Raw genomic sequence first — 72,089 nt, forward strand, 5'->3', positions numbered from 1 at the left:
ACAGATACTGCATGCCGCCCCTATTGTTGTTCACCTTCACCCCAAAGCGCCTTAGTCTCGCAAAACAGGTCTGATCCGTCAGGATACATAAGATCAAACCTGTCTTCGATGAAGCTAAAATCAAATTTGCAACTCTCCCAATAGTAGAGGAAGCTCATCCAGAGAAAGATGCAGTGGACAAATTTCCAAGGGTATGTATGTATTTAAATTTCTATGATTTTAAGATCATATGGTGATGTTAAGATTAATATCCAAATTAATTTTTGCAATTTAATCATATAACTTTAAAAAATTTGGTCGTTGTGATTCCATCTAACTATTAGTATATAACAATTATATTTTAACAAAAATGATGGTAACTGTTTTAATTGATGAGAAATATTGTGCTTACGGTAGTTTCTTGGATGTGTAAATGGTAAGACTCGCTAGAGGAAGGGCTTGAACCTTCGACCTTGTGGTTAACAGCCACACGCTCTAACCAACTGAGCTACTCCAGCCCCATGCACCCCTAGTCGATTAAAATAAAATTTGATCCTTTACCACTTATACTACAACCAACTCATAGAGAAATATTGTGTTATTTGTAATTAACTTTTAGTTTCACTCATATTGTTAAAGCAAAAGTAAAATATAATATAAAAAATTAATATTGGAATAAAATTAATTACTCAAAGTCCCATAGAGATTTTAATTCTTGATAAGAAATTTCAATTAATAAAATTGATAATTTTTTATTTATAAGTTTTTTTAGGGTAAATTACATTAACATCCAGGAGGCTAGGCTCAAATAGAAAAATATTTCATAACTTTTGTAAAACTACAAATACACCTCTTGAATTTATAGTTGAAATTTCAACTACTACACCCCCTATTTAGAGACAAAATTTGCACAAACACCCCTAAAAAATATTCATTAGCACTCCTTAGGGGGTATAGCTCTAGCTTTATTTTCTAACCTAAATAGGTTTAATATAATTTACCTTCTCTTTAAACTACATTTTATTTTTAAAAAAATTGTATAAAATCCCCCAGTATTTTAAAAGTTTAGTTAAAAACTCTCATGTGTTAAAACAATAAGCAAAAAACTATTGTATTTTTTGAAATAATGTACACTCTCCCCTTCCGATCCATTACCTATGCTTAACATAAAATTTTAAGTTCATGATATTAATTATGTTACTGCCACTGAAATATTAGTATTATACGATTATAGTTTCAAATAAATTGAAAAAAATTATTTTAATTGATAAGGAAATTACTTATAAGTTTTATTATTGCAATGTACTTTTTAAATATAATTGGTTCGATTAATAAAAAAATTCCCAAAATCAAAATTTTATATTTCGTATTCACTAATGATAATATTTCATGATAGTTTATCAAGCCAATTAATATGAAAATAGATGTAAAAGTTATGCATTCAGGACTATCTAGTGCTAAAAAAGTCAAGTAGTAAGTGTATAATTGTCCTTTCGCAATGAGTAAGTGTATAATTGTCATGATACTTTTATATATACTGAAATATATATCCCGTGCAAATGTAGAAACATATATTTAGATGTGAATTTATATCATTTATTAGCTACAAAGAATATTTAGTCCACAAATTTATTTATATTTCTATAATTGAAACATTAGTTTATACAATTATATCTTTTTAGAACAATGATAATAATTATTTTACTATTTAATTGTATTATTTGTAATTCACTTCTAGATTAACTTATTTGATACTATTAAATAAAAAGTTTAATTCTTAAAATTGAAATTTTCATTTTGTATATACTAATTATTACACTTGATGATAGTGTATTGAAATAAATTAGTGCAAAAATAAAATATAATATATTTATGTCAATTATTTTACTACACAGTAAGGTTTTAAATTAGTTATTTGTTATATTAATGTTCACACACTCCTCCAATCTCAATATCTTGGGGGCATGACAAGTCACTACTCTTTTCAAAATATTTAATAGCACTTGTAATTTAATCAAATTGATTTTTTTTTCATAATTGAAATTTGATATTGTTCGTTATTATATATAGACAGATCTAAGATTATATTAGTATTTTATATATTATTCATGTATTTTCTATTATAAATTTTAATGTGCCGTAGTAATTAAAAATTTCTTAATGTAATTAAGATATATTTTTCTGAATAGTAATTTTGTTGATATATTAACTATTTGCATATTTGTTTTTTTTTAGTTGGATATGTTAATCGTTCTCTAAGTAGTCTAGAGCAATTAGCAATTACTGAATAATTTTTTTATATATAACTAAACTTTTATTTATTATTAAAAGAAATACTTAAGCAAGGGTATAATTGCCTTTTCACAATGGGCTCCAAGTCAAATGTCAAAATCATGGTGAAAAGAGGGAAATTATTACCAATAGACTTGTTATGGGGCATAAACTGTATATATGAGAGTCTTGAATTTCTCTAATTGCATCTGTGCATTGTCAATCGTTATCACAGGACAAGAGAATAGTAGGTCTTGATGATGAGGCAGACAAAATAATAAAGCATCTGAATGAAGAAGACTCGGAGGAGCTTGAAGTTATCTCCATCATTGCTATGCCTGGCCTTGGAAAGACAACTACAGCATTGAAAATTTATCGTGATTCAAGAATTCGAAATAAATTATCCATTGTAATGGGTTTACGTTTCTGAAGAGTTCAAAACCAAGGATATCTTTCTCACTATTCTCAAACAGTTTGTTAAGATATATGGCCCAAATCTGGAGCCCAAAACCTAAAGACCCACAACCACTTGGAGGCCCTACCCGGCTACTCGATCCAACCGTGTTGCCCGACCCGGTCAACTCTCTTAAATACTACTTACCTAACCCTAATCTAATATTTTCCTCCCACTTCTCACTTCTCTCCGCCGACTATTCTCTCTTCCTCTCTCCCGTCCATTCTCCGATGGTGGTTAAAACGAAAACCATTCGGCTGGTTTCCGAAGCCAATCTAATGGCTTCAAGGAAACTGCCCAACAGCCATAACCTCTCGGCCGTTACTTGAGATTGTTATATAAAGGGGGTTTTCATCCCTCCTTCGGGTACGTTTTACAGAAATCTGTTTTCTCCTACAAACCCCTCCGATAAATCTCTGTAATTCTACTGTGAGTCTCGGGTGTCCGGTGTTCTTTCGGGTCTGTGTGCTCTGAGTCCTTTTCGGGTAGTTTCTGAGAGGTGCAACCGTGGATTGTGAGGGCCTTTCTGGTTGGGAGCGGTACTTTGGTGACCGCGTTCCTTTTTACTTGGATCTGGCTAAATACCTGAGCCATTTTCAACAGATATTCTTCTTTACATTTTTGTTGTATTATTTTCATTTCTGCAATTCTATTCGGGTTGTAATTTCTAAGTAGTTTATACTCCACACTGGTTGTAATAGTTGATAGGGTTCTTTGTGAAAGAAGAGTACCACTGGAGGGTTATACCCTACAGTGGTATCAGAGCCTACAATCTGATCCGTGCAGATCCGTGGTGGTGGTAACTTCCGATAAACCCCTCATCTGGTTCTCTGTTCCGTTTATCTTTCCGTTCATATTATTGATTTCATTATTACTGTTTATTATTCCGGTTTACCGTGGTGTAGCCCCCTAATATCCCTCTTGGCCGGACCCTTGAGGTCGTCGGGTATCTAGACGGGACTTAGGCTGGTGAGCCTCGGTTCTGCTATTACTGCTTTATTAACTGTTGGTATTACTTCTGTTATTTTTGTTTCCTGAGTATTTTTTGATAACTGATCGCGGCCTATTTCTCTGTTCTCTGCATATTAGTGTATTGACTATGTGTATATCTTTTGTCATTGTTATATCTCTGTGATATCTGGAATTGGTGTATGTTTTTCCTGAAATTCACACTGTTTCTGTAACCTTGTTTTCTAAGTATTTGGTAGTAACTGTTTGAATCTGTCGTTCTGGGATTTTTCTGTTTTGATTACAAAAATCGAACATTTTTTTGCTAAAAGTCTTTCAAAATGGCTGGTTACAGTCTTCAACCCTTTGATGGAAAAATCGATTTTTCTATATGGCAACAAAAGATGAAAGACATCCATATTCAACAAAAAGTTTTCAAAGCCATTGATGGCAAATATGTGGAAAATATTTCTGAAGAAAAGAAACAAGAAAATGATGAATTTGTATATTCTTCTATTGTTTTAAATTTGTCCGATACTATTTTACGAAAAGTTGGTAATTAGAATCTTCAAAAGCTTTATGGGATAAACTTGAAGAATTGTATACTGAAATTTCTCTTCCAAATAAACTGTTTTTATTAGAAAATTTTTTTAGGTATAAACTTGACCCGTCCAAAAATATCGGTGAAAATCGTGATGATTTCACTAAGCTAATTCAGGATATCAAACTTACTGGTGACAAATATATTGATTAATACTCTCTCATTGTGCTGTTAAATGCCATTCCTGAATCTTATTCTGATGTTAAGGCTGCTATCAAATACGGTAGGGACAGTGTCAATATAGAAACTGTGGTAAACGGACTAAAAAGTAAAGAACTAGACCTTAAGATTAATAAACGCAGCCAGAACCAATATGAGATTAATTCTGTTAGGGGTAGGACTAAGTTTAGGAATCTTAATTCTCGGTATAACAGCAGAAGCAGAAGTAGAAATAAAAACTATAGGAGTAAGTCGAGACCAAGAGAAACAAATCTTAGGGATGATAAAGTCAAAGATAGACGTTGTTATAATTGTGGAACAAAAGGTCATTATATTAAAGACTGTAGAAAACCTAGACATGAGAATAGAAACTATGATGATAAGGAAAAATTCTGTGAAGTTTTAGTTGTCTATGAAGTAAATTCTGTGAATACATTTGATATGCATGAATGGCTTATAGATTCTGGTTGCACATTTCATATGAGTCCTTTCAAAGAAATTTTCACAAATCTGAAATATGAGCACATTGGTTTTGTTTCAATGGCAAATGAGAAAAAATGTGATATTAAGGGTCTTGGTGACATTTCACTTTGTTTTGAAGGTTATAAAATGATTTTGAAAAATGTCAGATACGTTCCTGACTTGAGTCATAATCTCATATCATGTGCTGCATCAGAAGAAAATGGTTTAGAAGGTAGATGGGGAAAAGGCCTCATGAAAATTATGAAAGGCTCATTAGTTGTTTTCAAAGCTGAACGAAAACAAAACCTTTACATATGTACTGCATCCTATGATAATCTTGCTGCATCAGTTTCTGATTTTGATTTAACCACCTTGTGGCATAAGAGATTAGGCCATATTAGCCAAAAAGGCCTTGATTTTCTAAAAAGAGATGGTGTGTTAAATGATAGAATTGACAAAATAGAATTCTGTGATGAATTTGTCATGGGTAAACAACATAGAGTACATTTCCCTGCATCCCCATCCCCCAATCCGTCTATGTCTCCATGTATTTTAGACTATGTGCATGCTGATGTTTGGGGACCTAGTAATGTACCTACCCATAGTGGAAATCGTTATTTCCTGTCTATTATTGATAACTTTTCTCGTAAAGTGTTTGTTTTTCTGATGAAACATAAATCTGAAATTTTTGAAAAATTCAAGAAATGGAAATTTTTTGTTGAAAATCAAACGGGAAAAAAGTTAAAATCACCTAGGACTGATAATGGACTTGAATTCTGCAACAAAAAATTTTCTGATATGTGTGAAGAATTTGGTATAAAAAGGCACAAGACTAATCCTTATACTCCTCAACAAAATGGAATTGCTGAACGTATGAATCGTACACTACTTGATAAAGTTAGGTGCTTATTGATTAGCTCTGGTTTGCCTAAAACTTTTTGGGGGGAAGCTATCTTAACTGTTGCACATCTTATTAACATGTCACCTTCTGTGCCATTACTTGAAAAAACTCCTGATTTTATGTGGAATGAAAAATTACCAGATTTATCATCCTTACGTGTATTTGGTTGTGCTGCTTTTGTTCTCCAAGATTCTGATAAACTTGATCCAAAATCTATTAAATATGTTTTTATTGGTTATCCTGAGGGCATTAAAGGCTATAGACTTTGGGTTAGGAGTCAACTGGGTTTTAAAGTCTTAATTAGTAGAAATGTTACCTTTAATGAGAATGAAATGCCATGTTTATAAAAAACACAACCCATAGAAGAAGACTCAACTTTTAATAAAGTAGACTTAGAGGATAACCAACAAGGGGAGGAATTAGGGAACAATGAGGCACAATTAGATGATAACGAACAATTAGGGAACAATCAAGGAGTAGAAATCTCAGAAATTCAGAATCCTCTAGACAATTATCAACTCACTAGAGATAGAGATAGAAGACAACCTAGAATACCGACTAAAATTAGGGACTTTCATACGAGTTTCAACACCGAATTTATAGAACCCTCTAGTGTCGAAGAAGCCTTAAAATCTGAAAAGTGGCTTAGTGCTATGAAAGAGGAAATGAAATCCTTAAAAGACAATAAAATATGGATTCTTGTCCCTAAACCGAAAGATGTTTCTATTGTTGATTGCAAATGGTTATTCAAAATAAAACAGGAAAATCCTATCAAATATAAGGCTAGATTAGTTGCTAAGGGATTCACACAGAAAGAAGGTATAGACTATAATGAAATTTTCTCACCGGTTGTTAAGTACACTACAGTCCGCATAATACTTGCTCTCACTGCACACTATGACTGGGAATTAAAACAAATAGACGTTAAAACTGCCTTTTTGCATGGTGATTTGGATGAAAGCATTTATATGAATCAACCACTTGGCTTTACTGATTTATCTAAGCCTGAGTATGTATGTTTGCTGAAAAAATCTCTCTATGGACTGAAGTAATCTCCTCGTTAATGGAACAAAAAATTCGATGAGTTTATGTTATCTTTAAATTTCACTAGAAGTCAGTATGACCATTGTCTTTATTTTAAGCATGTGCATGATTCCCCAATTTTCTTAGTACTATATGTGGATGATATGTTAATTGCTAGTTCTAGCTCACTTCTTATATCTACTTTACAAAAGGATTTATGTAACGCCTTTGAAATGAAAGATCTTGGAAATGCCAAACAAATTCTTGGTATGAGTATTGCTAGGGATAGAAAACAGTTTTCCATTTCTCTAAATCAAAAATCATACCTTTTAAATGTTCTTAGAAAATTCTCAATGTAAAATGCTAAACCCACCACTGTGCCTTGGCAGCTCATTTTCAACTTAGTAAAGAGCAATCCCCCAAAACTATTTCTGAAAAGCAAAGAATGGATAAAATCCCTTACTCTAATCTGATTGGTTCTGTTATGTTTCTAATGGTATGTATTAGACCTGACGTTGCCTATTCTCTTAGCTGTCTTAGTCGTTTCATGTCCAACCCTGGTCCCCCTCATTGGGAAGCTGTGAAATACTTACTTAGATACTTACGTGGGTCTGATAATATTGGTATTTCTTTCTCTAGGTACTCTGATGATACTCGTCTTATTGGTTATGTAGATTCGAATTATGCAAATGATAGAGATAGTCGAAAATCTACATCTTCATCACTTTTTGTGGTTCATGCATTAGTTGGAAATCACAATTACAACATATTGTTGCATTATCAACTACTGAAGCAGAATATATTGCAACTACGAAAGCCTTTAAAGAAGCCTTATGGCTTGACGGGCTCATAAAAGAAATTGGCTTTTCAAAAGAAAAACTTGTAATCTTTTCTGATAGTCAATCCTCTATTCAATTGTGCAAGAACACCGTATTTCATGATAGAACTAAGTATATAGATGTTAGGTATCGTTTCATTAGAGATATCGTAGGGAGAGATGTTATAAAACTTGAAAAAATCAGTTCTGAAGAAAATCCTGCAGATATGGGTACCAAATGCTTACCTTCAGAGAAATTCTGTAAGTGCTTAAAATTGCTCCACTTAAAACTTGACTAAAAGCTTTCTGTCTATAGTTCTATTTTGCAGGTACACCAACGAAGTATTTGTTTTTGGCAATGATGAAAAAGACTAGATCCAACACCCCTGACCTACCTATTAGGTATTTGGTCCAAGGTGGAGTATGTTAAGATATATGGCCCAAATCCGGAGCCCAAAACCTAAAGGCCCACAAACCACTTGGAGGCCCTACCCAGCTACCCGACCCAACCGTGTCGCCCGACCCGGTCAACTCTCTTACATACTACTTACCTAACCCTAATATGATATTTTCCTCCCACTTCTCACTTCTCTCCGCTGACTATTCTCTCTTCCTCTCTCCCGTCCATTCTCCGATGGTGGTTAAAACGGAAACCGTTCGGCTGGTTTTCGAAGTCAATCTAATGGCTTCAAGGAAACCGCCCAACAGTCATAACCTCTCGGCCGTTACTTGAGATTGTTATATAAAGGGGGTTTTCATCCCTCCTTCGGGTACGTTTTACAAAAATCTGTTTTCTCCTACACACCCCTCCGATAAATCTCTGTGATTCTACTGTGAGTTCTCGGGTGTCCGGTGTTCTTTCGGGTCTGTGTGATCTGAGTCCTTTTCGGGTAGTTTCTGAGAGGTGCAACTGTGGTTTGTGAGGGCCTTTCTGGTTGGGAACGGTACTTTGGTGACCGCGTCCCTTTTTACTTGGATCTGGCTAAATACCTGAGTCATTTTCAACAGATATTCTTCTTTACATTTTTGTTGTATTATTTTCATTTCTGCAATTCTATTCGGGTTGTAATTTCTAAGGAGTTTATACTCCACACTGGTTGTAATAGTTGATAGGGTTCTTTGTGAAAGAAGAGTACCACTGGAGGGTTATACCCTACACAGTTCACTCAAGAAGACATGTCTGGAAAGAGTGAAGAGGAATTATGTCAACAAGTTAAGCAGCATTTGTCGTCTGCAGGGAAGTTCTTGATAATCATGGATGATGTGTGGAATGTTGATGCTTGGAATCAATTCGAAGCAGCCCTGCCCAAGAGTAATAAGTTGGGTAAAAGTCCTGATGACCAGTCGTTTTGAGAATATGACACGGCGTGCAAATCGTAAAAGAGAGCCCCAGAGGTTTTGGTTTCTAAGTCGGGAGGAAAGTTGGGAGCTCCTCCAGGTACAAGTATTTGGTGAGATAGATAGATGCCCTTCGGAACTGAAACCGACTGGAAGACTTATAGCCGAGCAATGCTGCCGGTTGCCACTTCAGATTGTTGTCATAGGAGGAATTTTGTTAAACAAATTGTCATCCATTAGCAATACCAAAAATGAGTGGGAAAATGTATCTGATAGGCTGGGAACATATGTTAATGATGAGGAGCAGAAGCGCGTTGAGAGGATTATATTATTAAGCTACGATGAACTGCCATATGACTTGAGAGATTGCTTTCTGTATCGAAGACTTTGAGATATCGGCTTGGAGATTGATCCGCATGTGGATAGCTGAGAGAAGTTCTCTAAAGACACGTTGACACCACAGTCCCTTAATTCCCTTTGCTAGAAGAGAATAAGAGAGAAAACACACTAAGTGTGTAGAGGGAGGGGGGCAGTCGAATGGGGAGTTCTAGGGTAGGAATATTTTTTCGTGTTGTGTAATAATTAGTTATTCCAAATAACTAATTAGAATATATATAAATACCTGGTATGCATGTACTAGAATATGTCTAGGTTCATTCCATTATCCATAAGGCAATACATTCTTTATTCCAAATAAAGAATGACCAATATACACTTTCCAAAAGTGAGAATTGCTAGTCAATTAATTCCTTTTTGAGAATTATCCAATGTGTTTAATTAAGGGGTGCTTGGCCGATATTTTTGGAATAAAAATACAAAAGTCCAACTAATTTTAATTAAATTTAATTTAATTAAAGTTCACATAATTAAGACCATCATATATTTAATCCAATTAAATACATGGGCCCAATAAGCCTTTATTAATTAATAAGTCCAACTTATTAAATAATAAAGGCAAGCGCAATATAAATCAATCCTATTAATTTATCATTGGACTCTTCCATCCAATCGATCTCTCTCATTTGTAAGTAATTCAATTACTCATGGAATTAATGCCCAATCAATTCCTCATCCCTTCTCGGTGATTTGTGTGTAACTCTTTAGGTTCACTTTTCTGTTATACTTGGGCTAGTGTCAAACATAATTATTAATTAAATCTAATTTAATTAATAATTCTCTATCAACCGTTGATCAAGAAAGCATGTCACCATGGGTGGCCATTTAGAAACGGTCCATAGCACTAGAGATTAAGCGAATACCCATGTGAATTTTTAGGCTCTCGAGTCCATACGGGTATGGTCCTTTCATCTATTGTCTCTCTTCCTTAGTCTAGGGCATGGAATTGGGTTTTGGCTTCCATCCTGGATTGGGCGTCTATGCTTAATACTTGAGTTGTGTAACGCTAAATTGCTAGACATAGGAACCTCTTTTCCAATTCAACCAATGACTGTGCCCACAGGTTCATAGAGCATGAATGCATCTCCAAGTGCATAGGAGATACCTCTGTCACGTATTGACAGGGGACATATCCTCTTCTTAAAACTCGTCGTCCTTACTACATGCTTTGACTGAACTGGACAACGTTTATGATGACTATATCTGAGATACAATCAGCACTCCCACAAATCCAAGATACTATCACAGTACGCACGTGATGCCGTGATTCTGCAAGTTTGAGGACTACTCCCATACTACCAGAGCCGGAGATTCGAGTCATACCAACTAAGTCTCCAAGGCTTCCATATAACGATCCCCATGAGTCAGTTCAGTCGATTCGACAACTAGTTAATCGACCTACTAAGATCACATAGACGTCCCACATCTATAGTCAATGAAACGCGGTACCCATCAAATGAATGTGACTCTTAATGCATGTCTCGATAGAACACTCGATGCCTATTATCAAAACTTTCGACTTGGAACATTTCAAACCCAACCCTTGGCAATTGATTTCATGACCGCCATCTAATGTGCAGTCCAACTATTGGACGGTTGTCAAAGTGGTTTGTGGGGGCATCTAAAGAAAATGCGATCATATATAATGAGCACAATAAAGAAAATGCCAATGGGGAATACTTTTTTATTCACTAAATAATATTACATAGGATCAAGTTATTATTAGAATAGATACACGAGTGCTCAATCTAATTTGCTTCCAGGTCATCTATTCTAACATAGAGGGTTGCTACATTGGAGTCTCAAGTGAAGGACATTGTTAACTTGCATTTAATAAAAATTCATTGGACATGTATTTTGAAGGGTAAGAATTAGCCAAGCCCATTATTTTGAGCCCATAGAAAATTTCATGGAAGAAAATAAATGGCTAGCAAATTGTATTTTAGGAAACTGCAATTCTAGCCATTTTGGGGATCTCTTCATTTGGAATAAAGAGAAATATGCCTTGTAGATAATAGAATGTAATTATTAACATTCTTAATTATCAAACAAGGTATATATATAAATATAATTTTTATCAACTCATGAATGGTCTTCTTAAGCTCTTTTAGAGTTCATGATAAATAGATTTGAAGGAAGGGATGAAGAGATTGAAGGTTTACGTCAATGTATATCTCCTTTCAAGATCAACATTGAGGTTATCGAGCTCTTCCACAAAGGATAGAATCTCAACCCTATGTTTGTGCACAGACGACCCTCAGTCATCTTGGCTTCAAGAAATGGTTTCGCCGCGATAAATCCAATATACCAGTTGGGCACCACATAAATTTGATTTATGTGGAGCATTTTTTGAACCAACAACGTCCAGCCTGTCATACTGCTCACGGATGCCAAAAGCAGGTATGACACTGCGTACCTTGCAATTGTCCTTATGCCTTAAACCCAAACTTCAAATATTTTTTAAGTAAGGATTCCTTTCGCAAGTCCGATGGAAGTGGTTTTTCCATGACATAGACCTAGGTTGAAAATCGAGGACAATCCTCCAATTTTTGCAGTCAATTTTATCGATTGTATTCCATTAAATAAATCTCAAAAATAAAGAAAAATGAAAAAACGGATCTAAGACATGCATTCTAAACGCAGAGCAGAAAGAATATATAGATTACTGCAATATTGTTTGTAGTTAAGACTTGGTCTTTTAGTCATTAAATTCTCCCACTATTTCTAAAAAATTCCACCAGTCTCAAGTGGAATTTCGAGAAATCCTTTCCTAGTGGACTTGGTATCGACAAGAACAATTTATCATATCCTAATTTTACGATTCACATGAAAAAGGCCTTGTGGGAGGCAACTGATGCCATTCTCATTTGATGAGATTCCCAAGATATTTTGTATCACCTCTTCATATGATCCCGAGGAGAGAAATTTTTTTTGTTGTTGTGTGATAATAATTATAATTATTTCCCAGATAATTATATTTTATATCTATATACCTTGTTTGATAATCAAGAATATTTCTAAATACATTATATTATCTATAAGGCATATTTCTCTTTATTCCAAATAAAGAGATCCCCAAAATTGCTAGAATTGCACTTTTCAAAAATACAATTTGCTAACCATTTATTTCCTCCCATGGAATTTTCTATTGGCTCAAAATAATGGGCTTGGCCAATTTTTACCCTTAAAAATACAAGTCTAATAATATTTTATTTAAAATTCAATTTAAGAAAAATTTAATTTTTATTGAGCCCAACTTGTATTTAATCTAATTAAATACATAAGCCCAAATTATCCTTATTATATAATAAGATCTAACTTATTAAATTATACGAACCTGTCCAATATAAATAAATGCCATTAATTTATTTTTGGGCCTCTTCTCTCTTTGAAAATAATCTAATTACTTGTGGAATTAATTTCAAATTAATTCTTTTTTCCTTTCCGGTGATATGTGTGTGACTCTTTGAGTTCACCTTTCAACTAGATTTGGGCTAATGTCTAATAATATTATTAATTTAATTTAATTTAATTAATAATTTTTATTAACCCTTAATTAAGAAAGCCTGTCACCATGGATGACCGTCTAGCAATGGTCCATACCACTAGAGACTAGGTGAATTGTCGTGTGAACATTTAGGATCTCAAGTCTACCATCTATCATCTCTCAGCCTTAGTCTAGGATATGGAATTAGGTGTCGGTTCCCATCCTATACTAGGTGTCTATGCTTAATACTTGAGACAGCGTTACACCAAGTTTCTCAACATAGGAACCTCCTTTTCCTATTCGATCAACAACTGTGGTCAAAAATTTATATAGCGTGAACGCATCTCCAAGTGCATAGGAGATACCTCTATCATATATTGATAGGGGATGGATCCTTTTCTTGAAACTGACCATCCTTACTACATACTCGCACTGTATTGGATAAGGCTTATAATGATCATGTCAGCGACACAACCACCTCTCGCATAGACCCAAGATACAGTCATCGTATGCACGTGACTGTCGTGATGCCTCAAGTCTGAGGACTACTCCCGTACTATCCAAGCCGAGAATTCGAGGCATACCGACTAAGCCTCTAAAGTTTCCATATGATCAGCCCACCAAGATTGCATAGACGCTTCGCACCTGTCACCAGTGAATCACGGTACTCACCAATTTGAATGCGACTCTTAGTGCAAGTCTCCATAGGACTCTCGATACCTATTCTCGAGGTCTTCGACTTGGAATGTTTCAAACCTAACCTTTTGGCAGTTGGTTTCATGACCGCCATTCAATGTGCGGCCCAACTATATGGTTGCCATTCGGCCTATAGATTTTATTGTGATGTTTAAGTAAAATATAAACATACAAATGAGCACAACACAACAAAGTGGATGCCAAAATAAGCGAATTTTTATTGTATTCACTTGAAATAATATTATATGATATCGATTAAATTGTCAGAATAAATTAATCTTAGGCCAATCTGATTGGTTTATGTTATTCTAACAATCTCCCACTTGACCTAAAGCCAATCACCTATTGTCCTTAACTCATCTTATCAAGATATTGCGTATGAGCATTTGCCACACCAATTTAGACAGAGGATCTGCTGTGTTTTCTGTTAAGTTGTCTCGGTCCATCCGTACGTCACCTCTGCTTACATCTCTTTAAGCAGATGGTACGGTCTAAAAATGTGTTTGGAATGATGATGAGATCTCGGTTCCTTTGCTTGCGCTATTTTCTCGTTGTTATCACAAAAGATAACTATTGGTTTGGCAATGCCAACCACTATACCCAACTCTTGGATATAGTTTTTCATCCAAACTGCTTCTTCAGCTGTTTCTGAAGCTGCTATATATTCAGCTTCCGTGGTGGAATCCACTGTGGTAGCTTGCTTGAAACTTTTTCATGTCACCACAGCACCATTCAGCTTGAATACAAAACCTGATTGAGATTAGGTAAACGTAATTTTCATTACATAAAAAGTACAATCGTACAGTAAAACAGTGCTCAATGAGTATCGTCTCCCTCGACAGGCCAAGGGATACGCCAAAGTTTATATAATGCACACGAACTAACAGAGAGAGCTAAAGAAGCACTAAGAATCCTCTATCTAACATCTTCCACAATAAGTCTAGCAAGTGCGGTCGGTTCTCGCTCAGACTGCTCAAAACGTCTCAGGTTCCATTCCTTCCAAATATGATACACACATGAAGCCAGTTGCGCACGATAAGCCAGATTAATAATGTGTTGTCCTCTCCATTTTCTTGTAGCTCACTCTATGTCCATTGCCCAATCACGGTTCGGCAAATTGAAGTGAACGGATCGTCGAATAGATATAAGGTACCGTCAGGCGTAGTGGAATTGGAAGAATAAGTGTATATGCGTCTCAGTCGCGCCTTCATCACAAAGAACACAGGTGCCTAGGTAAGAGAATCATGGTTTATCAGCCGTCGAAAGCTTCCCCAGTATAGCAAGCCATAAAATAAAATTATGCCTGAGGATCTTGGGAGAACCCAAGAGTAGTGAAGACCAACCGACCTTGGGTCTTGGAGGGTCCAGTGATTGGTATAGAGAAGTGGATGTAGGACTACGATTCCCATACCACCAAATGATGCGATCAACACCGCCATGAATCCAAGGCAGTGACTTTAGAATCTCCAGACACTCAATGTCTATAATGAGGGGCCAATTCCATTGCCCCTCCATTATAACGCTGCTGAGCTTGGCAACAATCCCAAGCTCAAGGAGTTGCGGTTCATGGGAAAATCTGGCAATGAGGGGTCCAAGATGGTGTCAAGGATCTTGCCAAAGAAAGAACATAGCCCCATTACCAACCCGATAGTCCACCATCGACCGAACAAGGGATCGCAGGCGAAGTAGTTTCCGCCAACCCCACGAACCCCAACAGTCTGAAACTGCCTAAATAGATGTATTCTACAATCGCCCATGATAGAGCTACTCCACCCAAATAGACGTCCTATCACACCTTATAACCTCACAGAGCTTCTTACACATTAAAGCCTCATTTAAGGTCGTAATATCTCATAAGCGCTGACCACCTTCTGATAACGGCTTACATACATCTTGCCATGCTACATTGGAGTAGCCCCTAGTCGTCCCCCCTTTCCACAAGAATGCTCAAAGTATCTTCTCAATCTCCCTTATAACACCTTTAAGCAATAGGAACGCTGAGGTCCAATAAATGCTCAATGCCATAAGGACAGATTTGATGATCTAAATCCTCCCAGCATAGGACAACGCCAGACCTTCCCATCCTTTAATGCGTTGGTCAATTTTCGATAACAAAAGCTGACAATCTATTATCAATAATCGAGACGAGAGGAGCGAAAGTCCCAAGTATCTCATCAGTAATTGCCCTTCCAGGAATCCCAACATTGCCAACAACTCTTCTCGAATCCGGTGTGCCAAGCGAGAGATAATAAGGTGGCTCTTATGTGCATTAAGCCGTTGAGCCGACCATGATGCGAACACATATCAGCTTTACAAAATAGCAACAGATCATCTGTAAAATCAAGTTGAAAGAATCGAGCAGGAGCACATTTCCAATGGAATGAAAAACGCCCATCCTGTTCAATCAACTGTAGGAATAAAAGATTTAACACCTCTATCACAAGAACAAACAGGTAAGAAAAATGCCCATCCTGTTCAATCAACTGTAGGAATAAGATTTAACAGCTCCATCACAAGAACAAACAGGTAAGGTGACATAGGATCACCTTGCCTCAACTCTCGTGAGCTTGCAAAATAACCATGGGGTTTCCCATTCAGACCCACCGAGAATGAGGGTGTTGTTACACACTCTTCTATTTACCGAATAAATTGTGCTGAAAATCCAAACATGTGCAAAACTGCTAGTAGAATGTCCCAAAACCTGATTGAGATTTGCATCATCATCGTCCGATTGGAAGCTAGCATCGTCGTAGCCTTCCAGTATCAATTCTCCACCACCATAGATCAAGAACTTATCCTTAGTCCTTTTCAGGTACTTAAGTATGGTCTTGACCACACTCCAATGTGCTTCACCAGCACACGCCCGATATCTACCCATTACGCTCAAAGTGTATTTGACATTGGGCCTAGTACATTGGACAGTATACTGAATACTGCCCACGGCTGAAGCATAGGGCATGTCTGACATCCGTTTAAGTTCCTCATCAGTCTTGAAAGACTATTTATTTGATATCTTAATCCCATACCTCATTGCAAATAATGCTCATTTTGAGTTACCCATCTTCAATCTCTTTAAGACTTTCTCAATGTACAAAGATTGGGTTAATCTTTAATATCCTTTTCGGTCTATCCCTATAGATCTTAATTCCAAGGATGTACATATTCTTCATGAAAAATTGAGTTGACAACCACGCCTTTATATTTCCCAATATCTTGACATTATTCTCAATGAGCAAGATATCGTCAACATAAAGTACGAGGAACGTAAACTGAGCTTCCACTGATCTTCTTGTATACACAAGATTAGATTCATTTTTTGTGAAATTATATCCCCATATGACTTCATCAAAATTTATGCTCCAATTTTGGAAAGCTTGTTTGAGGCCATAGATAGCCCTTTGGAGACAACAGACTTTTTGTTCTTCTCCAGTGCAGGTGAAACCTTCCGGCTGATCCATATAGATCTCTTTCTCAACGAAATCGTTTAGGAAGGCCGTTTTCACGCCCATCTGCTATATCTCGTAGTCATACCATGCTGCTTTGGCGAGCAATATCCGAATGAATTTGGCCATTGCCACGAGCAAATAGGTTTCCTCAAAGTCGACCCCGAGTTGTTGAGTGTATCCTTTCGCCATGAGTCTAGCCTTGAAGGCGGTAACCTCCCCGTTAGCTCCAAGATTACGTTTGTAGTCCCATTTGCAAGCAGCTGGCTTAACGCCTTTAGGTGTGTCTATGAGGGTCCAAACTTGATTTGAACCCATTGAGTCCATTTCAAATTTCATGGCCTCAAGCCACTCATCCAAGTCGATGTCAGACATCGCTTCTCCATACGTTCTTAGATCACCGTCCAATTGGCAAGTAAAGCCTAAGAATCCGTACCTATAGGGAGGTTTGGATATTCTGGTTAACCTACCGAGAATTGGAGTACTAACGCTAGGAACCATAGGCATAGATGGTATTGCATTATCTTGACGAGGTATCTCACTTGACTCTTCAAATAGTTCCTCATCACGTCAGCTATCCGTAGAAAAGTCCTTTTTCAAGAATACTGCGTTCCTCGAAACAAAAATCTTTTGTTCCAATGAGTCATAAAAATAGTAGCCCACAGTTTATTTAGGATAACCTCTTAACTTCTTGATTCTACAAACTAAAAAACCAGATTTCATTACAACTCAATTCTATTGGATTGAATTTGACAAGAGTATTGAAAGTTTTGTTTGTAACACATATTTCTAGTTAATAAATATTAGAAACTTTTATGAAACGCTACACAAAAATTATGAAATTAAAGCAACATATATAATAGTGATAAAAATAAAATTTAAAAACATTAGCTTTCTCTTTTTAATTCAAGCATATGTAATTAATTCCCTATCATCTATCCTAATCAAAAATAATTATTCATGTAGTATAAGGATAAATTACAATATCCTGGCATGAGGTTTGGTATAATTATAAATACTATCTTGATATTTGAAAAATTATCAATGTTCCCTTGATTTTAATAGTCGTCTAATAATTAGCCCAATCCATTAAGTTTTCATTCATTTCTTGTAGTGAACTAACCAAAATGCCCTTGTGGATTAAGAATTATATTTTTTTTATTTGTAAAACTTTTCCATCCATTCCGTTCGAATTCTTTTACAATTTTTTTATTTAAAAAAAATAAATGAATACAATAAAGGCAAAATTGATAATTTTATACCACCTCCAAAGATTATATAATTTCTTCAAACATTAAGGGGGTACTTGTAATTTTTCAAGCAACGAGGGGGTATTCGTAATCATATTAAACCTCAAGGGAGGTCATTGTAATTTAACTAAACAATTATAAAGTATGTATATTCTTAATGTATCTAAAATCGGCTCAAACCATTGGTTGGGCCCTTACACTGGACGGCCAAAATCACAAGGCCAAGAGGCCACTTAATCCACCAACTCGGCCCACTAAAAGGTTTGACCCACTTGTTGTGTATTTAAACCTCCCTCGCTCTCATTTCTTCTAACCCTAATCCTAAACCCCTTAATCCGTCGTCTGTTTCTATCCTTCTTCCCCAAACGACCCTTTGGGTCCCCCCTTCTCCTCGATCTCCTCCGTGTCTCTTCCTTCTCCTAAAATGGTTGTTAAGAGATACTTAATGTCCAGTCTCTTTATATGGTTGGTACGAAATGGCTCTTGGGGTATTAGTTGAAAATACTATCATCTTCCTCCCCTTTCTCTGATAACTATCAGTTTCTTCATGCCCTAAATTTCGAAGTCACTGGGTTAAGTTAATAGCCTAAGTGGCATAACCTTTGTGGTTCTGTAAAACCCTTTGTGACCTATCCTTGGTGGATTTTGTGATTAGCCTTTGTGGCGTAAGCCTTGGTGGCTTCGTGAGATTTGAGCAACCGTGTTTGGGTTGTGGCCTTTGGCCTTAGTGGCTTAAGGATCTTGACTTTCTGAACTTAGATCTGTTACTGTCTTATGTTCTTCATATCTCTTATTCTGCAGTTCTTTAGGTTGTTCATTGTATTATTATTTCTGCTTATTGGATTTTTTGTAATTTGTTATAGGGGTTTAATTAATCCAGAAAGCCTGTAATTAATTTTTGAAATTTCTGTATATTGTTCGAGCTAGTGACCGATCCATCTTTTACACTTAACTATATTTTATGAATTGTCTTGAGCGTAATATTAATTAGTTCTCATTAAATGAAATATTTATGTGCGATAAGAGAATTTATACATATTATGGCTAAAGAAGTAAATAAATGCTTCATTAAATAATTAGGAGGAATAAATTGTTTCAAGAGAGACTCCAAGACATCGTAAGAAATTTAGGAAAAAGGAAGTGTTTCAAGAAAACTAGATAATATCGAATCTACTCTCTCTCTCTCTCTCTCTCTCTCTCTCTCTCTCTCTCTCTCTCTCTCTCTCTCTCTCTCTCTCTCTCTCTCTCCTGAATTATAAAATGTAACAAACAATTCCAACAAAAACATCCTTAATTATTTAGACCCCTAAAATATTTTTATTACAATCATTTTTCTAAATACAATCTGAATTATTACAATTTTTTTATTTAAATTAAACACTATTCAAAATTTATAATTTTTATCCTGAGTATAGAATCTATATAAACTTCATAAATTTACAATTCTTATATTCTTTATACAACTGATAAAAGATTTACATAATTTTTGCCTATATTGTTATATATATATTGAATTTTTTTTAAAAATAAATTATCAATACAAAATATTACATCGAACATATATATATATGTATGTACTGTAAGATTTGGAAATCTATAATATAATTATTATATAATATTCTATATCTTTTTAAGTGATACATTTTTATTATGTAGACATGTAATTGAATAAAAATTTATAAGTTATGCAACATATTTTTTTATAATATTATATGGATTATGTATGTTGGCACATATATATTTTTATATGTACTTTTTAACATAATTTAATTTACTTTGTAATATATATTTGCATATATTGAGCTTATAAATATTTTTTGTGTTCCATAATTTATAAAAAATTTATAAATGATAAATATTATTTTTAAAATAAAATGTGAATAAAATTTTGTTTCACTAAAATTAGTTTGGGGGAGATATTTTAATAAAGCATATTTTAAGAAGTAGAGTAAAAAAGTATAGGGCTAGGTGAGAAGGACATTTTAGCCTTATCAATGCCAAATTATTTTATCAAGGGTATTTTTGTTATCTTTTATATTTTAGGGGATGTAAATAAAATAAAATGCATAGTTTAGGAGTACAAAGTGTATTTAACCCTAATTTCTAGCATTCTTTTTTTTTTTTTTTTAATAAAATCAAAATGGGAAACTTTTACATAGTCTCAATAGGTATGGAAATTGTAAACCATGCTAACGTCTCATGCTACAACTCTATCTCAAATAGCTTAGAATATTTCTTGGATGAGAAAGCTAATGTTTTTCAACTCATTGATTTACAATACACTTGCTTGAATTTGAAAAATTGCAATTTTTATTTTCGTACAAACCTATTTCGGCAATTATGTTTTGTAATCTTAAAAATTTAATATTGAGCACATAAACAGTCAAGAGTTACTAAAATGGCCGAAAAAGTGCATATGATCAGTTTCATTGGGCATATTTTTCTTCCGGTTTTAGCAAAGTGCGGCCATTTTTGAGCGAAATGTTTAAAATTACAAGACAAAATTGTTAAAATAGATTCATACGAAATTAAAAGTAGCACGTCCCCGTACTTATAGGATTAAAATTACAATTTTCCTTAAAGACTCAGAATTAATGCTTCTGAAGCAGAACTTGTTTCCTGGAAGTGTGAACGCTGATCAGAGCTTTGAAGAGATGCTTACTTCTTTTGGTGTAAGATTCCATCTCCCTTTCCCTATTTGTAACCTCTGCTCTTCTACATGCTGAAACTGCACGCCGAGGCTCTACCCTGCACTGTAATTGTGATCTTTTCTGTCAAAAAATCATCAAATATCGATTGTTTTGTAAGTTTAATTAAAATTCTATGTTCCATTGTCGCTTACAAGCTGTTTATTGATAGGGGGGCTGGGGGAAACGGATCTGTTCTCGATGGATCCTGAGCGCCTCAATGGGAAACGAAATGGAGAAACTGAACGCCTCCCTGTTTTAATCATATGGATCATTAGCATCAAAGAATCAGACAAGCCATGCAAGATTGATGGTGAAAAGTTGAGGTTAATCGCATCTGTTAAAATACTAATAGACATATTCTTGTCCTCATATTCAAGCATAATACACTAACCTGGTTCTTTGTCAGGGAAAACCACCTTCATGAAAGAAAAACTAGGTCGATTCGGAGAAGGTTGTGTTGAAGGCATCCTCGACTCTTCTTTCCTGCATTTGAAACCACATGTTCAGCTAAATGTTTGACCGAACCGTAATGATAACTGCCCCTGCTGAATTCTTCTCATGTGGGCATGCATATACCTCAATAAGGGTCGATGTGGCTTCATTCGTGCTGCTTGAGAAAATGAGTTATCTGCATGCATGAAAAGATAATGATGGAGTTCATTGTCACTACATAATCTTAGGAATTCAAAATTCTCAGCTACTTCCTGTTAGGAAATGGGAGATTGAATTATAATGTGTGCAGAAACGAAGAAGGAAAAATCAAACCCAAGAATGCACAATTTTACAGAATGTCTTAGTGAAGATCTAATGACATAGTGAAATGGTGGGAAATAGGAAAAATGGGATTTACCCATATGATATGAGAAATAAGAACAAATTTATGTAAACAAAAAATAGCAAATTACCCCCTATCTAAACCCTTGATAGAGAGGTAATTTGCTTTATTTCCAAAATTTAGGGGAATAATTTGTTAATTTTTTTAAAAGGAAATTTTTTGCTCATTTGACATATCACATAAAATAAATTACATTTGACTCGGTAAAAAACATATATTTTGGTCTCGTAAGTTTGTCACTAAAGGGTTTCGGTATCTCACGTTCTATGAGTTATGCATTTGGTCAATTCTTTACACGTCCGACATTCCCTCTGTTAAGTATGTAGCTGGAGTTGAAACGTTTACTGAAAATTAGAAATTTCCTCTTGAAGTGAATTTTTTACTGAAAATTAGGGATTTCCTCTTGAAGTGAAATTTTTACTTAAAATTAGGGATGTCCTCTTTCAATTTATCTTCTTCAACATGAGTAGAAGCTTCTCAGTCACTTCCTCAAACTCCTTTACATGGCTCCATATTTTTCAACAAAAACTTCACTTCCAAAGGGGAAACAAGACCACGATTTTGCTATGTTTTCTTGTTGAAAAATTTGGTCGATTTTCCATTTAAATTTGTTAAAAAATGATATATGTGACCTCTCCACGCATACTTAAAAAAAATTGAGATAGCTGAAAAATTGCAATACGGAGGAGCAAATCAGTTTTATTGACAAACTTGAGTAACAGAAAAATGTATATTTTCCCTAAATAGGCCGATTCGAGGCCAGGTCTAATTTTGGACTTTCACCGCACTTTGTAGTGATATAGCAAATTCTTTCTTTCATACCCATAGACATTGCCCCTTTTGGGTTAAGGATGTAAACTCGCTATATAAGTTGATTTTGATGTCATGTTCTTAAGATTAACTTGCTATCAAAGTCATTGAGTATATTTTAAAATTCAATTATGAACAACTCATTGATGATATGATATTTACACTTTATTGATACTTAATTGGAGTGGGACAAAATATCATATTTCAGTTGAAAAAATGAAAGACTGTGCCGTGAAAAACCACTGCCTTGAAAGCGAAATTTCGGTACTACCGTGGTGCAAATAGTATAAACCGATTGCTCCCCAAGGTTAACATAGCTATAACACTCTTACACGCTCACTCGTGGAAGAGAGTTTGGAACAACGAACAAAAACACTCAGAAAAGGAAGGAAAGAAAGCAGAAAGAACAGCTCTCGAATTCTTGGTGTTTGAAACGAAATGAGTTTGAGCCTATTTATGGAAGCATACCTTGGTTGTTGGAAAAAATAGAACTCTATACCATCCACACATTTGCCAATGAAATTGTTAATATTAGGAGCAAAAAAATCGGATTTTAGGAGTCCAAAAATATGAGAAATAAAGGATTTGAATGTAATTTTTTCAAAAATATATATAACCGCGCATGCCCACCCCTGGATGGGGCAGGCAGGCGCGCATGGTGATTCTTTAAATATCCATCTACCCACACTTTTCATTTAAAATGTAGCAAAATGATTTAATATATAAAGAAGAAAAAATTATTATTTTTCCTATGTGGAACATTAGTCATTCCCAACAATTTATTCCCGAATGATTTGGAAAGGAGCAAGCAACTGGAAATATACCTTGCTTGGGTTGCTGCAAATCGTATGGGGGACATGAGGTGCAATTTCTGTACAACTCCTTTGATTTGCTGCCTAACCCACGATTCTCTGCACCTGAAAGGTAAAAGAAAGTAACTTATTTTGTTCTGTAACTTGTAAAGTTTATAATTAATTTCCAGGAGAATTAATAATTTTGAGAAGAAATTAATTTAATTGCCTGTAAGAAAGTAACGCTTATGGTGCCCGTAATTAGCTTCTACCATTAACATGCTTCGCGACAGCCCTCCCAAGTTCATAAATCCCTGAGATGTGCTAAATCTCTGCAATGCCATTCCCAGATAGAGGACAACAATTTCTCTGTAATTTCTAATAATTTCTTGTTTATTGCAGTTCGAAAGCCACTAAAAGACACATGACTTTTGTTATGACTAATTATCAACGTTAAAAATAAGAAATTATAAAAAATATTAATTAATCATAATTACACAGTAATTATTAGACATTGTTTTCACCGGAGGTTAAAAAACAAAATCCATAATAAAAAATTATAGAAAATATTAATTAACCATAGACAAAATTTAATTCCTTATTTGGTTTAGTTTTCAGCTTTTTAAAACATCTATGAAAGTGAAAATATTTTTGTTTATACTATTCTCGAAATGTTTTACTATTATTCTCATTTCAATCATTATTTTTTTTATATATTTACATATATATAGAATGTTCCAATCATTAAATATAAACTTATACATATATTTTTATCATAATACTTTGATATAAAATCACTAACAATTCTAAATCAATTATAAAATATAACTATCTATTTCATTTAAATAAAAGATGTATTTGATTTAACAACATACTAGCAATAAAACATAAAACTATCTTTTCTAAAATAATATATATATATATATATATATATTGCCTTTGATACCACTGACAACAAAAACTACAATTTCATCAATGTCCAATCATATTCTTATTTTCACACGAAAACAGATAAACAAATTGAAAGCACACATTTTCCACTGAGAAATTGAAAATTAAAAATGAAAAACAAAAATCAAACATGGTTAAGTTTTCACATTAATTTTGTTTAACGGTGATAAATATAGTATTAATTTAACATAATTTTTAAAATTTAGCAAAACTGAAAAACAAAATCTATTTCTTTTATAGTGAAATAAGGAACATCAATGACAACTCTAAAACAGGGATTCCTTAGGCCTCAAAATTGTTCATGATTGTGAATAGAATGAGCAAATCTTTTACCTGTTCAATGCAAGAAAATCTGGACGTCATTGAAGAGAATTGATTAGCCTTTTGGTCCAACAATCCGTTGAGCTTATCAGCCACTGAGCCCAAGTGGTCCACAGTGTTCACAAGAGCTTTAGCCACATAATTTTTCGATGATTCTACAACACTACGATCACAAGTACACAAAAACGACAACTTTTAGAGACAGAAGAGCAAAATAAACTCCTACAAAATTGGACTATCATACAGAGACTAGAAAGTCGTACAATTGTTTGTGATCGACTTTGTTGTAGGACGACTCAAAGTACTGAGCAGCAGAGTACAATTGTTGCCGTATATTTTTCAAATCCTAAAAGATGAAAGATGGATCTCGTAAGTAAAAATGAAAACATGGTTATTTTTCAATATGTCGCATTTTACTGTAAAAATGAAAACGTTAACAGAGAAAAACACTCTCAGAAGAAAAAGTAAATGGGATCCTGAAGTTAAAACAGAAGCTCAACTAGAAGATCATACTCGCATTGCCTTTTTCTTTTTTTCTGGTCATAGGGATTTTTGGGAAAATATTAGTTTTAATGCCATAGGTGTAGGGACCTGACAATTTTAGTATAACATGGATCGGTTTTATCTTGTAATTTTAAAATTTTTGCATATTGGGGATAAAAATGAACAAAATGTGCTAAAATAACCAGACATGTCCACCCAATTAAAGTGATTAGACGTCCACTTTTTCAGCCATTTAACCTAGCTACAATAATGATAAGGTATATTAAGAAAATTAGACGTAGAACGGCACCTTCAAACTATCAGCGAATTGCAAGCTCTGCTGCATGAATATTTCGTCGTAGACTGGAGGCTTCGGGAAACAATTTTCTGAAATCTCCATTGTGTGAGAATTTTGCCGTCTTCCTGTTCTCTGTTTGCGTTGAAAATAAAACAATTTTCAGACAAATATGATGGGCAAAACATTACGAATCAAAATGACAAAATGCTGAATCTCAGTGGAGAGATGAAACAGTTGACGTGAGAGAGAGCACAAACCAAAACATTTTTGCAACTTATGTCTAAGAAAAAAGGGAGATCGGATTGCTATATAAAATGGAAGTTGGTACTGACTTTCTGGGTTGTGGAAAACTGGAGAGAGAAACAGAAAGATGGATCAATAAAAGATATAGTGACAGGAGCATGGGAGCAGACAGGCTGTGGGGTTGCAAGAATCTCATCAAAGCATTACTTATAGGAGTGAAAAGAGGCAGAAAAGCACAAAAAGCACGAAAAACAGATCGTAATCATGGATTACATATGATTAGTTTAATAAGGTGTACATGTATAGATAACTTAGGGATGCATGACAAACTTGTAAGAAGATTTCATCATAGAATTTGAACAAATATCCAAGATTTTACTAAATTATTGCTTGTATATAATGTTCATGGTTAACAACTTGGAGGTGGTGTGGAGGAGGAAAGGCGGGAGACATGCTTTTAATTAAAAGCAAAGACACTTTGCTGGAAAATCAATCAACCACTTATAAGGTGTAGGTGGGGAAATTAAGTGTAACTTTAATTTCAATTCTTCTTAAATTACTCTCTCCTCTCTCTCTCTCTCTCTCTCTCTCTCACACACACACACACACACATGCTGAGTTCCTTGCAAAAGTTTGCATCAATTTGATTGAGAAGAGGTTTTATTAAGTGACCGGACAATTTTATGATGAAGACAACTACATTTAAGGTGCAGACATAGCATATATGTAGTGTGGTTTTGTTGGCATTATTTTTAAGTTGCGAAAATATAATTTTACTCTCAATTAATTCTCTTTGAATTACTACCCCACACGCACTGAATACTATGTCCAATTTTATTGTATATATGTTCTAAATAGAAGTTTAATATTGTGATCATTAAAAAGTAATGTCTAAGGGTTAACTATGTCAAATCATTATTTTAAATTAGTTATTTTTTTTAAAAAAAAAACTCACTTTAACAATAACACCTTATCTTGAAACACTTGGAAAAAGAGGGGGAAAAGAAGTACCTATAAGCTATTTGTACTATATATTATAATTGGTGAGGGAATTTGGTGTCATGATTATCTTTATATGATTTCTTTTCTTTATGAAATTTACAATACACTAGTCTCTGTGTTTTGTGTGTTTAGTTTTGGAATTAAACCAAAAACGAAAAGGATGTACATGTGAAGTGTGGTAATAGATAAGGCAGCTAATAATTGAGTATGTGCAGTTGGAGATATTGATAGCTCATAGGAGGATGGATGGCTCAAATGGGAGCTACATACTTTTCTCCCTATCAATGCAAAACCTTTAACTTTACTCCTCACAAGAAAGGTGTATATATATATGGTATTAAAGGATTATAATGCTTTATGACCTAACTTCAACAATGCTAATCAAACCACTCTCATATATTTCATGATTCATGAGTGTGCAACTTACTATAAATCATCCCCAATCAATTATGGGACTAATTTATTACTAAAAATTTCTATATTTTTTTATTTCAATTATTTTTCCCATCTCAAACGACTAGAGTTAATATTATGTCTGGTTCAAAAGATTAGGAATGGGATAAAATATAAAAACACGATAAAACCCAATTTACATCTAAAGATTGAGTCGAATTCTTCACAATCGAAAGATTATTTCATAAAAGGTCAGTTAATGATTGAATTCAAAAATCGATCACTATTAAACTAAAGTCATTATATTTCAAGGATTGTAATATAAACCCATTTTATATTCAAAAACTCTTGGTCCAAGCCACTATGTTTCCTTTGGGCATTTTTGTTCTCATACAACCGATATCAAAAATTAAATAACCCTCATTTTAGCTAAAATTTCATGACACTTTTTCTGCCACAATTAATTATTGATAGGGATGGCAATTTATATAACCCGAACTCACGAGAACCCGTTCTTGGGCCTTCATTTTAAAGACCTGCACGAGGCCCAACCCAGTACATATATATATATATTTTAATTTTATAGATAAGTTGTAATTTACTTTTTTTTTTTAAATTGCATTAGTATGTAATTTATTTAAATTTTTCCTAATCCCTACCCTTCCCAACCGCCTCCAAACACTCTCTCTTTCACTCCCACCATCTCATTCTCTCTCTCAAATCTCTATTTCTTTTCTCAATCGTTTTCTTTCTTGCCTAGATCTACTTTTCGCCCTCCATCATTCTTCATTTTTTCTCAATTTCTCGTCATCTCTCTTCTCTCTCACTGTTTAGGCGTAGCTCTCTTGCCTTGTCCCGCCCGCCTTGCTACAACGCACGCTTTGCCTTGCCTTCTTACCTCGTCATTGCCTCTTTCTCGCCTTGCCCCATCGCCTGCTCAGCACTCGTCGTGCCTCACGTCTCCATCGCCTGATCCTTCATTGTGGCTTCTCTCCTCTTTTTTTTATGCATTTAAAAAAATTCGAATTTGTCGGTGTGAACCTGCACCGTTAGGTTTTCAAGTGTTGCAAGGTATAAGAAAATCCGGGGTTGGGGGGTGCAGGTCTGTCTCATAGTTGGATGGAAGGGTCCTGGGTCCACCAAAAGTCGCTCCATACCCGCGACGTTGCTATCTCTATTGATTGACCTGGATTATTATAGTCTCTCTGCAATTGTGAACACAACCTAGCTGGTAAAATATTTTGCATACGATTGAACTGAGCTAACGCTGTCGAGAAACTTGTTTCTTTCTTCTTTGGTTTCAATGCTTTCACACCTTTTTTTATCCAGTTTTTTCTTATTCATTTTTGTATATATCTTCGAACAAGAAGATTACCCTACATTCCAGTGAGGAAAAGCAAAAATTGTTATTAATACGGAGAGGTTGGGATTTATGTATGGGTGGCAATGGGGCGGGTTTGGGTCGATCCAGGATACGCCCTCCAACTTCGAGAGGACCCGGTACCTACCCCATCCCAGTTATTTAAAGGGCTGGTTTAACTCGGTAGACCAATTATTTTTAGTTTTTATTAATTTCATACATATATATTTATAAAAAAAAAATTAACATATCAATTACAAATAAAATTGTTCATGACCCAACCCAAATATTGAAGTTCAACAAAAAAATTTTCATGTACAAATAAAATTATTCATAGCAAAATAATCCAAAATAATTTATAACTATTATACATTAGTAACAATTTCTTCATATGCTTCTTCTGTAAGTATTGTGGGATAATTTTTCAGTTTTAATTTCATCAATTGTTGAACAAATACCTAATAATAAATAAATAAAATGATATAATATTTTGTTAGTATCTATTCTATTAAAATAAAATAAAATAATATAAATACATATTAAATAAATATACGGGGGCGGGCGTCCTTAAGAACTCGGGATCCGCACCGGACCCGACCAGGTCCAAGTTCTTAGGACCCATTACCCGCTTTGCTTTTAATTTTTTTGATGCAGCCGGTCCGGAAAAGGTACGGATCTAATTGCCACCCTTAGATTTATGCAACAAACAAGCAGCGACATTTGGATACGAATCTGGGAAGATGCGGACCTAGTATTGCCACCCTCTAGAACAAAATTGTTCCTATGATAGTAAGTGTAGCACTAATTTTTAGGTATTATTACGCTTAGAAAATTGACCATACAAACGCATGGGTTTAGACCTATGTTTGGGTCAAGTTTCGTGAAATTCTGAAAATGTGCAAAATTTAGCTGTTTTACACGGTTTTATTAAAGAAAGTTTGTTTTCCTTTCATACTAACTTGTAGTTATTATTACGCTTAGAAAACTTACCATACAAATTCATGGATTTAGACCTACGTTTGGGTCAAGTTTCGTGAAAGGGAAACAAACTTTCTTTAATAAAACCATGTAAAACATCTAAATTTTGAACGTTCTAAGAATTCCACGAAATTTGACCCAAACGTAGGTCTAAACCTATGCATTTGTATGGTAAATTTTCTAAGCGTAATAAACACTAGAAATTAATATGAAATGAAAACATTCTTTCTTTAATAAAACCACGTAAAACAACTAAATTTTGAATGTTTTCAAAATTCTACGAAACTTGACCCAAACGTAGGTCTAAACCCATACAATTATATGGTAAATTTTTTAAGAATAACATTTGAGGGAATCAATGTTAGACTTATTGGATCCTTAGCAATTCATGCGAGGATGGTGGGGATCTCTAGAAAGCCCGTTTTATGAAATTTTCGGAGAGATCAACAGGGTTACGTCTCCTTTATTTATCACTAGGTAGAGATGAATAATACCTACAAGTTAATATGAAAGGGAAACAAACTTTCTTCAATAAAACCGCGTAAAACAACTAAATTTTGAACGTTTTCAAAATTCTACGAAACGTGACTCAAACGTAGGTCTAAATCCATGCATTTGTATGATCAATTTTCTGAGCGTAATAATACCTAGATGTTAGTATGAAAGGGAAACAAACTTTATAACAAAATCGTGTAAAACAACTACATTTTAAACTTTTTCAGAATTCTACAAAACTTGACCGAAAAGTAGGTCTAAACCCATAAATTTCTAAGAGCAATAATAACTACAAATTAGTATGAAAGGAAAACAAACTTTCTCAAATAAAATCGCGTAAAATTGCTAAATTTTGAACATTCTCAAAATTCTACTAAACATGACATAAACGTAGGTCTAAACTCATGCATTTGTATGGTAAATTTTCTAAACGTAATAATAACTAGAAATTAGTATGAAAGGAAAACAAACATTGTTTAATAAAACCGCGTAAAACAGCTAAATTTTGAACGTTATCAGAATTCCACGAAACTTGATCCAAACGTAGGTATAAACCCAAGCATTTGTATGGTAATGTTTCTAAGCGTAATAATAACTACAAGTTAGTATGAAAGAAAAACAAACTCTCTTTAATAAAACCGCATAAAATAGCTAAATTTTAAACGTTATCACAATTTCATGAAACTTGACCGAAATGTAGGTCTAAACCCATGCATTTGTATGGTAAAATGCATGGGTTTAGACCTAATTTTGGGTCAAGTTTCGTGAAATTCTGAGAAAACGTTCAAAATTTAGCTGTTTTACGCGGTTTATTAAAGAGAGTTTATTTTCCTTTCATACTAACTTGTAGTTATTGTTGCGCTTAGAAAATTTACCATACAAATGCATGAGTTTAGACCTACTTTTGGGTCAAGTTTTTTGAAATTTTGAGAACGTTCAAAATTGAGTTGTTTTACACGGTTTTATTAAAAGACGTTTGTTTCTCTTTCATACTAACTTTTAGGTATTATTATGCTTAGAAAATTGACCATACAAACGCATGGGTTTAGACCTACGTTTGGGTCAAGTTTCATGGAATTCTAAGAATGTTCAAAATTTAGCTGTTTTACGTTGTTTTATTAAAGAAAGATTGTTTTCCTTTCATACTAACTTGTAGTTATTATTACGCTTAGAAAATTTACCATACAAATGCATGGGTTTAGACTTACATTTGGGTCAAGTTTCGTGGAATTCTGAGAAAACATTCAAAATTTACCTGTTTTACAAAGAAAGTTTGTTTTCCTTTCATACTAACTTGTAGTTATTATTGTGCTTAGAAATTTGACCATACAAATGCATGGGTTTAGACCTACGTTTGGGTTAAGTTTCGTGGAATTCTGATAACGTTCAAAATTTAGTTATTTTACGCGGTTTTATTAAAAAAAGTTTGTTTCCCTTTCATACTAATTTGTAGTTATTATTACGCTTAGAAACTTTACCATACAAATGCATGGGTTTAGACCTACTATGAGTCAAGTTTCATGGAATTCTGAAATCGTTCAAAATTTAGTTGTTTTACGCGGTTTTATTAAAGAAAGTTTGTTTTTCTTTCATACTAACTTGTAGTTATTATTACGCTTAGAAATTTACCGTATAAATGCATGGGTTTAGACCTACTTTTGGGTCATGTTTCGTAGAATTCTGATAACGTTCAAAATTTAGATGTTTTACGCAATTTTATTAAAGAAAGTTTGTTTTACCTTTCATACTAATTTGTAGTTATTATTACGCTTAGAAAATTTACCATACAAATGCATGGGTTTAGACTTAGTTTTGGGTCAAGTTTCGTAGAATTCTGATAACGTTCAAAATTTAGTTGTTTTACACGATTTTATTAAAGAAAGTTTGTTCCCTTTGATACTAACTTGTAGTTGTTATTAGGCTTAGAAAATTTACCATACAAATGCACATGATGCACTTACCCGTGATGCACATGACGATTCACGTATGTAATAGCCTTGTGAAAACCTTGTCATTGTTATTTTCTTAGAGCACTCCCATTCCAGTTCTTGCATATGGATCTAACATTACATTTTGCTCCCAAGTGATCAGTAGATTTATAGTCTTTTGAAGTTTGTTGTTTGGTAAGGGAGATTAAATGGTTGAGAAGTAAAATTGGATGTTTATGAATCCACTCCAAGCTTCAGTTTTGCTTTCATCCAAAACTTAAAAAGTGAACTATCCCCTTGTACTTTTTCAGTTCATCTCACCCAAGTAACAATTATCTTACTAATATGTTCAAAATTGCAATTATTCTTTTCTTTTAGATCATATATTCTTGAGCAAGTGCACTAGAATTTTTCTTAAGAAAAACTTGGATTTACTACCACTATTTCAAGTGGTTGATTTAATTTTGTTTTAAACACAATTTTAAGTTTACAACAAGAAAATCATTTCATATTGGGGTTCTTAGTATGAATTTTTTATAACTATATCTTATTTAACTTCTTATTGATTTTCTTTAACCATTAAAAGAACTAAAACTATATTTAGAAATAAAAACACTAATTAACTCAAAGAAAAAAAAATTAAGCCAAACTTTTAAAAATAATATAATTTTTTAAATGCTAATCTTTTCTCCACATGACCTCATTCTTCATTCTTTCTTAAAACTTTTGATTATCTCTTTTGGAATCTCAACAACTTCTATTATTGTCAATTATTTTCTTCATCTTTAGTTAATCCAATATTTTTCCTATTCTCCATTTTCGTTTTCTTTTTTCTTGTGACATTTCATTACAACCTATCATGGATAATATATGGTTTATTCAAGTTGGACATAAGCTTGACAATATTGATTATTTTGAAAAATGAGTGCTCGATTAATAGATCTCATTTTATCATTGTTCTTTGTTATCAATAATTATATCCTAACAAAAGCCTATTAATACAAGTACAAAAATTTTCATATTTTTGCATAATTTAATCTTTGTATTTTGGCCTTGTATAAAGATCTTTTTTCATGATTTTATTGATAAGTCATAAATTGATAACATCATAAATTCAATTTATTGAGTTTCTCCTCTAACTATTAATGGGAAATTTATAGTAAGTATGAAATTATATTTGAAAAATAAAAGAGGTGAAAAACTACAATTTATACCATTCATATATATAATTATTTGACCCCTCCAACTATGAAAATTTAATATATTTTACTCCTAAAATAAATAAATTTGGCTTATGTTTAGCCATCATACTATTACACTATCAATATATTCAAATAATATAATTATGATTTATACAAGAGTAAATAGTTTTCTCCATTATTTAAGAGAAAAGAAAGATAATTCATCTCATGTACTTAATCCTAATAATTACTATATTCAAAATTAAAAGAATTTAGTGGATTATCATTAGCTACAACTATAAAATACTTGCTATTAGTTGTGGTTTCGTATAAATCCACAACATCAACTATAGCTAAAAACTATGGAAAGTTTAAATTTTTTTGTCATGGTTAAGACTATGGTAAACATTGGTCAACCTAAGACCATTGCAAGTTTTTATTTAAGAAATAATATAAAATCAAACTACCTCCTAACTTACATAAATCTATAATATATCTTTCACTTGTGTATTGATTGCTAAAATGTGTATAGAGTCACTAATAAGTGCACTAGCTATCAAGCAGTATAATAAATATCGGTCCCACGAGAATTTAAATGAAACAAGTACCAAAACTATAACTAATCTACGATTATTTTGACGATTGAGAATCAAGTGACAGATTATGACTACGGAATGCAATAACTAAGGGAAATAAGGCAAACAAATTGTTGGAGAAGATTTAGGAATGAGAAAGATGTAAAGGCTATAGGTCTACTTAATTGATTTAATGAATGTGAAACTTAACAGATTAATCTAACGAGCAAGTGCTTTTATATACTAATGTTCTTCTTAAGTTTATTCGATATACTCTCTCGAGCTATGCCTAATTTATTATTATCAAGGAAATAGTGGATTCCTGTAATCTAAACCTTCTAACAATAATTCATTATGAACTATGAAAAAATTATGCAACCAGATGAATCATGTCAATGTGTGATATCATTTAATTCACACTACAAATTGCCCTATCCACTATGCTGAATTTCCTTCCAGTTTATCAACATAATTAATTCAATCTAAGAGATGGCCAAACTCTCAAATCGAAAGAGCAAGCACAATAAGTTGCAGACACATGAAAACAAAGCACTAGATTGATTTGATAAAAATTACTTAAAACATTGTCTCAATTAGGCTTCCCAAAAGTTTTAGCAAAAATCAAATTAATTCACCCTATCTAGATCGAACACAAAAGAGAAAAATAAAGAGGAACTCATGGAGTCGAAAGTTGGGCATGAGCGTTTTGTCGCTCCGGCGCCGGATCTCACTACCCCACTTGTCTTCTCCTTCCGTTTCAATCTTTTCCAGCCAAAAAGTTTCTTTCTCTTGTCTCCTTTCTTCTTTTTCAGCTAGTTCCTCAATATGGTAGGAGGGACAAGGAATCTGCCTTTAATTAACTCTTCGTTTCTTTCCTTTTTAGTTTTATTTCTACCAAGCTTCTAAAATATATTTTACAAGGAAATAAACTAGCTCCACAACAAGTTTCATATTAGCACTCAACTTAGAAATTTTCAAATTTCGTATACTGCATGTCTTATAGCCCATGGGCACAGGTAAAACTAACACCAGTTTCTGTCTTGCGAACTTCTGATAACTTGTAGGTCACGGGTCATTTTGGTAGCGCTGCTATTGGAATATATAGGTTATTTTGGCAGCACCGCTATTAGAATATTTCATGTTTCCACATTTTAGCTCTTTTTGCAACTCTCGTTCCTTCTACAAAAGCACCTAAAATATCACAAATACATCAAAGAACAAGCATCATATCACAAGAGTATAGGGGTATCAATAGAAAAATACATCATATAATTGACCTTAATCACGTATACTTATGCTAATGTATTATATAAAATAATTCTTTAAAGGATTAATATTAACTTTAAAATTATAATATTAGTTGGTAATCTATTGAAATTGGGTTATTGCTTTTAAAAGGTTATTGAAATTTTTTATTTTGAATTTTAATTTAATCTATGTCTATGGTACACTATTAACAGTGATTTAAAGTTATTTTTTCATATGTGATTTATTTAAAGATATATAACAAATTAAAAACTGCTAAGCTTATTTTATTTATTTCATTTATTTGTAATTGCATAAGATTTCAAATTTATAATTTCTGTTGCAGTTTAATATATTTTTAAGTAGTTAATTAGTTAGCTACTTTGTTTTTACAAAAAACCAATTTGTTTGACTCTCAAAAGATCTTGATCAAATTTATGATGACTACATAAATAAAACAAAGGGAATGAATAAGAATCACTAAAAAATTGTTGTTTATTGAAACTTTAACATGTGTCGAATAGATTATTCTTATATGTCTATTAATAACTTATTGAATGACGTAGTTAATAACTATTTTTGTAATACTTCAAAAAAAAAAAAAAACTATTTTTGTAATACTTGTTACAATCTTATTATAACTGTATCAATAGAACTAAAATGTGTCTACAAAATTTTAAAAGACCTATTCAATGATTTATAGTTTATAAATGGTACAGACATTATTTATTTATGGTTGCGTGCCCATTTTTTCTTCATTTTCTTTTAATATTTTTGGAAAACAGGTATATGTGGCGATGAATTACGAGTAAAAATTTAAGTGTATGTTATTGAAAAAAATTGAATTTAGTACAATGACAATTTGTTCATATTATAATATCATAAATGAATAAAATATCACATGACAAGTAGTACGTAGTCACACTCCAAATGTTCAAATTACCTTTTAGCGTCTTACAAGAAATAGTCTTTTATTTTGAGGTTAAGTGATTCAATTTATTTATTTTTATTTATCTTTTAACATGTTTTACTTTCAAATGTTTGATTAATATGACAATTTTGTCTCTAACTAATTATCATTTATATATGTGCTTGGAAACTATGCTAAAAAATTTCTAATTGTATTCAATATTCTTTAAATTTTTATGATCTCTTCTAGTCATTTTTATCTTTTTTTTTTTCCGATAAATGTAATTTTCATAAATAAAGAAAGATACAGTACAACAATCATGAATCAAGTAGTGTTTCCTTCGATAGGCCAATAGATACGCCACAATCTATAAAGTGCTTACTAATAGAGCTAGCTAAGGTAATGCCAAGTATACGTTGTTTAACATCCTCCACAATTAAGCTAGCTACAATATTCGAGTTTCGCTCAATATGCTCAAATTGCCTAAGATTTCTTTCTCTCCATATATGGTATATACACACACCCAGTAATGCGTGATAGGCCACATTGACGATATGTTTACCCTCCACTTCCTTCCAGCCCACTCAACATCTGCCATCCAATCTCTATTAGGCCACGCAAAGCGTACAACTCGTCTAATAGTGTGAAGGCATTGGCGACTGTATCGACATCGAAATAATAGGTGTGTGTGTGTGTCTCCACCTCATCCTCATCACATAATACACATCTACCTAAGTGAGATAACCATGATTTGTCCGTCGTAGGTAGTTTTTCCAATATAGCAAGCCATAAGATACACATGTGGCGAGGTATCTTTAAAGCGCCCGAAAGTAGTAAAGCCCAACCTACTTTCGAGCTTGGTGGATCAAATAATCGGTATAGAGCCTGGATCGTATGGATTCCACCGAAAAATCTCCAAATAATTCGATCATTATCCCCATGAATCAGTGAAAGTGTGTGAGTAATCTCCAAGTACTGTATGTCAGTAATGAGAGGCCACTGCCACTGACCTCTTTGGATGACAGAGCTAAGTCTGATGGATTCATGAAGACCAAGGGTGACCGGTCCCCTCGGGAATCTCGCCATAAGAGGACCGAGATGATGCCATGGGTCCTACCAGAGATAAAATTCACCACCATCTCCAATATGGTATTCCACCATTGGTCTCAGCCACATTCGCAGACGGATCATTTTCTTCCAACCCCACGAACCTCTATGATCAGGGATAGTCCATATTGAAGCATCACGTAGTCGCCCCTGGTACAGCCAATCAACCCGAATGAAAGTTCTATCACACCGGATGACATCACATAATTTTTTGCATATCCCTCAGCCCTTGTCCTCCTCAACCAGTGGTTTACAAACCTCATTCCACGCCACTTTGGCATAACCACTGCTCCCTTCTCCTTTCCATAAGAAAGTCCGCAGGCGCTTCTCAATGTTCTTAATAACCCCTTTTGGTAGTATGAATGTCGAAGCCCAGTAAACACTCAGAGCTGTCAGTACAGATTTAATAATTTGCACCCTCCCCGCATATGAGAGTGTCAAGCCCTCCCAACCAGTAATACGTTCATCAATTTTTTTCAGTAAAGTTGACAGTCAGAGATAGACAGTCTAGAAGAGATCAAGAGAAGGCCTAAGTACCTCTTGGTAGAAGCCCCTCTTGAAATCCAAGCACTGCTAACATCTGCTCTTTCAGTCCTTGTGCAGATCGGGAGATAATAAGATGACTCTTATCCACATTAAGTCGTAGTCCTGACCACGTCCCAAACTGATCCAATCCTTCTTTGAATACTGTAATGGAGTCAATGTCAGCACGACAGAACAATAAGAGATGATCAACGAACCCCAGCTGAAAAAGACGAGAAGGCTCACATTTCCAATGGAAGGTAAAGCCCCCGTCCTAGTCGATCATCTGTAAGAATACCAGGTGCATCACCTCCATCACAAGTACAAATAGGTATGGCGAGAGTGGATCACCCTGTCGAAGGCCTCGGGCACCTGTGAAAAAACCATGCGGTTTTTCTTTCATCCCCACCGAGAATGAGGTAGTGGTGACACACTCCTCAATCCATTTCATGAATACCACTGGAAACCCAAAGAGTTGCAACACAGCTAACAAAAAATCCCATTCTACTGTATCGTAGGCCTTGCAAATATCCACTTTTAACGCACACCTCCATGGTACCCGCATTTGATTGTAGCCGGTAAAGAGTTCCTGTGCCAACATAATATTGTCCCCAATACTTCTACCAGGTATGAATGCAGCATGACAGGGACTAATTAACTTGTCCAACACCACACTCAATCTTTGGACAAGTAGTTTTGCAATAATCTTATACAAAACATTACAACACGAAATAGAGTGGAAATCAGCAACAGCCATAGGGGAGTATACCTTAGAAATAAGTGCCAAAAGCATACTATTAATTTGCTTCAGTAGTCTCTCCGTTGTAAAGAAATTCAGAACAGCGTTAGTGATCTCACTCCCCACCACCGGCAAGCAGCTTTAAAGAATCCTGAAGAAAAAAACCATCAGGCCTCGGAGCTTTGATGTCAGCAATATCAAATACCGCAAGTTTCACGTCCTCCGGCATAAATGGCAAGATAAGTTGTGAGGCCTCCTCATCAGATAATACATGCTGCACCCATGGTCTCATGTATCAAAAATCCATAACCTCACGGTGTCGAACTCCTCCCAACAAGGACTGATAATAAGCTACAAATTCATGGCTCACAGCATTCAGCTCCGTGTGAGTGGTCCCATGAGCATCATCAATTTGAAGAATCCTTCTCGCAGTCCGCCTCTGTATAATTTTGCGAAAAAACACGCGAGAATATTGGTCCCCTCCCTTCATCCACTCCATCGTAGCTCGCTGCTGTAGCATAATTTGTTCAAATTTGACCGCCTTGGAATAAATAAGGCGATAACAGTGTTCCAAGAATATGAACAACTCATCTTCTCTATTTAAGCTGGCTAAAGTTTGTGCCGTCTCCAAGAATCCTTTTGCAAGTTGTACATTATGCGTCAGGTTCCCCTTCTTCCACCGCTGCTCTCGAAATAAATATTTGAGAGCCTTTAACTTCTGGGTGACTGCATACATGGGAGCTCTTATAACTTCGTGCTGCCAAATATTCTGCACACTGGGAATAAAGTTCGGTGAGAGAGTAAGGTAGTTATCGAATCGAAACATACCCCCGAACTGTCTTTGACTATCCCCCGATATTACCATCGACGAGCGATCAAATGTGCGTGGGGTAAGGCAGGAATAGAATGTCGTCAGAAAGCTCGCCGCCCAGGTATCGTTAGTGAGCATCCGGTCCAACCTCTTCCATAGATTCCTCGGGCTGGCACTAAAATTATGCCATGAAAACCATTCACCTTGCATGGGTAATGGCAGTAATCCAGCATTTTTGATACATGTATTGAACTCCTCCATTGCCATTCGTATGTCTCCCGACAAGCCACAGACCTCGCTTAAATCCCTTACCGCATTAAAGTCACCTCCAACAATCCACGGTAAGTCCACATATTGTGTAGCAAGCTGTTCAAGTGAACCCCATAAATCCCGCCTATCGGCTACTTCATTCGCACCATAAATAACAGTAAAGATAGTGGGCTCATGCACTGCTAGAATGTTAACCCGAACATGTATGTATTGTGAACTCAATTCTAACACATCAACATCAACAAAGTTTTCGTCCCATGCAAGCCATATACGGTTACCAACAGACGCATTATCCACAAACCATTTCTACTGGGGCAATAAAAATGACTAAATGCGAGAGATATTATTAATACAAACACGAGTTTCAAGTAAACCAATAAAGTGTAACCTGAACTCAGAAACTAGATCTTTGACAACTAGTTGGTGATCTCTCTTGTTCAGGCCAACAACATTCCATACAGTCGCATTCAGCATGGATCAACGCTTTCGGGGCTGCACGTTTTAGGACCCCTTGGAGAACCAACTGCATCATCAAGTAATTGTAGTGCGTCAAAGGAATTATAGACAATAAGAGCTTTACCCCTATCATCACAACTCGGACCAGTAACATAATAGGTTTCTCGCGCGTCTCTATCTCCTCCTCCACCATACGAACAGTAGGTCGGTCCCTATCCCGTTCAGGCATCACAGGGGCTCTCGATGCCCCCCCTTCTGGTGCAGTGACAGTGTTAAAGGATTTCTCCACCCCTGTCGGCGCTCGGTATGGACTCGCTTTTGGTACATAAACTATCACAGGTGGCTTTACCATTTTGGGAGCTTTGTTCAGTGTACAATCCTTAGCGGCATGGCCCAAAGTCATACAACAAGTGCATTTTGGAGGAACCCATTCGTATTCAACATCAACTTTATAGGGCGACTCCCCACCATCCTCATCAGGCGTCATATTAATGATATGTTTTGAAAATTTGGAGCTAATATCAAGCATCACGCATACACGAGCGAAATCCAGTCTCGTGCATGCTCTAGTAATTGCATCCGGATACAATGGTCGTCCCACGCAACTCGCAACCATACTAAGACCCTCCTCTATCCACAATTCCACTGGGAGATACCGTAGTTTAATCCATACAGGTACCTGCGTATGTTTCAACTTCCTCATCACCATCCCCGGCTCCCATTTTTGGAGGACAATAGGTTGTCCTTGGAACAACCACGGTCCACCCTCAATAATTTCCTCCATATCAATAACAGTTTTGAACTGGAAGAAAAAGAACCCATTCGTCGTGGATGTGACATCTCGTAGCGCCGGCCATACAGATTTGGCATACTCCTTGAGGTGGTGAAAATAGGATTTTTTTCCCCAGAAAATACCCAACAACTGTTGTTTTCCAATGTCTCGATCCAGCACGGATAGTATCAATCGAAGGACGTACGATGACCTCACCATTTTGCACAGTCGGAGCAAAATATGAGAGAACTTTTCGTGATGAGTTGTTGAATGCTTGTGCGATTTTATCATCAACAAGAGGTTCTGGACAAGCATGCAACGAGATATTACCAACAAATAACCCGGTAGAAATGGATTTGACACTCGATAACATGCGCGCCACATCACCCGCCACTTCCACCTCCTTTTCAACCGCCTCATGTCGCCTATGGGATGCCACATCGTCGCCCACATCATCGCACACGTCATCATCTACCTTGTCGTCCACATGAACTGCCACATCATCACCTTCCTTGCTGCTATGACAACCCACCGTCGACAACCCGTTCCAAGTCATTGGGCGTTCAACAGCTGGCGAACCAGCAGGCTGAGTTCCATCAGATCCATGCACCGGGGCCTGCTGCGTCGTCTGAGCCATAACCGCCGGCGAGATAAGACGTCGACAGGCCAGTCAGATACCTTTGTTTGGCTTCTCCCATCCAAATCTCGCCATCCATTTCGTTTTAAGTTCGTCAATGGCTGCCTTACCCTTCGCATCTCCGTCATCAATGATCTGGTTTGCCAAATGAAGGAACTCCTCCAGTTGAAACGGCGGCTGCAGTGAACCTCCATTAGACAACTTTTCGTCTTCCTCAGCCAAACTGCGTGCAACAACTCCATCAAAACCCGCGCCTTCTTCTTCCTCTAATACCTGCAATTTTTTCCAAATTTCCAGTTCATCACCAGCCTCCACACGACTGCCACCGTCCTCCTCAACATCCCGCTGCATCTCGTAGAGTTGCTGAGGCCTGATGAAGAGGCAATTTGCAGGATTCAAATTTTTTTGTCCAAGAATTTCCCGAGTTTCTATGTTGCTGTTGAACAGTTTGGATGCACACAATTCCAATTTCCCCAAATTCGAAACCCTAATCCTTCAAACTCTGCGTTTGTTTCTACATCACAGAGAAATCTTCCATGTGAGGGATTGATTTCTTAGCACGGAATTCGAGTGGGAATTCTACAAAGTTGAGTGACATTGCAGGCAAAAAGTTAATCAGAGATCTAGGTATATGCGATTTGCCCGCACTGGTTTTTCTGAAGAGAGGCTTTTGATTCTAGCTATTCTTAATGGCCTGAAATTTAATAGAAAAGAGAGAAGCTGCTTTCCAAGGGGTTCTCATCTAGTCATTTTTATCTTTACTAAAATAATATTATATGATTAAATTAGTTGAGTTAAAAAGTTAAAAAAAGTTTTAAAGACATTCATCTTTTTTATAGATATAGAGGGAAAAATATTATTTTAATCCGCTAAGTATGCCTAATTTTAATTTTATTTCAATAATTATGTCCATTTTTGTTTAGGTCCAATAACTTATAAAATTGCTTACTTTTAGTCCTCTGGCAGATTTTCGGACAATTTTACCACTATGAGTGCATATGGACTAAAACTGCCTTTCAAAAGTTGCATAGGGGTAAAATTATCCGAAAATCTGCCAGAGAGCTAAAAGGAAGCAATTTCGTAAGTTACTGGATTTAAACAAAAATGGCATAATTATCGAATTAGGCATAGTTAGCGGTTTAAAATAATACTTTTCCTAGATATAGATATAGATAGATAGATAGATACAGAGTATAGGTAGATATAAAATACAAATATATAAAATAGAAATAGATTTAGTTAATTATTTATAATAATAAAAAAAAGAACGGGTTGATTCTGAAAATGCAAAAATACAAATTTGACAATTACATCTACTCTCTCCATTTCCTCTCTCAATCACCGTGCATGTCTTCCTCTCTCATCCTTAAAAGTAAACAAGAAAACAAGACTTGCTTCTTCTGAATATATTTTTCTTTCTTAGGTTTTGATCTTTTCGATTCACTTCTTGATGGGTTTATGACTGTTGGTGTGCTTATTCACATAATTCCACTGTCGATTTTCCGGATCAATATAGACTGAGATTTCTTGGAGTAGTTTATGGGGGTTCTATCCACGAGGGAGCGGTCGCACGTGCCTCGTGGAAGTTCTTCAGATAACCGCCTTGTAGCCGGCAAATCGACCATGGAGGAGTATAACCACCTTGTTTGGCTTCAAAAACTTCATCATTCCAATACTCTGTGTGTGGTTGGTCGCTACCTGTTTGCAATTTATTTTATTCATAATTGTAAATTGACACACAATACACTAATTCCTCTTATGAACATGCAGTAGTTTTGGTTGAGAATTGCAAACTAATCTGTTTGTCTTCACGCATGGTAGCTACCAAGGGAATGTGTATGAGGTGCCAACGAGGAGGAGCACGACAGCTGTGTTGGAGGCTGGGGCTTTGAAAAGGGTGACACAGATGATGATTAAGGAAAGTAAAAAGTCTATGCAAAGTGATAATGGTGGTAAAAAGTTTTCTTGGCTTCCACTTTTTATTTCATTCACTAGACATGTTTCCTTTTATGTGTGTGTATTGTTATCTTGAAATCTTGATATTTCATCATTTGCACCATAGTGCAAAGGTACTTTTCTTTAAATCTAGCAAGTTTGTTCTTTTGAAAAACATTCTTGGATGGTTTTCCAATTGATTTATACTTTTGTTGTTTCTTATCCTTTTTTATTTAGATGTACATTGAGTGTAATCTCATTCAAGTAAACAATATGTCTTGAGCTCTTTATGGTATATCAACCTTTGTGAGACATATTTGATTGTAAGAATGTCAATATGATTGTTTAGCATTTTGGGGTTACATTCTCGGTTCAATCGAAATTACATGGAAGTTCTCATCCAATTTTGATGTGAAGGACCCAATAAACTATTTAAATGTAAAGAATTCCACCTTTTTAAGTTTTCATTTGTGTTCTGTTAACTATCAAGCTACTACTACTTTTTTTTTCCGAGTTAATCGAGAATGACAGTTGGTAATTTGACGAATAAATGTGATTTAGGAAGCACAGGATTGAGACATGAATGTGCAGTTGCATTATGTGATTGTTGATCTGAGTAAATGTAGAGTAGTTGAGGCCTAATTTCATACATTTTGAATTGCTTGAAAAAAGAGTAGGAATGTTTGTGCTTCCACTTAATCATTGGAGTTCTTGTGAAATCATATTTGTTTGTCAAACGCCGCCCAGTTGATCTTTATAAGCCTAACATGGGACATGCATCATTTTGAAAAAGTCAAAGGCCCTTCCCCTTAGAAGTTTCTTTACCGTGATTGGGAGAAAAGAAAATGAAAGAATAGCAAGAAAAGGGAAGATTACATCTAATCCGCTGGTTCAGGTCACTTAGTAATTGGGTAACTTCATCACAAATATTGTTATTCACGTAAAACGGTGACTAGAGCCATGAGTATGTAAAGCACTTTGGGTAAAATATTTTTTGGTTGAGTAACCGGGTGCCTTCACCACAAGTGTTGTTATTCGCATCAAAAGACTGAAATACGGCCTAAAGACGTAATCCACGGCAAAAACAAAGAAAAAAATGAAAGAAAAGAAAAGCCGTGACAAGACAAAAGGGGAAGAAAAAGGAAAAGAATCATTAATGGCCAAAGAAAAGAAAGAACAACAAAAGTCGTTCCAAATTAGGCAAATATAAGGGGATAAAGGGTATTGTGTTGAAGCGATGAGTATGGTGACATTTAGAAACCTATGATTTTGTGGAAGCTTGATTGTTCTACTCTCCACTGGCGAAACAAGGTGTTGTGATGTGATTGGCCTCTTACCCTCATTATGATAAGTTAACGCTTACATAACGTATTGCGGCTGTTTTGAGATTATGTGCACATAGGTTATAGGTTACGTTTGTTATTACGAATCGTTGGCACAATGTTGAGAACATGTCTTTTGCATTGTCAGACTTTTATTTGAGGACAAGCATTGTTTAAGTTTGGGGAGTTTGGTAAGTTTAGCTTTTACATATTTATAATAACGAATAATACTATTTCGTTTTGTGTTGGAGGCAATAACTTCAAAAAAATTGCACGGTCCTTTCCTTCTATTTTTGGTTTATTTTTTAAAATTGTCACATTTCTTGATGGCTATCTGAAAATCTTGTGTAAAAGCCTTTATTTAGACATGCTTTACTTTATATGACTACTATTTTTGGTTGGAAGGTGATTGATTCTAATCTTGATATTATTTTACCATATTATTATAATTATTCTAAAGCATTTAAATGCCATATTATTATAATTGTCTTTAATTTTATGGATTATTCCTCTTAGATGGCTATATTTGCAGGGTGCAAGTTCAGTGTATAGTAGTAGTGGTTTTTCTTACATCGATCCTTCTCCTGCCCAAGGGTAAAACTTAAAAGTAAACAAATAGAAAATGTACGATTTGTGCTCGAGTAAAAAGAGTTACAGAAGTCATTCATACTGCATATAGACAAGTATATAAATTTTTCACCACTAATCTTTCCTATGAATATGGTTTATCTAGGTATGTGAGGCTGAAAATGACTACCAAATCTTTTTATGCCTTCCATCTCTCTTTTAAACTCTTCCAATGAGGTTTATCCGGGTATGTAAGGTCAGGAATCATGGTTAACTAAAAAATTATTTTTGTCTCCCATCTTTCTTTAAACTCTTCTAATGATAACTTTATAAGTTAATTTTCTTTCAGTTACATTTGCTGCACTTGGTGAGAAGACCATGCGTTACACAAAGTAATAAAAATATGCACAGTGTGATTTTCTGTGCGAAGTTTTATGTTCATAATCCATCTTACATTCTGTTGGAGAACTTTAGTATTTGTAACATTCATTCAGGAATAATTCTTAACGTAGCATAATATTATGTATAGAGCTGGATGGTTTTAAAGGTCATGACCTATTGCATTTTCGTGGGGAAAGAAACCTCTGTACATTCCCCAGTTCTAATTTTGTTTTCATTTTGCTTACTTTGGTGCTTAGTGGTACAAACAAATCTTGAGGTGGGTGAGGTACTCCTGGTTTGTCTCAAGTATTGTTGCAGTGTTAATGTTAGCATCAGTAAACATACAAATAAAGTATAATGCTCCTATGAGAATGGTGGTCTTAGGGTGAGCATCTCTCCGTTCTTTACCCTTTATGCATACTCATTTCATGTGAACTCTTGTTGGCAGGATACTTGATTTCTTGATGCAACCAATAAGCTTTTTCTGTAGTTTCTGATGAAGTTGGTGACCTAAGTTTGCACAAGCTCGTTTTAGTAGCAATTTTATCTTTGAAGGATGTTTTGGGTGTGTTCGAAGGGAAAGACTAGTTTGTGGAGCTTCACTGTGATTAACAGAAAATATTCGCAGGTTTGCTGAACGCAACAACATTCATAGATGATTTCGGTAAATTTTAATGGGTTGTGGCTCTATTGATTCAAGGAAATTAAAACGAAAGGGGGATTGGGATATGACAAATTCCTACTACATTCAAGTTATTTGATTGCAACCTCAATCTGACTGACTTTGTAGGGGCTCTTTTCCCCAATGGATTCCGTTTGATCACAAATTTGTTAGTTTTTTTTTTTTTTTTTTTGTGTTATCCATGAAGCAATGCCAATTGAAGCATACCCACTATTCATAAGTTTTAGATATTATTAGCTTTTTGATCACTTCAGGGTGACAACATTGTTTGAAAAGATCTTATCATCTGGGTATTAATTACGAATTTGTGTTGCTGACAAAGAATGCAATGGTTTCCTATGTTGATTATGAAGACTTTGGGAGTAGGATGACATTTCTGAAGTTAATAGTCGAGACGATGCAAATGATTCTAAGTTGTTTTGGTTTGCAGTCAATCCGAAGTTCATGTTAGTAGATCTAACATGAAACTAAATCGAGGAATCTAGGAGAAGTGTGGTTATTAGGACTAATGGAGAGTGAATATTCAGATTTAAGCATTGAACATAAGTTAAATGCTTTAGTTGCGTTGATTGATCTATCCAGTGCTGGTTCTGGTTATGGTTCCAGTATAAGAATGGAGGTAATCCTTTTATTTTTCTTATGGTCAACGCATTTCTTCTTATCTGTACACAGATCTCTTTCTAATTTGTTGCTTTTGCATTTAGAGTGTTAGCAGATACATATGTACTAGTATGTGAATATACGAAATATGGCATTGTGTCTTTGATGATTCCACTTCCTGGAGTTGGTAGAAAATATATTTTTCACATATACAAATGATAACAAAATAGAAAGGTTATTGATATTAAGCTATCCAAATCTCCTTGAAAATTGGAGCGTGAGGTGGGGGATTATTTTTGATATATTACAGGAGTTGAGCTCTTTGTGTCATTGTGTTAGGTGGATTTTTTAGATGTCCACTTGGCATTTGTGTGTCTTATAATTAGTATGTGATATAAATTTTCTCGTATATTTTAGGTTCACATGAGAACATCATCTATTATAAAATACAGGGTTAAAGTCGAATTTTGTCTAATTTGAATAGTTTGGTTAAACTATATAATTGATCATTTTAACGAGTTTGTACTCTAACACTATACAAGATTGACTCATCTACATGTTTCACGTTGGTTTTATTATGTTTTTAGTGTAATTTATTAAACCCTACAATAATTAGCTTTTGGTTGTTAAAATATTGAGTGGCTAAAATAACTTCTAATGTTTCTGTGTAAATGTATAACTATAACAAATTAAATTATCCACATTATTCGAGTCCACATTTGTTATTGGTGTTATTTATTAAAGATTTGCTCCGTACAGTAATTAACTTTTCGTAGTTACAATATTGAGTGGCTAAATATTCTCCAATATATTTTTTATTTAATTAGTTCATAATCTCTTTGGTTGTTGTGTTCCATCAGTTTTTGGGTTTTTTTTTTTGAATTCATGTATTTAAAGTTGATACATTTTATTAGTTTCCCCATTGAATTGTTTGTGTTTTATTGAGTAGTTATCTATTAAGCATGTGAGCATTATAAATACGACCTTTTGTTGACCCAAAAAAAGTATCCTTTATTTTTAATTTATCAATTGAAATCTATTCTTTTAATGCACATATAAGACTAATGAAAATTTATATAAAGACTATCATTTTTGATAATTTATTTATTTTATTTATCTTCTCTTTCATCTAATTAAATAGAAACAATAAAAATTTACACTATATAAAAAAGATTTAAGTATTTTGGTTAAACTATATGATTGATAGATTGAATATAAATTGGAAGTTTGTACTCTAACACTATACTAAATTGAACTATGTGCATGCTTCACGTTAGTACTATTACTTATTGATGATCTAGTATTATTTAGTTATGTTGTAGGAGGTTATTTATTGATGATCTAGTATTATTTATTATGTTGTAGGAGTTCATTTATTGATGATCAAGTATTATTTACTTATGTTATACTCCTACAGTAATTCGCTTTTTGTCATAAAAATATTCAGTGATTAAAATAGTTTTGAATTTATTTATTATGTATTAATAGTTTTGAGTAAATGTATAATTGTACAAAATTAAATTATCCGCACGAACTGAGTATACTTCTGTTGCTGGTGTTATTTATTAAATATCTACCCCGTAAAATTAACTTGTAACAATATTGAGTGGCTAAAATATCCTCAATATATTTAGTTTTTAATTAGTTCATACTCTCTTTGATGATTCCACTTCCTAGAGTTGGTAGATAATATATTTTTCACATGTACAAATGATAACAAAATAGAAAGGTTATTGATATTAAGTTATCCAAATCTCCTTGAAGATGGGAGTGTGAGTTAGGTGATTGTTTTTTATACATTATAGGAGTCGAGCTCTTTGTGTCATTGTGCTAGGTGGATTTTAGATGTCCACTTGGCACTTCTGTGTTTTATAATTAGTGTGTGATTTAAAATTTTTCGCATATTTTAGGTTCACATGGGAGCATCATCTATTATAAAATGTTGGGTTAAAGTAGAATTTGCACCCTAATTTGAATAGTTTGGTTAAATTATATAATTGATAATTTTAACAAGTTTTGGTACTCTAACACTATATAAGATTGACTTACTACATGTTTCACGTTGGTAGTATTTTTTATTATGGTTTTAGTGTAATTTTTTAAACCCTACAGTAATTAGCTTTTAGTTGTTAAAATATTGAGTGGCTAAAATAACTAATATTTTTGTGTAAATTTATAAATATACCAAATTAAATTATCCATATTATTCGAGTCTGCATTTGATGTTGGTGTTATTTATTAAATATTCTTCATACAGTAATTAACTTTTCGTAGTTACAATATTGAGTGGCTAAAATATCTTCTAATATATTTATGATTTAATTAATTTATAATCTCTTTGGTTGATATGTTACATCAGTTTTTTGTTTTTTTTGTTTTTTTTTTAATTCATGTATTTAAAGTTAATACATTTTATTAGTTTCCCCACTGAATTGTGTGTGTTGGTGGTTAGAGTATTGAGTGGCTAAATATAATTTCTTAAAGTGTTTATTATTTATTAATATATTTGTGTAAATATATAATTTTACGAAATTAAATTATCCACACGAATCGAGTATGCTTCTGTCGTTGGTGTTATTTATTTATGATTGACCCTGTACAATAATTAATTTTTTTTTGTCACAATATTGAGTAGCTAAAATACTCTAATATCTTTTGGTTAATGTGTTCGTCGGTTTTTACATAAAGCATTTTTATCTTTTATATAAACTTCCCTATTATTTAAATTTTTTTAAGCACATTAGAATTAGTAAAGTAAATAATTTATTTATTAAAAAATATTTTAAATTATTAAATTACTTTTTAAAAAAATATTCTTTTTTTCAATCCTACCACCATGCCCACCCTCAAATATATATGTATAAATGTCTAATTATAATTTTAATAAAATTTAGTTATAAATAAAAATAATAAATCTTTTAGTTCTAAGAATTTAAAATAATTTATACAAATAATTAAATTTAAATTTGTAACCTAACAATTAATAATATACTAATTAAAATAATTTTTACATTCATCTATCTTTTGGTAATTAAATATGTCTGAGGACATTTCTATCATTTTTTAAAGTTTAATAGGGAATACTTTTAATTTTAAAGGTTATCAGGGATAGTTTTTGAAATTTTTTGTTTGAAGTAGGGATGGTTTGTTCAAAAAATGAGGGGCGTAAATATAATTATCTCTATATTATCCATTAACTTAGAGAGCATTATAATAACCACCTTTTGTTGACAAAATAATGTCCTTTGTATTCAATTTATCTATTTTTTTTATGCACTAAGATCAATAAAAATTTGTATAAAGAACATTAGTTTTTGATAAGAAAAGCCATTTTTCAGGGGAATTGTAGTTGAATTTTAATTTTTTGGAGAGTAAAATAGTCAATAAGTTTGATTTTATCACTTTAGTCACTTAAGTTTGTAAAACTGTCAAACTAATTCTTTTTTTCAGAAAAAAATAACTTTTTATATTCTTTTATGATGATATTCTGTAATTATAGTTTTGTGGATGATGAAAATTTTGAACTTTTATGAACATAATAATAATATATTGTTTAACTTAAAATAAATAGTCTCGTTTTTTTTAGTAGCTAAAAAAGTATGAATGGGTTTTATAAAACTTATCTAATATGAAAATATAATAAAAAAAATCAAGTTGATAATTTTTAATTTCAAGAGTTAAAGATAAGTCTAAAAAGGTTAAACCTGAACAATGTTATTTATTTTATTTATCATCTAACATTATTGTACCCTAACATTATATTTGCGCTGTTCTAGTTCTTTTAAGCATATGTAAGATTAATGAAAATTTGTATAAAGAATATCGATTTTGATTAGTTATTTATTTTATTTATTATTCTCTTTCATCTAATTAAAAATAATAATAAGAATTTACATTATGTAACTAACATTGGGAAAGGATTTTGTTTAGCATAATTTTTTGGTATGTTTTAGGTCCACATGATTTCATATATCTTAAATTCTGGGCTAAAGTACAGTTTGCACTATAATTTAAATAGTTTGGTCAAATTATATAATTGATAGATTTAACATGAATTGGGAGTTTTTACTAATACTACCAAATTGAATCTACATGCTTCGCAATTGCTAGTATTATTTACCCCTACAGTAATTAGCTTTTAGTAGTTAGAATATTGAGTGGCTAAAATAACTTTTAGAGTATTTATTATTTGTTTATGTTTTTGAGTAAATGTATAATTGTACTAAATTAAATTATTCGCATGAATCAAGTATGATTCTATTACTGGTGTTATTTATTAATGATTTGCCCCATACAATAATTAACTTTTTCAATGTCACAATATGAGGTGGCAAAAACATCCTCTAATATATTTTTATTCGATTGACTCATACTCTGTTTTGGTTAATGTGTTCCATCAATTTTTTTTTTTATTCACGTAGGTTTAAAATTAATACATTTTATTAATTTTTTCAATTGAATTGGGTGTGTTTTATACAGCAGTGATGCTGGACATCAACTTAAATTGGGTAGGTTTAAGTTTTTCTATTTTTTTTTAATAGGGGAATTGTTGGGTTCCCCGTTCCTTCTAGATATCACCGAGAATGTACATAATGTTTTTTACATATATTATCAAAATAACAAAATACCCTAAAAACGGTTTTGGGCTATGCAAAAAAGAGCCCAAAAATCTTGACAGCCACATAAAAATAATCCAAGCCTAAATGCCCAAAAGAGGCCCAAGGGATCAGGTCAGCAGACGCCAGTCCAGATGGAGTCTAATTGGTGGTACCATACTTTGCTGGTGGCAGCCCAATTGAAGATTGGGCCAGAGTCCAGGACGCCCAGTGCAGCAGGCAGCGGCCCAGTGTAGAGAGGGGTCCAGTTGAAGTGGTGTGGTCCAGCTGCACAGTCTAGTGCAAAATTGCAACCCAATATCTTTGAAAGTCCATTGCGAACGAGCCCAGGAAGGTTAGGCCTTCTTCCTTGGCCCAAAGATGAGCGAGCACAAACCATTGCTGCCTCTAGCCAAGTTATGCTCAGTCCAGAAAAAAGATCCCAACAGTCCATCAAGCCAGGCGTGATCCAGTCCAATTGGAAAATAAAATGCGGCCCAGCACACTTGTTTCCAAGCAAAAGAAGTGTTTACAACCCAATTCAGAAAAACAAAATTAACTCAGGTCTATAAAATTGGAGGAGCCCATACTACAAGTTGACACACAAAATAAATTAGCAAGTGCCACCCAAAATCTGAAAAAAACCAACAAATGTAAGGATTAAGCCGAACAAAACAGGAGAAAGATTGCAGAACACTCTCTCGGCCTTTTCCTTCTTTTTTCTTCCTTTTTTTTTTTTTTTTTTCTTTTGATGTTTTTTCCTCTTTTTTCCGCTTTTTCTTTCTTCTTTTTCTGCATTCTCTTTTCTGTTTTCTTTTACTGTTTCCTCTAAACCAAAATCAGCCATATCAATCAAACCAGCATTCAGCAACATCCAATGCTCCAAACCGATAATAAATAGACCTTAAACCCACAAAAAATGCAAAAGAAGTTCCAAAACTCAAATTCCTCTAATAAAATGCCAAGACCAAAGGTAAATTTTGAAATTCTGGATAAAGGTTGCGACACTTCAATGACTTGAAACCAACACAAGAAAAATTAAGGGCCAACATTACCACAGTACTCCGAGATTTGTATGTAGCATGTGGAGCCAAGATGTCCCAGTAGGGCATGTAGAAGGAAGGAGTGATATCAGTAGTTCTTACTGTATATTGACAAAAAGTTAGTGGATTAGTGTCTGTGCAAAAACAGCGAGATATGTGTGAGGTGAAACTGATTGTGCAAGTGCAATGAAAGTGAGCATTATGAAAGAAGAGAGTGAGGCACAATGTGTGTAAGCTGAAAGACGAGGAGATGAATGAGGCAAAAAATGAAAGCCAAGTGCATTTGTTCCTGTTCCCCGATTTGTGAGATGAAAGGGCACAAGATTGCAAACCTTTCATCTTTTTAAGAAAAGAAAGAGGCCATTGGAGCTCTCTAATGCACAGGAGTGAGTGTACATCAGGGGCAGTCGATGGCCGGGGATGTGCATCAAGTTTCTGAAATAAAATTCCAGCCTGGTGAGACAAAGGAGATGTTGCAGTGGAAGCAGAAACAGGTGATACCATTATGTCAATGAATCTCCAGCAGAAACCAAAGTGAATTGAGAGCCTAACAGAGTGAAAGAAGAGGTTTAGAAAACTCCCTGAACTGAGGTAACTGCTTGCTGCTGCCACAACAACAGCTGCAGCAAACGGCAACAGGAGCAGAGATTTGCACAACGATGACGGATAGCCTAATAATCTGCACAGCGATAACACTGTTAGGGGTAAGAGAAACTCCCTGTTTGAATCTCCCAAGATCGTGCTCGTTGACGAACTGTTATGCAGCTGAGATTGCTCCTGCAGCAGAAGCAGAAAAACAGCAGCAGTAGCAGAAAAACAGCAGCTGCAGAAGACAGCAGTAAGAAACAGCAGCTGCATGAAACAGCTGCAGAAAAACAGAGTTTGCTGCAGTAGTGCAGAATCTGCCGCAGCAAGCAGAGTTAGCTGCATCAGGACGGAACTTGCAGCAGGAGGAGGTGGTTGTCTGGAGCGAAAAACAGCAGCAACGGAAGTGCTGCAGCAGAGGAGAACAGCAGCAGCAGCAGTAGAGATCTGCAGCAACATTCGTGCATCGTCTGCTGCTGCAAAAGGAACTAAGACAGACAAATGTTAAAAGGTATCTGAAATCACAATAAACAGTGATACTCCCTGAAAATTCTCTCCTTTGGTTCATGCTACACCAAAGAGACTGTATCAACAACAGTAATAACAACAGCAGCTGCAGACATTGATACGGAAAACTCTTTCTCATTTTGATCGAATATATGGGATTCCCAAGCTGTTGCATTTAATAATACCCCTGATGTGTCCATGTAGTTCATCCCCCCGACGAACTTCGACTGATTTGGTTGTACAAGCAAGGTTGGCCAAGTGATCTGCCGCCATATTTCCTTCCCGATAGATATGAGTAATCCGAAATTCCACTCGCTTAAGGAATAGGTTGATATGTGATAGCATGTGCTGAAGTGTCCAGTGACCTTTAGAGGGTTCCTTAATCAGACAAATAATATTGACGGCATCCCACTCAATCCAAATAATTAAAAATTTTCCGTTTGACAAATTTGGAGAGCTTTGTAAGGCAATTGCCGTGTATAATACATTTGATGCTTTACAATTGCTAGATGATGCAGAAGAGACACCTCGGGGTCCTATACCGCTTCTTGAGACTAGAATACAGACTTTACATCATGTTTTAACCTCATTTGAAAGGAGAGCAATCTCAGACGATTCGAGCACACGGAAAGAAGACCCACCACCATGGCGTTAGTAATAGTTGAGGATATTAAAAAGCGAACTCATAGCATCACCTTGCCTAGATCGATCAGTACACGAGCTTTATTTAGACTATGGCGTATCCCTTGGCCTGTCGAGGGAGAAACCGCCTGATGATCGAATTGCTACAATTTTTTTTTTCTTCTTTTACTTAATGCAGATTACTTTTACCCAAAAAAAATTTGGAGAGCTTTGAAAAGACCGTACACCTCTGCATACACATTAGTTGCTTCTCCAATGAATTCATAGAAGGCGAAGATTGCTGCTCCTCTCTCGTAGCAATTCCTCCCACACCAGCTGGCCCCGGGTTACCTTTGCTTGCTCCATCAGTATTAATTTTGATCCATCCTCTATCCGGCTTATTCCACTTGACTTTCATCAATGTTGTCCTCCTTTTAACGTACGTGGGGAATCCCATGGTGGATGCAATGTTGGCGTCTCCTTTCCAGTTAAGCAAGGTGGCCAGTTTTGTTTGGCTAGTCGTGCTAATGGATTGATGAACTTTCCAGATGATACGATCGACATTGAATTTCTGTCCCTGATACTTAGCATCATTTCTTTCAAGCCAACAGAACCATAAAATAAGCATCGGAAGGATAGTTCTGATGTGGTTCTTACCAATTGAAGAAAACCTCTAGTATTTGAGGAACAAGGTGATGTTGTTTGTCGACGGGAGCATGGTATTGAATTTCCTAGCAAAGAAATCCCACACTTTCGAGATTTCTGGCCCTCTAGGAACACATGACTGAGACTTTCAATATTACTGCAGCAAGTGCATATGGAGGCGAGTTGGATGCCTTTGGACTGAATCCTCTGATCCAGCGGGATTTTATCCCCCAAGATTCTCCAGAGAAATATGGACATGGTTGGTGCGATGAAGGGGCACTAGATTTCCACTAAGTTTCCAATGAGCGATGTCAGCTCGGTCATCATTAAAAGGCACTTGGCTGATTTCGTGGGCCAGTTGGTGTGGGAGGAACTCCAGGAGTTTATCAATGTCCTAAATTTTGTCTTTCCAAAAGTGGTTGACCGAAGGTGAGGGGTGGTTCTGTTCACCTAGAAGGAGCCAAAGTGCTTTCTCCCCCATCCAATTGTCAAACCAGAATGAGATTTCCCCTTTCCAATGCTCCAGAAGACATGAGGTTCTGCTTTTCCCCGAGAATGACAGAGACGTTTCCAATTGGCAGAGGCAATATAGGAAGGTTTAGCCACAGCCGGGTGGGTCCCTTTGCAATATTTGTCGAGGAGGAAATGTGACCACAGTGATTGTTGGGTTCTAAATCTCCACCAGAGTTTATGTTGGAAGGCCTCAACCACATCGTCAAGTTCTCGAACACCAAAGCCACCCTCCTCCGTAGGGTAGCAGACTGAGTCCCAAGAGGACCAAATCATTTTCTTTTGATTACCAGAGTTGCCCCAAAAGAATTTATTGAAGATTCTTTCGATACGCTCTGTGATGTATTCTGGAGGCTTGAGAGTTTGCAACAGGTATGTCAGCATGGCGTTCAACACGCTTTTAATTAACTGGAGTCTCCCCCCATGGACAATAATGCTTTTTCCCATCTCGAAATTCTGTATTTGATTTTTTGGATGAGATCATCGAAGAGCACACCTTTCTTATTCCCTTTAAATAGGGGGCCGCCCAAGTAGATGATTGGGAGGTGTTTGAGACGAAACCCCATGACTTGTTGGATGCATTGGATTCGGAGATTAGAAGTCCTCTTGTCCACTGTGAATGAGCTCTTTTCTCTATTGATACGCTATCCCGAGATTGCCTCGTAACATTGCAGGAATTCTATGAGAAGTGTGAGCTCTTTACGGTTCCTTTTGGAGAAGATAATTACATCGTCAGCGAAGGTAAGGTGGGAGACGTGGAGGCTTCATCTGGTGAAGTACTGCAGTCTTGATTGTTGTTAAAATAGATTATTCAGTCCTCGTGAAAGGCATTCTGTTGCAAGCACAAAGAGGGTTGGAGAGAGGGGATCCCCTTGACGAATTACTCACGTTGATTTAAAGAAACCTGCACCTTCGCCATTAAGGAGGATGTTGAACCAACAATTTTCAATTAACATTCTGACATTAGCAATCCACTACATAGGGAAGCCAATTCGGTGACACATTCTATAGAGAAAATTCCAGTTAAGCCTATCATATGCTTTCGCCATGTCAAGTTTGAAGATGGTGTTGTTCTTGCTTCCATACACTCCGGGGCAATGGACCAATTCTTGTGCGAGTAGGATATTATCAACAATCATACGCCCTTGCACAAATCCACTTTGGGAGGGCGAGATGCATTTAGAACGTTGTTAGAATTCCACGAAACTTTACCCAAACATAGGTCTAGACACAAGACATTGTGTGGTAATTTGCTAAGCGTAATAATAACTACAAGTTAGTATAATACAGAAACAAATTTGCTTTAATAAAATCGTGCAAAACAGCTAAATTTTGAATGTTCTCAAAATTCTAGGAAACTAGACCCAAACGTAAGCTTAGACCCAAGACTTTATGTGGTAAAATTGCTAAGTATAATAATAACTACAAGTTAGTATAAAAGGGAAACAAACTTACTTTAATAAAATCGAGCAAAACAGCTAAATTTTGAACGTTTTCAGAATTTCACAAAACTTGACCCAAACATAGGTCTAGACCCAAGAGTTTGTGTGGTAAATTTGCTAAGCGTAATAATAACTACAAGTTAGTATAATAGAGAAACAAATTTGCTTTAATAAAACCATGCAAAACAGCTAAATTTTGAACGTTATCAGAATTCCACAAAATTTGACCCAAACGTAGGTTTGCACCCAAGACTTTGTGTGGTAAATTTGCTAAGCTTAGTAATAACTACAAGTTAGTCTAAAAGAGAAACAATCTTGCTTTAATAAAACCGTGCAAAACAGCTAAATTTTGAACGTTCTCAGAATTCCATGAAACTTGACCTAAACGTATGTCTAGACCCAAGACCTTGTGTGGTAAATTTACTAAGCGTAATATTAACTACATGTTAGTATAAAGGAGAAACAAACTTGCTTTAATAAAACCATGCAAAACAGCTAAATTTTGAATGTTCTCTGAGTTCCACGAAACTTGACCAAAACGTAGGTCTAGACCCAAGAATTTATGTTGTAAAATTGCTAAGCGTAATAATAACTACAAGTTAGTATAAAAGGGAAACAAATTTGCTTTAATAAAACAGTGCAAAACAACTAAATTTGGAATGTTCTCAGAATTCCATGAAATTTGACCCAAACGTAGGTTTAGACCCAAGACTCTGTGTGGTAAATTTACTAAACGTAATAATAACTACAAGTTAGTATAAAAGAGAAACAAATTTGCTTTAATAAAACCGTGCAAAACAGCTAAATTTTGAACGCTCTCAGAATTCCACGAAACTTGATTAAAACATAGATCTACACCCAATACTTTGTATGGTAAATTTGCTAAGCGTAATAATAACTACAAGTTAGTATAAAAGAGAAATAATTTTTTTTAATAAAACCGTGCAAAACAGCTAAATTATGAACGTTTTTCAGAATTCCACGAAACTTGACCCAAACATACGTCTAGACTCAAGAATTTATGTGGTAAAATTGTTAAATGTAATAATAACTACAACTTCCCTATCTTAAAATTGGATTGATTGATTTGTATAAAAGAGAAACAAACTTGCTTTAATAAAACCGTGCAAAACAACTAATTTTGAACGTCCTCAGAATTCTACGAAACATGACCTAAACATAGATTTGGACCCAAGACTTTGTGCGGTAAATTTGCTAAACGTAGTAACAACTACAAATTAGTATAATAGAGAAACAACATTGCTCTAATAAAACTGTGCAAAACAGCTAAATTTTGAGCGTTCTCAGAATTCAATGAAACTTGACCCAAACGTAGGTCTTGAGCCAAGAATTTGTGTGGTAAATTTGCTAAGTGTAATAATAACAAAAAGTTAATATAAAAAGAAAACAAACTTGTTTTAATAAAACCGTGCAATACAACTAAATTTTGAACGTTCTCAGAATTCCACGAAACTTGACCCAAAAGTTTAAGTGGAAAAAGTGCTAAGCGTAATAATAACTGCAAGTTAGTATAAAAGAGAAACAAACTTGCTTTAATAAAACCGTGCAAAACAGCTAAATTTTGAACGTTTTCAAAATTCCACGAAACTTGACCGAAACGTAGGTTTAGACCCAAGACATTGTGTGGAAAATTTGCAAAACATAATAATAACTGCAAGTTAGTGTAAAATAGAGACAAACTTGCTTTAATAAAACCGTGTAAAACAGTTCAATTTTGAACGTTCTCAAATATCCATGAAACTTTACCCAAATGAGGTCTGAATCCAAAAATTTATGTGGTAAAATTGCTAAGCGTAATAATAACTACAAGTTAATATAAAAGAAAAACAAATTTGCTTTAATAAAATCGTGCGAAACAGCTAAATTTTGAACGTTTTCAGAATTCCACGAAACTTGGCCCAAACTTAGGTCTAGACCCAAGACTTTGTATGGTAAATTTGCTAAGCATAATAATAACTACAAGATAAAAGAGAAACAAACTTGCTTTAATAAAACCGTGCAAAACAACTAAATTTGGAACGTTCTCAGAATTCCACGAAATTGACCCAAATGTAGGTCTAGACCCAAGACTTTGTCTGGTAAATTTGCTAAGCATAATAATAACTACAAGTTAGTATAAAAGAGAAACAAACTTGCTAGTAAAACCGTGCAAAACAGCTAAAATTTGAACGTCCTCAGAATTCTACGAAACTTGATCCAAGCGTAGGTCTAGACCCAAGACTTTGTGTGGTAAATTTGCTAAGCGTAATAATGACTACAAGTTAGTATAAAAGAGAAACAAAATTGCTTTAATAAAACCTTGTGAAACAGCTAAATTTTGAACGTTCTCAATATTCCACGAAACTTGACCCAAATGTAGGTCTAGACCCAAGACTTTGTGTGGTAAATTTGCTAGGATAATAATAATTACAAGTTAGTATAAAAGAGAAACAAACTTGCTTAGTAAAACCGTACAAAACAGCTAAATTTTGAACGTTTTCATAATTCCACGAAACTTGACCAAAGTTTAGGTCTAGACCCAAGACTTTGTGTGGTAAATTTGCTAAGCGTTGTAATAACTACAAGTTAGTATAAAAGAGAAACAATCTAGCTTTAATAAAACAGTGCAAAACAGCTAAATTTTGAACATTCTGAAAACTCCACGAAGCTTGACCCAAACGTAGGTCTAAACCCAAGACTTTGTGTGGTAAATTTGCTAAGCGTAATAATAACTACCAATTAGTATAAAAGAGAAACAAACTTGTTTTAATAAAACCGTGCGAAACAGCTAAATTTTGAACGTTCTCAGAATTCCACGAAACTTGACCCAAACGTAGGTCTGGACCCAAGAGTTTGTGTGGTAAATTTGCTAAGCGTAATAATAACTACAAGTTAGTATAATAGAGAAACAAATTTATTTTAATAAAACCGTGCAAAATAGCTAAATTTTGAACGTTCTCAGAATTCCACAAAACTTGACCCAAACGTAGGTCTGGACCCAAGAGTTTGTGTGGTAAATTTGCTAAGCGTAATAATAACTGCAAGTTAGTATAATAGAGAAACAAATTTGCTTTAATAAAACCGTGCAAAACAGATAAATTTTGAACGTTCTCAGAATTCCACGAAACTTGACCCAAATGTATGTCTAGACCCAAGACTTTGTGTGTTAAATTTTCTAAGCATAATAATAACTACAAGTTAGTATAAAAGGGAAACAAACTTGCTTTAATAAAACTATGCAAAACAGCTAGATTTGGAACGTTCTTAGAATTTCATGAAATTTGACCCAAACGTAGGTATAGACCCAAGACTTTGTGTGATAAATTTTACTAAGTATAATAATAGCTACAAATTAGTATAAAAGATAAACAAATTTGCTTTAATAAAACCGTGCAAAACAACTAAATTTTGAACGTTTTCTGAATTTCACGGAACTTGACCCAAATGTAAGTCTAGACCTAAGACTTTGTGTGGTAAATTTGCTAAGCGTAATAGTAACTACGAGTTAGTATATAAGAGAAACAAACTTGCTTTAATAAAACCGTGCAAAACAACTAAATTTTGACCTTTATCAAAATTCCACGAAACTTGACCCAAACGTAGGTCTAGACCCAAGACTTTGTGTGTTAAATTTCTAAGCATAATAATAAACTACAAGTTAGTATCAAATAAAAACAAATTTGCTTTAATAAAACCGTGCAAAACAGCTAAATTTTGAACGTTCTCAGAATTCCACAAAACTTAACCCAAACGTAGGTCTAGACCCAAGACTTTGTGCCGTAAATTTTCTAAGCGTAATAATAACTACAAATTAGTATAAAAGAGAAACAAAGTTGCTTAAATAAAACTGTGCAAAACAGCTAAATTTTGAACGTTCTCATAATTCCACGAAACTTGACCCAAACGTAGGTCTAGACCCAAGACTTTATGTGGTAAATTTTCTAAGCGTAATAATTACTAAAAGTTAGTATAAAAGAGAAACTAACTTGTTTTAATAAAACCGTGCGAAACAGCTAAATTTTGAACGTTCTCAGAATTCCATGAAACTTGATCCAAACGTAGGTTTAGAAGACTCTATTTGGAATGGATTGAAGAGTTACCTTATAGATAATAGAATGTGTATAGACACATTCTTGTTTATCTATTCAAGGTATATAAATATATTTTGTGTATGATTATTAGGGTAATAATTCATTAGTGAGAAAGATTTGTATGGTCCTTTATTTATGTCCTAAAATTGTTTTGGTCCTTTAACTTAGACAATATCAGTTTTAGTCCTGTATCTTTCCTTTTTGCTTAGATTCGGTCCTTCAGTCAATTTTATGACCATTTTGCCCTTCTTTAGTAATAAAGCCCAATAGTCCATTTTAGTGCTCTAAAAATGGCCCAACATGCTTTCGAAATAAATTAAGACCCCATAACTTCGTACCTTGCTTTGGGGGAAATGTAATTTTCATAAATGAGTAAAATATAGTACAACAATGCCCTCATCTAGGCACTACCTCAATCCAAGGGATACGCCACTGTCTGTACAACGCATGTGCACTCACGGAGCTAGGTAACTCAATACTAAGTGTTCGGTGTCGAATATCCTCTACAATTAACCTAGCAACACTAGAAGGCTGTCTCTCCTCATGCTCGAATCTTCTCATATTCGCTCCTTCCATATATGATAAATGCACGAGCCAAGTAATGCACGGTAGGCGACATTGATGATGTGCTTCCCTCGCCATTTTTTCGCCCCCCAATCAATATCCTTTGCCCAATCTCTATTAGGCCAAGGGATCCAGGTAAGTCGTCTGACAAAGCTAATGCAACGTCTGCTATATCTGCATCGGAAGAATAAATGGGTATGTGATTCCACCATATCCTCATTACAAAGTACGCAGTTGCCAAGGTGGGACAACCACGGTTTGTTGGTAGTGGCCAACTTTTCCAAGATCGTGAGCCATAATATGAACATATGTCGAGGGATCTTCAAAGAACCCGAAAGTAGTGAAGTCCAACCTACTTTCGGTCCAGACGACATCATAAGGTGATAAAGGTCCTGGGTCGTAGGCATGCTCCAAGGGTGTGACGCCCCAAAGATTATATTACATAATTGGGGGATTTATTGGTAAATATTTATGAAACTTAGTTAATTGATAAATAAATTATAGGTCATAATTGGAATATAATAAGACTTGAACGGATTAAATTGGAGTTCATTATAATATTTGTGAACAACTTATATTAATTAAGAACATTTAGGAAGGATGTAATGGGTATTTCGAGAAAAGTTTAATAAAAAAATATATATATATAATAACAATAGTAAATTGTATATATATTAGTAAATCATATATGCATATATTACTATATGTATATATATAAGTAAATAATAATATACATATACAAAGAGAGAGAGAGAGAGAGAGAGAGAGAGAATTGGGCCCCACCTCCCACCGCCTCACTATCTCTTCTCTTTTATTTTTCTTTCTTTGTGTTGGTACACATATAAATACACATAACACACACACAATGCAATTGTGAAAATTGCAATTCTCGGCCGAAAACGAAATAAAGAAACAGAGGTACGAGTATTGTGATTTTAATTCCTATTAATTTATATAATTATATTATTTAATTAGTTCGCTTATTAAATATTGTTTATACTAAGCGATGTACTATTCAACCGAAATATTTTATGAGTTTGGCTATTAAAATAGTGTCGAATTAAATACATAATTGGATATAAAAATGATATCATTGGTCAATTAGATTATTAAATTCATTAAATTTGAATATTGCTATAGTTAATTTATACAATTCCATTGAAATTATTAACCAAATATGCAATCCTATGTATTATTGTTCAATTAAAGAGTATAATAGCGAGAAATTGATAGAAAATTCATAGAAATATTTCAAAAATTATATTTAATAAATGGTATGTTAATAAAGAGAAAAAACAAAGATTTGTATTTCGATATAAATAAAATATTAAAGAATTATTAGAAATTGTACAAATGATATTCAATATTATATTTAAAACAAATTACGATATTCTCGATATATTAATTGTGTGTGCTATAACTCATTATAGGATACGGGGGTAAAGTGAAAAGATCGAACCACTACCTATTGGATAGATAAAAGCGTTGTAAGGTCGAGGTAAGTAAATAATTAGTATTATCTATATATGTCCCCTTTATTTGTGGTTTTACTGTTATATGAATTTATGGTTCATACCGACATTTATTTACCTGAAAGTATATGACTGATGAAATGATTTGATTGATTGACGATATTGTGCACGTAGAATGAGAAAATGCGTTGAAATATTATATTTGTTGTTTGATGCGTTGTGGATGTCTGGAATGAGAATAAGTTGATATATTGCTTTATGTTCCTAGTTGCTTACATGAATGATGATAAGTGAAAAGGAGCGAGTGGTGGAAATTCAATATAATTGTGGTGTGAATACCCCTTGATGTGTTGAAAAGCCTATAAGGCGAAAATATGATATGAAAAGAGCTATGTGCGAAATGAAAGAGCTATGTGCGAAATGAAAGTGCTATGTGCGATATGAAAGAGCTATGTGGGAAATGAAAGAGCTATTTGTGAAATGAGATTGATGAGTCGGTTGTCAAGGGGATTCACTTGAATTTATATAACGGTGAGATTGAGTTGATGGGAAAAACACAATATCACCTTCTGGTAAGCAAACTAGGAAAAATGGAGTTGATTGTCTTATTATGAGATAGTCATGTGGTGTAATAAAGTTCTGATTATGTTGGAATTAAATTGATTGTATTCCATGCATGTTGCCTGTTTATTTTGTTTTTGGACTGTGTTTGATATGCATATATAGATAGGGCTGGTGATTTACTTACTGAGTGGCAGGCTCATCCCACTACTGACGTTTTATTTCAGGAGTAGATTTTGAGGTGTCTGACTGTTGAAGAATAGGTCTACGCGCTGTACTAAAGCAGGTCGGGCCAGTATGCAGTTTTCTCCTCTTAGACAATTAGAGTACAAATCACATTTTGTTTGTACAGAGATAATATAAGTGTACGGATCACTTGTGATGAATCACCTTGTGGTGTTTGATACGTATATATATAATGTTGTGGGTTGATAATACCTGCTATGACGTGTTGGGATTACGTATGCGAATTGATTAGATGATTATGTGCAAATTTATATATATAAACACAGGAATTACTTTAAGTAAGACGTTTAGGGAAAATATAGCCTAGTAGCGTTAGGGGGTGCTACATTAGGTGGTATCAGAGCAGGGATTAGATTTCCTAGGGATAGTAGAGGAAATGTAATATTATACATAAGGTTTATATATTAGGAATCTACTCACATGTGTGCATTTCATATAAGGTGGAAGCGTCAAGAGAAAATGTTGCTGGCCCAACTGAGTCATTAGAGTCTGTGCAGGGTCATGATTCAGGATCAGAACATCAGGGGTTAGAATCCTAAAATAGAAATGCCCCACAACCAGAAATGAACCCCTTAATGCAACAGTTTCTAGAAATGATGCAGAGGATGGCTCCATCGCCACAACCCCAACCACATGATGCAGTTATTGATAAAAATTATGAAACAGTGAGGAGATAAGGAGCCAAGGTATTTTCAGGTACAACTGACCCTGCAGAAGTAAAAGAATGGCTGAGAAACATGGAAAGGGTGTTGGACAGAATTGAGTGTACTTCTGAGCAAAAATTGAGGTACGCAGTGTCCTTATTAGAGAAAGACGCATTAGACTGGTGGGAAATAGTTCCAGGGAGCACTTATCGACCTGTCACTTTAACGTGGAATGACTTTTTGAAAGAATTTGCTGACAAATATACTCCACCGGTGTACAGAAATCGTAAGAAAGTTGAATTTCTTGAATTAAAGCAGAATGATCTATCTGTTGCTGAGTATAAGCTGCAATTTGTGAGATTGTCAAAATACGCCCCAGAAGAGGTGAATACCGATGAATTAAGGAGAGACAGGTTTGAAAGAGGATTGAGACTCGAGATTCGGGAGAAAATACCAATTAAACCTCCGAGTTATGATGCTCTGTTGGAAGCGTCACTAAGGGCAGAAGAGACATCCATTGAAAGGAGTTCTACTGAAGCTAAACGAAAGAAATTGACAAGTAACCTGAATCCTACAGCAAGTCAAGGTGGTGTAGTTTCCTTTAGGGGTTCTGGTTCACAGAGGGGTTGGTTTAGAAGTCGAGAAGTGGGTCAGGCTAGTAGGTCCCCTTCAGTGTTTTCGAGTAGAGGCTGCCCTACTTCAGTTGGATTTGGAGGAAGACAAGGTCCAGCCAAATCATTCAGTGGAGGATCTACTCCTTCTTGTGCTAATTGCGGTAGGAGATACATTGGTGAATGTTGGGGAGCCCGATCAATTATATGTTATCGATACCGTCAGCCGGGACATATTGTCAGGGACTGTCCTACATGGAGGGATAGTTCCAGAGGACCTCAAACTTCAGAGTTTAGCAGTGTGGGGGAAAACTCACAACGAACAGGTGTGAGTAGAGGATGAGGTAGAGGTGGTTGAGGTAGCGGGAATATTTCCACGACATCTACAAGATAAGGTAGTCAGCCTCAACCACAAGCTAGGGTGTATGCAATCACAAAAGAACAAGCTCCTACGGCACCCAAGGTTATCACTGGTTCCTTCTCTATTTGTGATTCTAATGCACATGTGTTGATTGATCCAGGATCTACTTGTTCATTTATATCACATGATTTTGCATCTCGTGTACATGCTAAAATAGAACCATTTGGACATGACTTATATGTGTCTATGCCTGCTGGTGGGTTTGTATTAGTGAATAAGGTGGTGAGATCTTGTCCAATAGTAGTGGATGGTGTTACTTTATATGTAGATCTGGTTGTAATAGACCTTAGGGAGTTTGATGTCATTTTGGGGATGGACTGGTTAGCTACTAATCATGCTTTAGTGGATTGTCAAGCAAAAGAGGTGATGGTTGAAGTAAATGGGCATATGAAGACGGTTATAGTAGGGGAAAAAGTTTTTCTAAAAGTATCACCATGGAGAGGAATCTTGAGATTCAGGAAGTATGGAAAGCTGAGTCCGCGATATATTGGGCCATATGAAATTCTGGAGCAAGTTGGACCACTAGCCTATCGGTTAGCATTACCGACAGAATTATCACAAATACATGACGTGTTTCATGTATCTATGCTACGATGATACCGATTCGATCCTAGTCATATTTAGCATGAGCCAAAGATGGAGACATCAGAGGGATTGACATATGTGAAAGAGCCAATGAAAATTCTCGACGAGAGTATAAAGAAATTAAGAAATACCTATGGTGAAGGTCAAATGGAGTCATCACTCTCCAAGAGAAGCAATCTGAGAAGTTGAGGAGAACATGAGAGAAAAATACCCATATTTATTCCCTGAGCCGGTAAGTTAGTTAAATTTTGAGGACGAAATTTTTATTAGGAGGGGAGAATTGTGACGCCCCAAAGATTATATTACAAAATTGGGGGACTAATTGAACTTTATTAATTGGTAAATAAATTATAGGTCATAATTGGAATATAATAAGATTTGAACGGATTAAATTGGAGTTCGTTATAATATTTGGGGACAACTTATATTAATTAAGAAAATTTAGGAAGGACATAATGGGTATTTCGAGAAAACTCTAATAAAAAAAATATATAATAATAATAGTATTATGTATATATATTAGAAAATCATATATGCATATATTAGTATATGTATATATACTGGTAAATAATAATATACATATATGAAGAGAGAGAGAGAGAATTGGGCCCCACCTCCCACCGCCTCACTCTCTCTTTCTCTTTTATTTTTCTTTCTTTGTGTTGGTACACATATAAATACACATAACATACACACAATGCAATTGTGAAGATTGCAATTCTCGGCCGAAAACAAAATAAAGAAACATAGGTACGAATATTGTGATTTTAATTCCTATTAATTTATATAATTATATTATTTAATTAGTTCATTTATTAAATATTGTTTATACTAAGCGATGTACTATTTGATCGAAATATTTTATGAGTTTGACTATTTAAATAGTGTCGAATTCAATACAGAATTGGATATAAAAATAATATCGTTGGTCAATTAGATTATTAAATTCATTAAATTTGAATATTGCTATAGCTAATTTATAGAATTCCATCGAAATTATTAACCAAATACGCAATCCTATGTATTATTGTTCAATTAAAGAGTATAATAGCGAGAAATTGATAGAAAATTCATAGAAATATTCCGAAAATTACTAATAATTGGTATCTTAATAAAGAAGAAAAACGAAGATTTGTATTTCGATAGAAATGAAATATTAAAAAATTATTAGAAATTGTACAAATGATATTCAATATTATATTTAAAACAAATTACGATATTCTCGATATATTAATTGTGTGCGGTATAACTCATTATAGGATACGGGGATAAAGTGAAAAGACAGAACCACTACCTATTGGATAGATAAAAGCATTGTAAGGTCGAGGTAAGTAAATAATTAGTATTATCTATATATGTCCCGTTTATTTGTGGTTTTACTGTTATATGAATTTATGGTTCATACTGACATTGTTTTACCTGAAAGTATATGAGTGATGAAATGATTTGATTGATTGACGATATTGTGTACGTAGAATGAGAAAATACGTTGAAATATTATGTTTGTTGTTTGATGCATTGTGGATGTCTGAAATGAGAATAAATTGATATATTGATTTATGTTACTAGTTGCTTACAAGAATGGTGATATATGAAAAGGAGGGAGTGGTGGAAATTGAATATAATTGTGGTGTGAATACCCTTTGATGTGTTGAAAAGCCTATAAAGTGAAAATATGATATGAAAAGAGCTATGTGCGAAATGAGATTGATGAGCCGACTATCAAGCGGATTCACTTGAATTTATATAACGGTGAGATTGAGTTGATGGGAAAAACACAATATCACCTTCTGGTAAGCAAACTAGGAAAAATGGAGTTTGGTTGATTGTCTTATTATGAGATAGTCATGTGGTGTAATAAATCTGATTATGTTGGAATTAAATTGATTGTATTCCATGCGTGTTGCCTGTTTATTTTGTTTGGGCTGTATTTGATATGCATATATAGATAGGGCTGGTTATTTACTTACTGAGTGGCAGGCTCATCCCTCTGCTGACGTTTTATTTCAGGAGTAGACTTTGAGGTGTTTTGACTGTTGAAAAATAGGTCTACGCGCTATACTCAAGTAGGTCGGGCCAGTATGCAGTTTCCTCCTCTTAGACAGTTAGAGTACAAATCACATTTTATTTGTACAAAGAGAATATAAACGTATGGATTACTTGTGATGAATCACCTTGTGATGTTTGATATGTGTATATATATATAATGTTGTGGGTTGATAATACCTGCTATAACGTGTTGGGATTACGTATGCAAATTGATTAGATGATTATGTGCAAATTTATATATATAAACACAGGGATTACTTTAAGTAAGACGTTTAGGGAAGATATAGCCCTAGTAGCATTAGGGGGTACTACATAGGGAACCTCCATACTATGCGGTCATCACCTCCACAGATTTGGGGTAACATGTAGGTAATCTCCAAATATTCTTTGTCTGTGATTATTGGCCAATGCCACTGGCCATCATGAATGACCGAGCACAACGGGCTAGCAGCCCCCAATCCCATGATGATAGGTCCCAGTTGAAATTTTGTTATGAGAGGTCCCAAGTGATGCCAAGGGTCCTTCCATAAGTAGAAGGTACTTCCATCACCAATTCGATACTCTACTACTGACCGCAGCCACTATCGCAGGCGTAGAAGTTCTCTCCATCCCCATGGTCCTCGCTGCTCCGATATGGTCCAAATAGATGTATCTCGTAGGTGCCCAGGAAACAGCCAATCCACCCATATGGAAGTTCTCTCACATCTTATGATCTCACAAAGCTTCTTACACATCAGTACACGATTAAATATACCGACGTCTCTAAGCCCTTGACCCCTTCATCCTTAGGCTTGCATACCTCCTTCCATACTAATTTGGCATATCCACTGTAGCCCATACCTTTCCACAAAAATGTCCTTAGACGCTTCTCAGTTTCTTTGATGACCCCTTTTGGGAGTACGAAAGCAGAACCCCAATACACACTCAATGCCATAAGTACAGATTTGATGATTTGCACCCTTCCCGCATACGAGAGTGCCAAGCCATCCCAACCATTAATACGTTCATCAATCTTGCTAAATAATGGTTGACAATCAGAAATATTTAATCTAGAGGCCAATAAAGGGAGTCCCGAATTCCTCATCGGGAGATGACCCTCGTGGAATCCCAGCACATCTAGTATTTCCTCCTTCACACCCTAGGCTGATCGTGAGATAATGACATGGCTCTTGTCAAGTTTGATTCGTAGTCCAGACCATGAGGCAAAGCGATCCATCCCATCTTTTAGTACGCCCATCCGCAAATCCCAGCTGAAAAACTCTTGAGGTTTCACATGGAATGTGAATCTCATATCCTGTTCGATTAGTTGCAAGAATTTCGTATGCAGTACCTCCATCACAAGCACAAAAAGGTATGGTGATAAAGGATCCCCTTGTCTAAGTCCTCTAGCACCCGCAAAGAACCCATGTGGTTTTCCATTCATGCCCATAGAAAATGAAGCTGAAGTGACACACTCCATGATCCCCCTTGCTTTGACCGCTCTATTTCCGGGTATCACAAGCCCTCGATTTTATGGACTTCTTCCAACCACACTACCGCAGCAGATGGTTCGCAGGAACTTGGCTACTTCAGTAATAAAATAGCACAGCCCTGTTTCGTTTCCTACCTTAGGACGTTAAAGGGACTCCAATATAGGGAATTAATAAAAATTTTAGACAAACAAGTTGAACAGAAGCCTAACATTTATTGAAGAAATATAGAGAATGTTATATAGGTATTATTCCTCCGTTGGAGAAGACAACTGTTTTAGCCTCTCATGGTGTAAAAGACTTGACTTGTTGGGGAAACCCCCATAAACTGAAAATTAAAATATTACAGAAGATTGAGAAAGACTTACAACTCTAATGCTTTGAAGAGTAGGAGAAGTTTTATGATGTCCCCCTTCTGCTTCATTAAATCTTTATTTATAGGCATCCGCGGACTTCAAATTCGGACTCCAAACTTGTTTTGTGATGACGTCATTTCATTTGTCATCGCCTCATGATTTCCAGCTGTTGATCATAATGATTTGTCAGTCTTTCTTGCTTTTCTGACTGTTGGCCTTTGTCATTTTCTACCGACAGTCTTATCCTTAATTTTTTATATTTTTTAATTTTTACTTCTTTTTATAAAGATTTTTCTGTTTCCCTTATCCTGGTTTGATTAGGGTTTATTCGTGACCCGAATTTTTTGCCCAACATGCAACATGTTGCACGTCTTTATCCTCGTTGTTTCGGTTGCCAACAGCTTATTTTCACAGATTAACATCCTCTTCTTTTCAAATAAACTTTCTTGAATGATTACTTGACTTTGTCCATCTTTGTGAGACATACGCATAATCCCCAAACTCTCCTGGTAGAGATACTGTCTTCACTAATGGCCGATACCAAGGGAGCTTCTCCTGAGGCAGCTTTGATCTTGCTGAAAGCTACCATGTTTGGCCTCTGCAGCTTCATGAAATAGAATGTTGGATGAGACCCCTTTCCTTCAGTTCCTAGAGCTACTAAAATGAATTTTATCTCCAGAACGTCGCTTCTCTTTAAATGGGGGTTGTTTTGCCATAAATCAAAGACCGCCCCACTAATTCACTCCAAAAGTTTTGAAATTTTTGGAAAACTCGGTGACATAATATGAACTGAAGTAAGAGCTCCAAAATCATACCATTCTCAGACATCTTCTGGTTTAGACCCGTCTAACATCCAGACTCTGTTATATTTTCTGAATATTTCGATAATGGTCTTGCCTGGTTCACTCCTTTGCGGGAAATTAATTTTTCCCACACGCGCTGATAATCCTGCCAAGCAGAAAAAGATATCAATTCATTAGCATTAGCCTTAGAGGTGCTGTCATTGGCCTAAGACTAATCTCTCCCTCTTTAACTCCAATGGTGTTAGGTTGGCCTAAGAATAGTTTGCACTTTTTGTGATTCAATTATTTCCGTTTCACCAGAGTCTGATGATAGCCTTGTGCAATCGGTACTTGAATTCGACGCTACAGGTCTAGAGCCCTATACTCTAAACGCATATTTTGGGTCACGCTCTCTCAACTCGTGAGTCATCCCTAAAGGTGACGCCTTTCGAATTGGTTCTCGTAAGTAGTTCCATAGCGAGGTGGATGCTAATAAGGAACTCCTTATTGCAACTTGGACAGTGTCTAGCTCAACTCTTTGGATTTTGTCCGGCAACTTGGGCATTAACCGCTAGCTGTCCGAACTTTCTGTCAAGTTCCTCGAGGTTTTCCCGGAGGTGCTTGAGTCTCAATATGATGGAGTTTGCCTTAGATGCCTCTATCTCTTGTCAGGAAATCTGCAAGAACATTTTTATGAGATTTTATAACGACAATATTATAGCAAGAATATTGGCATTCAGCTTGCCATCTGATAATACGAGCTTTCTCTATTATCGATTCTAATTTATTTTTTAAGAAAGCTTTAACATTAGTATTATCAATATTTAAGGTAAATTCTTTAGCAAGTAAAAATAAAGGCCATTTTTTAAAAGCCTTTCAAACTTCAAAGAATTCTTTCTCGTTAATATGCCAAACTTTGGCTTGTTGTTCTGAGAACAACCCTCCTGTGTATGTACAAGGTTCTTCCCCTATAGTTGTCTTCTTTATGAGCACTGCTGCCCATCTGTAGTCATTGGCATTTGTATAGACTACCAATTCATCCTCGTCTTGTGGTATAGCAAGCTTTGGCAGGTTACTGCAAACTTGTTTTAGCTCTCAAACCCTTTTTGTGTGGATTTCTTCCTATTTCCACTTTGAACTTTTCATTTCTTTCAAGAGTGGTCGGAAATCCTTTTTGTATCTTGCAAGATCCTTAGTGAATATACCTGCAAAGTTAACAACTCCCAAGAAGCTCTGCAAATGCTTATTGTCTTTGAGTATGTCTGGAAAATTGCCGATTTTCTCCACAATATGGTCCTGTAACTCAATTCTTGTTTCGTCAATAAGAATTCCTAGAAATTCAATTTTATCGACAGCAATAGTAGCTTTCTTTTCAGAAAGTACTAAACCTTCTTTGTGGTATGCATCAGAAAATATCTCTAGATGTTTAATATGTTCTTTAATATTTTTAGATGCAATTAGTATGTTGTCGATATAAACAAACATGAATTCGAAATAATCGTTAAAAAGATTATTCATTTTTCTTTGAAATATCTAAGGTGTATTAGCTAAACCCATTGGAAGCACATTCCAGATATATTGTCTCTGTGGTGTGGAGAATGCAGTAAATTTCTTTGATTCACTCTCCATCTTAATTTGATAAAACTCAGATTTGCAATCGAATTTAGAAAACACTTTTGCTCGTTTGATTCAATCAATTAAGTGTTCTCTACTAGGAATGTAATAACCATCAAATTCTAATATTTTGTTAATACCTTGATAGTTAATAACCAACC

At 34.8% G+C, this 72,089-nt stretch overlaps 4 protein-coding genes, 1 non-coding gene and 1 pseudogene across 6 annotated transcripts; 1 reads left to right on the forward strand and 5 right to left on the reverse strand.

Moving 5' to 3' along the window:
* Window positions 1-423: 423 nt before the first annotated feature.
* TRNAN-GUU (transfer RNA asparagine (anticodon GUU)) lies at window positions 424-497 on the reverse strand. Its single transcript has one exon. It is a non-coding gene; the product is annotated as a tRNA-Asn (tRNA).
* An 8,475-nt stretch (window positions 498-8,972) lies between these two features.
* Window positions 8,973-9,344, forward strand: LOC148787715 (disease resistance RPP8-like protein 3). The gene has a single exon (XM_088881342.1). The coding sequence runs from the start codon at window positions 8,973-8,975 to the stop codon at window positions 9,342-9,344; it is 372 nt and encodes a 123-aa protein (XP_088737468.1).
* Window positions 9,345-13,995: 4,651 nt separating this feature from the next.
* Window positions 13,996-16,500, reverse strand: LOC148787716 (secreted RxLR effector protein 161 pseudogene; annotated as a pseudogene).
* A 4,124-nt stretch (window positions 16,501-20,624) lies between these two features.
* LOC105164503 (protein ABIL4) lies at window positions 20,625-26,089 on the reverse strand. Its single transcript, XM_011083153.3, has 10 exons — window positions 25,662-26,089; window positions 25,417-25,536; window positions 24,887-24,969; window positions 24,636-24,786; window positions 23,581-23,683; window positions 23,385-23,477; window positions 21,492-21,543; window positions 21,307-21,398; window positions 21,068-21,165; window positions 20,625-20,978 (listed from the first exon to the last, which is right to left on the reverse strand). Exons 2-10 carry the CDS (start codon window positions 25,504-25,506, stop codon window positions 20,817-20,819), a joined length of 924 nt encoding a protein of 307 aa, XP_011081455.1. The 5' UTR covers window positions 25,507-25,536; window positions 25,662-26,089; the 3' UTR covers window positions 20,625-20,816.
* A 12,108-nt stretch (window positions 26,090-38,197) lies between these two features.
* Window positions 38,198-41,028, reverse strand: LOC148787717 (uncharacterized). The gene is made up of 4 exons (XM_088881343.1): window positions 40,597-41,028; window positions 39,744-40,421; window positions 38,453-39,469; window positions 38,198-38,356 (listed from the first exon to the last, which is right to left on the reverse strand). The coding sequence occupies exons 1-4, from the start codon at window positions 41,026-41,028 to the stop codon at window positions 38,198-38,200; spliced, it is 2,286 nt and encodes a 761-aa protein (XP_088737469.1).
* Window positions 41,029-51,069: 10,041 nt separating this feature from the next.
* Window positions 51,070-53,691, reverse strand: LOC148787718 (uncharacterized). 2 transcript variants are annotated; one of them, XM_088881270.1, is made up of 3 exons: window positions 52,486-53,691; window positions 52,166-52,254; window positions 51,070-51,615 (listed from the first exon to the last, which is right to left on the reverse strand). In XM_088881270.1, the coding sequence occupies exons 1-3, from the start codon at window positions 53,195-53,197 to the stop codon at window positions 51,247-51,249; spliced, it is 1,170 nt and encodes a 389-aa protein (XP_088737396.1). In that variant the 5' UTR covers window positions 53,198-53,691; the 3' UTR covers window positions 51,070-51,246. The 2 variants fall into 2 exon arrangements, with proteins under 2 accessions (XP_088737396.1, XP_088737395.1); XM_088881269.1 differs by having other exon boundaries at window positions 52,166-53,691.
* Between the last annotated feature and the right edge of the window lie 18,398 nt (window positions 53,692-72,089).

This window comes from Sesamum indicum, linkage group LG6, assembly GCF_026168435.1.
Source record: "Sesamum indicum cultivar Baizhima isolate 11 linkage group LG6, ASM2616843v1, whole genome shotgun sequence".
Lineage (NCBI taxonomy): Eukaryota > Viridiplantae > Streptophyta > Magnoliopsida > Lamiales > Pedaliaceae > Sesamum > Sesamum indicum.

Coding starts and splice junctions, on each gene's coding strand:
- LOC148787715 (XM_088881342.1), top strand. CDS start 8,973: ATGACACGGCGTGCAAATCGTAAAAGAGAGCCCCAGAGGTTTTGGTTT.
- LOC105164503 (XM_011083153.3), bottom strand. CDS start 25,506: ATGGAGATTTCAGAAAATTGTTTCCCGAAGCCTCCAGTCTACGACGAA. Junction 23,478..23,580: donor TAAGCGTTACTTTCTTACAG/GCAATTAAATTA, acceptor TTTACCTTTCAG/GTGCAGAGAATCGTGGGTTA. Junction 20,979..21,067: donor CCCCTATCAATAAACAGCTT/GTAAGCGACAAT, acceptor TCACAATTACAG/TGCAGGGTAGAGCCTCGGCG.
- LOC148787717 (XM_088881343.1), bottom strand. CDS start 41,028: ATGGCTCAGACGACGCAGCAGGCCCCGGTGCATGGATCTGATGGAACT. Junction 40,422..40,596: donor TGCAAAATGGTGAGGTCATC/GTACGTCCTTCG, acceptor TTTTTCTTCCAG/TTCAAAACTGTTATTGATAT. Junction 39,470..39,743: donor TCCGAGTTGTGATGATAGGG/GTAAAGCTCTTA, acceptor TTGCCCCAGTAG/AAATGGTTTGTGGATAATGC.
- LOC148787718 (XM_088881269.1), bottom strand. CDS start 53,197: ATGTTGCTGCAGATCTCTACTGCTGCTGCTGCTGTTCTCCTCTGCTGC. Junction 51,616..52,165: donor ACAAATCTCGGAGTACTGTG/GTAATGTTGGCC, acceptor CTTGGAAACAAG/TGTGCTGGGCCGCATTTTAT.